We start from the raw sequence: 72089 nt of genomic DNA on the forward strand, positions 1-72089 counted from the left end.
CTCTATAGTTTTCTAGAGAATATTTTACACTGCCAAACGTTTAACAAACTGTGACAAAAAAGAGGCTACGATATAAGTTTGAAACTACCTTGGAGATAAAAATCAATGGAATGAACAGAGAACCATTACTCCAAAAGTGATTCATACAACAAGATAAATACAAGCTGTACAGCGCAGCTGGCCCAGTGGATCACGTCTCTTAGCTATTTGTTGAGATACACTTCATCTTGTTTCGTTGTTAGAACATCTTATACAATTTATGTATTATTTGATATTTTTATATGCAACGCCAATTAGTTTAATCATTGACTATTAGATACTGAAGTAGACTTCCCATCTATATGGACCAGCTGTAGAAATTTTTTATTGAAAAAGAATGTAATTGAGTGAGCTAGTCACAGAATTGCACTAGTGTCTAAAGTCCTTTTATACCTTAGTTGTTGTTGCTGACCAGGTTGATGGGTCATAACAGTTGCTATAACACTTCAAAAGTCATTCCCTAAGTTTGACTTGGTAAAAAAGTTTGTGTATTTGACAGAATTTAGTAATATAGATCAGCGCAATTTGTAGGTGGCTCACATGAACTACGACGATTTTGAATATAAAATATTTAGCTACAAATTAAACATGGGGATGGAATGTCTAGTTTAATTCACCACTATTGTGTAAAATTACTATTTTCAATCCTAGCAAAATTTTAACACCAAACGAAGATTAGAAAAAGAACGAGAGTTTTGCCTTTGTGCCTACTATATTTCTTTGTCCTATTGCAACATTTTTACAAAGTAAGTTAGAAAACGAAAATACTTTTCATGTAATGATAGCCTCTCAAAACAACTTTTACCCTGTTTTCAATTTTGCTAAAACAATAAGCAGCTGTTTTTAATGATTCAATTATTTCGTCTATTACGATTGTGTTATAATGGTGCAAGTTACAATGATCTCTTGCAGAAAGTAGTCCTAGGCCTGTAGGATAAGAGTCCCTTAAGTCAACTACTAGACAAACAATGGGTACGGTTTGGACGGTTGGTGGTGGTCCTATTTTAGCGTTATAATATAATTTAATAAAAACAACATAATATACAACCTTATGAGTAAAAATATTACAACCATTAGGCAGTACTTACACATTTTGATGTAATTTGTAATATAACTTTTGTCCTCCAGTTTGAAAAGTGGCTTAGTTACTCTTTTACTCATAATTGAAAATATTAAGTTCAATAATGATGTAACTGCCTAAAGCAAATTATACCAGTTAATTAAAAATATAATTTTATGTACCATTACATTGAACTATAGGGTTATATTAAGCAATAATCCAACTATTGAACAACTATAAGTTTAACCATTTTAGCTTTGTAAACAAGTTTGTCTATCCCAGTTTACTCAGTGACCTGGGATAAATACATTGCTAACTTAGTGACTAAAGGCTTAACTGAGATGTTTAATTATGTATTATGGCTGGTCTGTATGGTACCAATAAAACACAAAATTTATAAACAAAGCAACTACTAATGTACGATAAATTTTTCATAGGTAAATGTATAACACTAGATACTTTACATCTTTTGAGAATGACAATGGTGATATTTATAGCAAAATCCCATTTCATATTCGTATTACATAAACAAGACGCAGTAAACAGTTTATGGGTATTCACAAACTGACAGTTTCCAGATTATATGTCACAGGTTCTAGAAAAGAAGGCAGCAAAGTATCAATAAAAGTGTCGTTATATCTCGATGGCATCCACTTACACACGTCGTTAACTGCAATCACTTCCACAACACGCCTCACGGCTCTAAACGTATCTGAAGACAAGCCTATATCCTTTTATTGTCAAAAACATCAATTTAACGATTCAAAATAGAAAACGTGAAATCAAAAATCTAAAAATGAGTTACGTTGTTGCTACTATAACTAAATAAGTAATTAAACTGAAGAAAATATAGGATTTGACAACTTTGCCAAACTCTAAATTCCAAGTGTATATAGTTTGTCATTCACATAGGCCTAGGTACAATTTGCTTACTTTAGATAATTAAACAGTTGATATTATTGACTTAGTATTTTATGAAATTTCTTCAAGTATAGCCCCTACAAATATTGTCATAACACTACCAAAAAACGTGATTTAATGAACCGACACATTTAAATATGTTTTTCAACTCTGATGGGTTATTGTTTAAAGTACTGTAAAGCTAAAAAAAATTATGTAAAATTTTAATTGACCTTTATTTTATCTTTGTAAGTAATATATAAAACAACCTTTATTGCTTTACGCACAGTTTCAACTTTATTAATTATTTTAAACCATTTTACATGTGTTTTACTTTAAGCATGCAGCTTCTAGGCTAAACCAATGATTGGTCGAGTTTGGTCAACCTGGGTCTTAACATCCTAACTAATGCGTCTTATCCTACTTCAGGAGAATAAATTGACTAAACTGTTTGCTGTTAAATAAAATCCTACAACTAAAAATCACGAAGGTTAACGACAACCTTTCCGTTGTAAATTTTAATTATTTTTGATTTTCTAAATTCACAATAGCGTATCGTAGTTAGTTTTTCTTTAACTTAGGTAAAATGGATACATAGAATCGGTGATTTTAAGCTTTTTTTTTACCAAAAAACATTGTGCCAATTCAAATTAAAAACATAAAAACTGAATAATCTTAAAATATTTAATGGATACACTTGTTAATCCTATAATTTGATGTAGTAAAACTATTAGGTAACTCAATACAAGGTTACGTTTTTGCTTTTAAAACTGAAGGAACTTACAACAACATTTAAACCCTTTGACATCGCAAAAGTATACACAAATTGTATCATGTTACCGTGGGGGGTTCAAGTGGATATGTGTGAGCAAGAATAAATTTGTTCTTGCTGAGTAGCCAAGTATATCCAAGATATGCAACTTGGTGGAATGCGGAATCATCATATTCATAAGGTGCTTACGTTCATAGACTTAACATTGATATCTCATGTTTAGAATTTCTATATTCTTATGCATGTTACTACTCTAAATAAGTATGTAATCTAAATTAAAATTATATTTTGGTAAATTATAACGAACAAATAAATACTAAAGAAAGGTATTGGTGATGATTGACTATTACATGGAACTTTTATTTCATTTGTGGACCCCAATTGTCAATATAATAGGGGCAAACTAAGTTTAGCTATAGCAATAACAATACTGTTTAGTGCTCAGGCGTTAACAGTTTGTAGTGTTTCCACCACGATTTGACACTTGAGCTGAATTTCCCTCAATAAAGAGAACAAACGTTCATTTCCGTGGAGCAAGTTGTGTTGGTTTTATTGAAGAAATAACATTTAATGGGCACTCGTTGGTTAAAGGCGTAGCATTTAATATATACGCCTTGAGTAGGGTTTTTTATAACTGTTGCAGTTTTTAGTGTGAAATATCATATGGAAATATGGATATTATCACCTGATCCTGATATTTTTTTGTGTCAGAACTAAAGCTATTTTAATATTTTTTTACTATATCAATACGTGAGCTTAATAGCTCATGTAATATAATTTTGATTGAATTGATGGAATTGATAAGAATATTAAATGAAATAAAAATCGTGGTTAGCTTAATACCTATCTATCGATAGAGAGTTCAATGGAGTTCAATAGTGTTGTCGACTGGAACAGCTGTATACAATTAATAAAAGAACCTGAGAATTTCTATTTTAGAACTTGGAAAAGTTTCTGGCACTTTTGATGTTTTATGCTGTAAAAACTACTGTAGTCATGGCGTATAGTAAGATAATACCGGAGTTTTTATGCTAAGAAACGTGAAATCATCTCTTAATGGCAACATCCGTAGCAACAAATAACACATTTTTACACGGGCTTTAGCCAATGTTTTGATAGTCGTGTTAGAAATTATTTTGTTACACATTTATTTGCAAGTAAACGATTTAATAGCGATACAAAAACTGTGTGAATTAAAACTATAGTATATTAGAGAAGGTTTTATGAGACTAAAATAGGTCGACGGAGATTTGTTGGACGAATATTTTTAACATTTTAATGAATTAATTTTTTGAATTTATCTATGGATTTTGGAATTTTTATTGATATTTCCAGTTAATCTCAACTATATACTGTATAATACCTCAACTTCCCGTTGAGTGAAGTATAACGTTTTTTAAACATTAAATCATATATCATAGTTATAGTATTTATGAGCAACATTTCATAAATAATTTCCCATGTGAATCCCAAGCAAATTAGAACAAGGTTGGTGTTTGAGTTTTCTCTGGAGGATTAATTTGGTATTAAGTACAGCTAAAATATAAAGTTATTAAGTTAGGTATTAAAGGTAAGGTATTAAGTTACCTACAAATACTAATACTAACGTACTTTAGCTACTTATGATTAAAGAGAAATCTGTCTAAACACTAGATAATCCGTAATCTCTTGCCACTTTGAAGTTTTTGTATTGAATGTATTTTTTAATTAAATGTAATTTTTAAATAAATTATTCCCTATATAGCAAATGAAAACAAATTATATTTGATCTTACGCTCCAATAATTGTATAGCGCTGAATTTAATCCTTAATCACTATAGTTAAAGACATTATTTGTTATTACTTGATACAGCTACATTATTGCATAGTACGTAATTTTTATACATAAGCTTTGTATAACAATTACAAAATCATTAAACGGAATATTGAGATAATATTCATAATAACGTAAGCTTAATTCGAGAAAATGGACGAGAAAAATATTTTAGTTTGATATCTTGATCTTTTGGAAAATATTTTAAACTCATAGTTTTGGGTCGAATTTATCTCTTTCCGATGTTAACTATTTAACTACATAGATGTTTGATGTTTAACTACATTTGCCATTCCTAATAGCATTTCCAAAGTAGTACCATACAAGAAATATACGTAGATTAGGATGTTTGACAATAGTAATATAACGATTAGTTGGTTTATTACTACTTGTGATACCGAATAGGTATGAGTTGGCATAATATTGGTCTAACTGTTTTAAACTTACTCTTTATAATGACGGTAAGGTGATCTTATGAAAAAAATATTATACACAAACAAACTCATTGTGTCTAAATACAAATGAAAATTCCCTTTGGATTTTTACATATAAAGATTTTTTCACCAATAATTGGTGAAAAAATCGTTTATTAATTATAAATTAAACATGTAAGTAACTATCCAAAATAGATCCGTCAACTACTGTGTGTTTTCAGTTAACAATATACTATCATTGACTATGATACTATTCAATCCGTAGACGCAAAAACAATGATAAAACAGAGAGGGTAGTGCAAGGTCTACAAAGATTGAGGTACTCACGTTTTTTTTTTTTTATTACAGAAATTGTCACATGACAGAAAGTTGTAATTTCAATTTCATCCAATCTCACACCAGGCTTAAAAATTACTCTGCGTTGACACTGTGTTCCATATTATAATGCATTCGTTCTTAAAATTCCACAAACAGTCAGGAATAGGAAATAATAAATGCAAATTTTAATTTTTCTAAAAACAAAAATCCCTGATGACAGTTAGTGAGAAATGGATCTTTAAAAGTTTTCCAATTTTCTGAATGAACTCGTTTTTCTTGTCATCCCTTACTGTTGTCAAGAAACAAATTATTTGTCAAAAATTTTCGCAACTTCAGTTGGTATATTGATATCATTCTAATAAATATAACTGAACTCAAATGTCTCTGTGCGCATTTGACAAATAACTGCTCTGCCGAACCTCGTTCTTATAGTTAAAAATCTTTAGGGCCTTATTTAGGTGGAATGTAAAGCCGATACAGATTTGGCTCTTTAGATACACAACGAAAACTAGGGTTGAAACTCTAGAAAAACTAATTTATAGTGTCATTTTACGATTTATGTAAGTAAAAGCTGATTGAAACACATGTGTTAAAAAAAGGTTTGCTGTACAAAGCTAGGCTCAATGGTTTTCAAGTAAGATGTATAGTGAACAAAGTTTATAAAATAACTTTGATTATAACGCAATTTAGACGAATCCAACCATTAATTTACCTTTGCTTCTTTTTCTGAAAAATTTGAGTGAACATTTAGTCTTTATTTCATGTTTATTTTGTAAAGTAATATTTTATTTTAAACCCGCAATCAATGATTTTATTAATATTAAAGTAATAACTGAAACCAGCCAAAACAGAGATGCAGGTTAGGTTGAAATCCCTTGAAACGCACAAGGCCAAAATAATCGCATTATACGCCCTCTAAACTTCAAGTTTGTTTTATTAATGAGTTGCAGATTTTAAGCAAACATTTCAACTGTTTATTCCAACAGTAATGCAATACGAAAATATTCAATCTTAAAACAAATTGATTTTAGTTAATAAAAAAAATTATAGACATTAAATGACTTAAAACTGTGGGTATGAAGTTTATTGTTTTAAGCCCACAAACTTTTCATTTAAATTATCAGAATAATAAAGTCAAAACATGTTAAATCAAATTAATACCTAGCAAAGCTTTAAGAAGCTATTTAAATACTGAATAGTTTATAAAAAAACAATAAACTACTTTATTAATCATACTTTAACACCAAGGAATTCAGATTGTAAAACAAGATATATTCTTGGTATTGACGAACATTCGTTAAATAACAACAGCTATTGGTAGTCATGTGTCATGTTATGTTGTCTGCAAAACCATTCAAGGGGTGGATTAATGAATGCATTAAACAACCATTCACTTGAAATTGAAAACCATAAATACAGTTTTAGTCGATATTGGTTTCTGATCAAAATATTATTCCACAGGATTGTAAAAACGAGTCATCGACATTTTTAAACAATGGTAGGCAGTATTTTCCTTATGTTAGGTCATCACATTTACAAATCAATATTTCATCTCATCAGGTCTCATGCAATTAAATACTCATCCAGGAGTACAGTAAATCAGGGGCAAACAATCGAATTTAAAATAGGTTTACAACACGTATATGCGTTTCAATTACGTTCTGCTTTTGATTGACCATTGTACAAAACATTGAACACTAGGAATTTCCCTTGGGTGACTCACAACCGAGGTTGACAAAGGTTCTTATTGTCTACAACACCAAGAGAAAATATCACTCCAGATATTGAGTTACACACTTTTGTCTAACCCAAAAACCATTCTTTGTTAACAGGTCAACTGTAATTATCGTTGGTATTTATCACAGTTAAGACAATAATTATTAAGATAAAAATAGGATCATTTTGTATTGAGAGAAGATTGAAGAAATACTCGGCTAACCCAGTAGTATACAATTTTTCTACACTATAATTTCCTCACGTGTTAATAAACTATATCATAGGAAAGATTAATTCCTATTCGACTCTGATGATAACGGAACTGCTTAAATGCGCATTATCTAATAGAAAAAAAAAAAAAAACTCACTGTCAGGTAATTTAACCTTTTAGGGAATTACCCGTATGGGAAGTAAGCTATTGCCGTTAGTCTCATGGTATAAAAAAACACAAAAACAAAATATATATGTATTTATATGTGTGTACATGGATCTGTATGCGTGTATCCGTTAGCACGAAAACTCAAATAAGAATCATTCGATTTCTATGAAATGTACCACTGTGTTTATGTGATCGAATTCACTAAACTGACATGAGCGAGCTATGGATACGGTACTTCCAAATTTCTCCCCCAAACATTCCAGTCACATGAAAATTCACTCAGGTTTGCAGGTTTTCTGCCATGAGGATATTAAATGTGTATTATTCGGTCATTCGGATCATATTGAGCCAGTAGTACGTGAGTGGTGTTCAATCAAAGTATCAACTCAACACCACAAAGCAGCTTGACTGTTGGTCACCCAGGTAACATGGGTGGTGGTTGGTTTGTTGTGTGGATGTTGTGTGTTGCTTGTGATCGTGTTGATATTGGATCTCTATCAGATTTTTTTTAATATGCTTCCATTTTTAAATAAAGCAGTGTAATCTTATTTAGGAAGTGGAAAACTCTTAGATTTTGTTGTTAGTTTGTCAATAACCAATTACAATGCTTCATTCAACGTGAAACTAGTGTAAGACAGCATTGTACTTTAACAGGTCAAACTTTATATAAAAATGATTATTTTAGTTCCTGTCAGAAACGATGTTATTTACCTCTTGACCACAGTGGAGGCCTATAACTCGCTCTAGCAATAACCAGACCATAGACAAGTATTACTATGTTTTAAGTACGGTCTGGCCGTGAAACGTGTTTTCTTTTTTAGCAATTTCCAAATGTTAGTTAGAAGTAGAGTAAATAATAAATTAAAGGAATGGTTGAGGAAAAACATTCTGCAATTAGAGACCTGTGATTTGGATGTAGCTTAATGAAATCGAATACTATGTAGACTACTATGTAAATAAAATAAATAAGATAATATTTATTAGAGTTAGCTTTGTATGGTAATTTGTGATAGTAGTAATTTTCATCAGTAGGAACGAAAGTGGCTCTTTTTGGTACGCAAGCTTGTTGAAAATAAGATTAAGTACCAAAAACACAGTTTGTTCCCTGTGATGAAGAAATATTATCATCATACTGTAGAAATAAGCTTCTAATCGTTATAAAATGAGATAACATAATTTGGGATTATAATAAATCCTAATAATTTTTTACATTCATGTGGTTTACAAACATAACTTAAAATTATTGTGTAGCATTTCAATAATGCACTGATAAAATTTTGCGGTTAGCAAACCGACAAATTTACCATATGCTTTTTCTGTTCACTATTTGAAGTTACCTGAAAACGATGATTTTGCTGATGATTTAGAGAAATAAGAACAAATTCAGAGCAATTTTTACGTAGAAACGCATTAGAAAATAAGTATGGACCAAATATAAAATATTCCATTAAATTTGGTCTCAGAAAAAATTAGCATTCCTAACAATTGCGTGGAACTTTATGATAGTAAAAAATTGAACACGGCTATTGAATTTTTTTTATGTATAAAAAAACTATACCATAAACGTATCGTTTTGTCGGGATGAAAAGTATATCTGTGATTTGAAATGCTAATAAATTATGTCAAAAGCAGTGTTACTTTGCAATACTCTAGTAAAAACATTGTGTTTGGCGTACAATGCAATTTTTCAAGTGGAAAAACTAATTAACATTAGCACTTGCCTATGAAAAATTTGCTTACAAAGACACACACTTCTTTTAATCTTTGGAAAGAAAAGTTTGCTAATATGATAAGCTCAAAGAAGGCTCATAACATTATACTGTACTGAGGAAACTTGGGCATTAACCTCACCACATAAAACATATTATACTCAGAGAAGCATTGAGCGTAAACCATAATTCACATAAGACAGCACAGGCATATGACAAGCTTTGTGGCTTGGCTTGCAAACAGTTTAAAGTGATTTTAAACACAGTAAATCTTTGGTGCTACAAATATAATACATTTTTCGCATATTCCCCATGAAAGCAGGTTGCATAAAGGGAAGTAAGCGAAAACAAAGACTTTTGTTCATCCCCTAAACCTAAGTGGGTCATTGTTGTCTTTGACCTGTATCAGCTCCTGAATCCATGTCACTATAATCATGAGTTTAATCCTTTTGACACCAAAGTGTGTTTTAAAAGCACCTTTGACAAAGCATTTTTATGTATAAACCTTTTTTGGACTCTAACCTCTCTTTAACTAAATCCTGTGGTTTGATGCCTAAAAATATTTTAAAGGGTTTTCATCACGTGAGTAAAATGTATCACTATTTATTGACTTCTGCTTATTTTCCAACATAATAGACACTATGCAATTCTATCATTTTATACTAGTACTTAAAAATTATTATTTTGGGGGAAAATTGAACTAACATCAATACAATTTAAATCTTTTCTACTGAAACCATAATAGCTAATTTACCGCTCTTTATGAAGTATTTAAAACAAGATAGAAAACATTATCAACACCGACATTACTTTATTATGTCTTCTCTATCGTCATTCCACTTACACCATCCAAGAATGTGTGGAATTTGTGCGAGGTATCTCATATATTGGAAGTTATTAAACATTGCCATTAATGTATTCAGAAAATGTTGTCATAGTGTGTCAAGTAGAACAAGCATATAGTACTTGACATAAAAATGTATGACTGTTTTATTTTTTGACACAATTTTCTTTAACATATTTCAGATTGAAATGAATAGAACTTTTCTACAACCTAATTCAAATTATGTTATAAAAAAACATCCGAAATTTTAAGCCTCACTATATTTTCATGTGTTTAATTCTTTTAGTAGATAATTTTAATAGATATTTTTAGTTTCCTTAAACGATGAATTCAACTTTAACAAGAATGTTTTAAGCAATTAAATCTTTTTGTACATTAGAAAAGATTGCAATTAGGATAAGCAGCTCATGAAAGGTTTAATTATAAGAGTGCATACTGCGTTAAGGCAACTGAATGTTTAACCTCACCGCAGAAAACATATTAGGCTATAAGGAGCACCAAGTGTAAACCATAATTCTTAATGAAAGACAGCACAAACGTATGTAAAGCTAGTAAAATAATTTTCTAGATTTATTAAAGCATAATGTAGTCTTAGTTTAGGGCAAAATTTTATTTAATTTTTATTTTAGATTACTAATGGCGTTATAAACGGTTACATAAATGATTTGTGCGTTTTTGTTGACTTTGATCTACTTAATTAGTTTTCTTTATCTATAATCGGTTCAATTTCTAAGATACAGTATTTAAGTCTCTTATCAAAGCATATATGTTCTTATCCAATCATTTTTGTTGTATTTTGTTAATGTTTATTCTTATTGTTAGTTTTTTAAAGGTTAACTGCAAAAAAGGACCGTGAGGTCCTAAGTTCGCCTCAATAAAGAAGGATTTTCATTTCATTTCATGTTTTAGATACTAATTAATGAGAATAGGATAACTTAATATTCATGAGGCCAGTTTATTAATAAAAGATTGAATCTGAAGAGAATGTTTTGAACTGCTTGCTTACACACACTACATTAAGTCTGAACGGTTTTCTTTCATTTTGACCGTAATATTTTGTCATTATGATACAATAAAACTTTTCAATCACCTTGAGTAACACCCAGTGGTTTAATTATTGTATTTAACGTCCATGATTTTAATACCATTGGAGGCTTAAAATTCACGAAAACATTAAGCAAATTTAATCAGTTAGGTTTGTAAGTTTATTTCTCACAGATATAATAAGAGACTGTGTATTCTTGGTCTAACTGAATCCTATCTGACTCCCCTGAGAGACAAGCTCTGTTTCCCAGAACAGACTTCGATATTATCTAAAATCAGGCAGATGTAATGTTTCTTTGTTTTCAATTCTTCCGTTTCTTAAGTTGAACTAAGTTACACGATTATAAATTCCACTAAGAGGTTTATCATGCAAACATAGTTTTAATAGGTTAATGTGAACATGTTTCACCATTATGTACCATTATAATGAATTAATTCAGAACAGCAAGTGTTAGGAGACATAATTGACAATGCATCTTAATGGGTTTACAAACCAAATTCTCTTATGACAGTTAATGAAAAACTGAACTAAAATGGTTTCAATTTACTGAATTATCTTGCCTTTCTTGGTACTACTTACTGCTGTCAAACAGAATAAATTATTTAAGGAAAAATTTTCTTTTTTTCGCTTCACTTATAACTAGTTTATGTAAACGGGATAAAAAAAAAACTTTTTAAGTGGGGTTACAGTGCAAATAAATGTCTTTACGCTATATAAGTAAGATACGACATACTATGGCAACAAAACGTATAGTATAAGTGGTATTGACATGATTTTACAGTTTACAACATAAAATGTAACTTCAAATTGAAAACTAGTTACAAACAAGTGTTCATGGCCTTTGCTTCTTTTTTCTGAGTAAAAGTATATTTTGAAATAATTACACCTGTTTTACGATATATAGTAAAAGCTTATTGTTCATAGATTGGCATCTAGTGTTTTGAAGCATTAAGTAATGCTATACAAATTTACTATACAGCATTCTTTTTATACAAAATATATACATTTTATATTTTATTACGATACCCACTTGAGGATAAATATAGTTTAACATCAATGTTTGAAATGGAAAACATTGTTTTTTTTTTATTTTGTTACAGAAAATATAATAGCTGAAACCAGTCGACAACAGAGAAACACAATTTGGAATAATCTCTTCGTATGTGCAACACCAAAATAATCGTGTTATACGCTTTCCAAACCTTAGGTTTGTTTTATTAATGTATGGTTTCAGATTTTAGGCTAACATTTAATGGTTTATTATTTCGGTACTAATAAGAAAATATGGTATTGCCACTTTACTTAATAAATTTTATTTAACGCTTGAGGTAAAAACTTGTATTAACTTAAGGATTAAGAATTATAAAATAAGTATTACTAAGCCATTATGGTGAGAACATTGTAACATTATTTACCACTAACGTATACTCATCAGTAAATTTTAATTTCGCATTAATGATTGAAAACCGCACAATATTCAAGATATTGTGTTTCTAAAGAAAACTATTAAGTTTTGTATTAATATTTACTAATCCTTAAAGAAGCTATTTTATTAGTGCAAAGATTATAATGGAGCAACAAATTATTTAGTATTCATACTACACTTCAATATCACAGAACCGACAACAGAACTAACCTTATGTCATCGACGTATATTCCCAACTGCGGAACATTCGTTAATCAAGAGCAGTTATTGGTAGCCATGCATCATGTTATGCTGTCTGCGGAAATAATGAATGCAATAAACAACCGTTCATTTTCAAAATGAATACCAGAAATGCTGTTTTAGTCTCTATAAGAGGATCATGGTTTCTGATCAAAGTATTATTCTACACGATTGACAAAATGAGGGATTGAAAACGTCATTGAAAATCTCAAAGACACGAAGTCAGCATATTTCTCAAGTAGATCATATTTCCAAATCAATATTTTATCTCAACAGTTCTCATGATAGTTAAATATTTAACCAGTGCTTATAGTGAACAACTTGCACCATTGAATTTGAAATAGTTTTTCCATGTATATATGAGGAAGATAGACAGTACAACAGCTGACCAGCTGATTCACAGCCAGTGCTGCCAACGTATTTCGCGCGCATACGACCTTGTCTGCGTGTTACACGCTCACTATTTCGTGCCTTAACGTTGCAAATCTGGAGTGAGTGAGACTAAGTAATTAGAGTGAGACAATGTTAACATTGTCTCACTGATGAGCGAATTGGCCACTTTGCTTTCTCAAATCAGTGAGAGGACTTGTAAATTGTTAGGTAACTGTAGGAAAACAGTTGTATTGTTCAATTAACGTTCTTTGTCAACTATATAAAGTTGATAATATCAATTTTATAGTATCAACAGAGTCAGAACAAGTTCAGATAGATTACTTGATATGCTTTGTGTTGGTTGATATGCCATTCTTAAATTTGTTAAATAATGTTATCTACTATATGGTTAGTAAAATTAGGTTTTTTTGGAAAGCTGAAGTAAAAATGTAAATAACACTGCTTAAATAATTCAGCTTCAAGCTTAAAAGGGATGTCTCTTTATAGCAATATTTGAGTGATATTTGATCTAGGTTGCCAACCAAAAACTCTCAAAGTTTGGTGTTGACAAGGGACAACTCTAGGTCCTCATAGGTTTCTTTAAACTTTAATTTAATTCTAAAACAAACTAATCTGAAAATTTTTATTAAATGCGTCGGTAAATAAGGAACTAAACAATTAAATATTAAAATCCTTTAAAAAAATTACCGTCCTGTTATAGAAAAACATATTTTCCCTTTGGACTCATATATCATCCTTAAAGATCCACCCACATCACAAAACCAGCGCACACAAAAGAGCATATAATGGTTTACGCACCAAAAAGTCACAGACGTCTCTCCTTTGGCCAGAAAAAGGGAGGTAAGATATATTTAAAGGCCTATTCTAAGTGATCTTATTTTACCATTTATAATTGAGTTTTATTGATGACTCAATAAGGCTGTAGATTAGGCCAGTTCTTTCTTATTTTCACTGCAATTATTACTGTACTGTTGTATAGAGTAAATATTTTGATTAGAATGTAAAAGGAAATTAAATTAGAGGCACCAGCAAGACATTTAGTTACCATCCTGAAATTTTTGTAAATTACCTCTTTTTAGTTAAATCAATTACAGCTGTTTGAGTTCAAGCTTAACTCTGAAAGTACAAAAATACGTCAAATAACACTTGTAATAATATATTTACACTTTTACTGTTCACTTGAAATATGGTAAATGCACGTAAAAGAGGGTAAGAAATGATCGATTTCGATTGGAGACTCCAATCATCATCAGATCCAAATAGCAAAATAATAGGATTTTGCTAAATGATTAATTGGAATGTCTAATCAAAATCGATCACCACCTATAATCTTTTTGATACATATTTACCATCTTTTGAGTTAACAGTATACTGTAAGAGTAAATATAATTTTAGTGTGTTATTGAAGTTTATTTTATTTACTTACCGCAATAGCTTTACAACAACCAACCGTTAGGTTGTGTAGGAAATGGCGAAATGCAAGATTGCGACAAACAAATTGCTGCAGTTAAAAACTTGTGGTAAACCAACTATTTGCACGCCTGGCTATGCGGCAATGGCCATTAAGACTTTGAACTGGAGAAAAATTTTTGCAAGGAAGTAACAAAATATAAACATACCAGTGGCATTCCAAGAGTAACTGGACAAAATGCGTAGTTAACCATCTAAGGACATCCACTACAATCATACATGTACCTGTATGCATAAATGTACATACGAGTGTATAAGAAATAGGGAATATGTACTATGCACCGATTTTATTTTGACCTATTAAATAATATTAATCCTAATAATAGAATTCCATGGTTAGATGTGTAACCTTAAATTACAAACCAATTATAGTTTACATCTTTGGAAAGAAAATTACAGTATACGCATTTGATAGGTTTAATAATAAGTCTGTGATTTTAAACAAAATATGTCAAAAACAGTTCATCCTTTGTGATACTCACACAAAAACTCTGTATTTGGCATACCGGGGAAACGTTCATGTGGAAGAATTCATTAAAACTTGTGCTGGCTTTTGCAAAAAAGGATTACAAAAAACAACTAAATTTATATCGTATGAACCCTTTTTATTTCAAGTTAAACGTAGACAAAAAACCATATAAACCTTATTTTGATATTTGAAACAAAACTCATTCATACCGAAAAACTTTAAAAACAACTTCTGTTTGGATATTTTATATATTATTTCACCTTTTACCCACCTGGGGAACATACATATATTTAGAATCTCACATGACGTTGAGCAAAACATACTACATTAAATCTCTTCGAAATCAATTGTTGATCGTTTGATTTGTCGAATTGTTAAAACAGTTTTAGTTTAAAAACATAATTTAAAAAGGTTTTGAAATTGGGCATTGCATTAGGGATTTTTACAACCAGAATGTAAATGATTACTTTGGGGGATCCTGGAAAAAATTTGCTTTACCGACCAAAAACATTTTCTTTCCTTTTTACAGTAAAAATAAGTTAAGTTGTCTGGTTCAACCCATAAAAACGTTAATTGGAGATATTGATGTATATTTTTAGATAAAATCTCTCATGCTGATGACAAATAAAAAAAAATGGCCGGCATTTTGCTATCCGTTGGAATAGACACCTTAAGTTATTGCCAATATTGTTTTAAACTAACGGCCTTTAAAATAAGGTGATGCAGCCATTATGTTTAAACATTTTAGTCACCCCAAATTAACCCATTTTGGGATTTTGAATAATATCGGGATACGAAAAAAGTGCACTTTTATGCCATACAGAATGCAGCGTTTGGCTTTCTTGGTGTAACCCATTAAAAAGTTAATTTGGGGTGTTCATACTTTTGCTATACCCCGTATATACATATTATACATGGTTACTGCGTTAAGGTAACGTTGGGCAACTTACAAGTTAAAACTCACTGTAGAAACGTATTAGACGAACACCGTGCGTACCACAATCTACACAAGATGTAAGACACCAGTGATGTATGGCATGTTAGTGGAACAGTTACATACATTGTTTGATACACAATGTTGTCATATGTTGGGGAAAATTAATTAAAATATTGCTGTTTCAACTTTAAGGCTGGTGATACATTAGTATTTCTCCCTAAATAATATGATTTTTTCTAAATTCAATCTGTAATAAGTCTTCCGCACTGTGTAAATTGTACTTCATCGTTATTTATTTCAATGCATATAGTCTACTTAGTCTTCAATAACTTTCTAAAGAATCGGGTTTCCAATATTATTTGTTATAGCTTTACATCAGAGCCAATTTGCCCCTATTATTTACCCTACTTGTTAAATATATTAGGAGTATGATATAGTTTTGGCTAATCTTAGCGTGATGAATGATGCAATCAGCTATTTGTCGTTGAATATTTCTCAATATAGAGGTTTATGTTACGTGCAATTAAATAAGTTATAACTATTAAATACTTAGGCATTACTCAATAATTATAAGTGTAACAAATACTTTACAAGTTACATCTTTTATTTGAGCGATATACGATCAATGGGTGTCGAGGAGAATAAAGGAAAAATCCTTTCCCTGTTGAATATATTACATTCAAACCCAATACCACTTTGTCCCAACAATACAGACTCAATATCTGCCTCAGCTGGCAGCTCGGAGCATGTAGTCTTCACATTTGTTATCAGCTGATCTGCCAAAGCTTTTAACAGCTGGGCTTACTATACAGCTGGACTATACAGAGATAGAAGTATAGTCTTACAGTGCATATCACTAGACAAATATCATACACACTACATATATGCATTGCGTTCAACGCCATGAATTACAAATTAACTGTCAAGTGAGATGGCAGGGGAATTTACTTTGACTTATTCTTGATAAGCAGGCTTCTAACTACACATGATGATTATTCTACCAAAAAAGCTACACGCACCTTATTAGTTTTTAATAATGAATAAACATTTGTGTTGGCTTGGTTGAAAAAAAAAAAAAACTGTGAAACCATTACTTTCTATTGTCTAGCAACAAATTAAACAAACCTTTTGATAGCCAACTTAAAAATGGTGGTTGACTTAAAATCTTCAACGCTATCGAGAAAGGTTTGGCATCAAGGGTTTATGACTTATTCACACATTAATTAATTTATGTTAATACATATTCATACATTAACACATTACATTCATACATATCTGAGGTTAATTTTATTCATACATTACAGTATATTCGTTCTGCAACGTTGTCAAGCCATCTGCTAACTATTTTATGCGAAAAAGTTTAAAACGAATAATGTTTCTCACTGCATTATTGTATTAACTTAAACAGAATAAAACAAAAAGAGAAACATATAGAAAATTATAGAAACCCAAACACATCATTGCAATGTAATAGGAAAAGACCAACAGGAAGCGGGACGCTATATGCACGGGTAGTTTTCTCATAAAACTGTTTCCCACTATGAGATCTAGTTTCTGTTGGCAAGGTCACAAAACTATACAGTCAAAACAAAGCCATAAAGCTCCCAATATTTTACCGTGCAAATATATACAATTAAATATGAACAGTTATAACTCGCTGTTTACATTTTATTAAAGTATTTTTTTTAACTATTTAAGATTAACTTTAAAAACTCTTAGGTTTTTCGGGTAAACACTTTTGTGTCTCAATAAACTTATCGCAATTGAAAATAGTTTCTGAAAATATTTTATTTAACATTTCCTTTAATTTACAGATTGATTAAATATAGACATGCTAAATTGTTTTAATCTAATACTGGGAATAAATGCAAGTTTAAGAGTCAAAAATACCAAAACGTCACCAAAACGAAACACTATCAGGGTTCCGTACGGACAGGACAAGAGTACCTTTGATAGTGGAAATTTCAACCGGAATGTTTAATGGTGAGGTTGAGGTAGTAATTTAACTAACTTATTTTAACCATTGAGGAAAGTAGCTTTCAAATTATAGGCCTACTTTAGGGCTATGGCTCATAGATCTATAAAGCATTTTTTTCACTTGAAACTGTTATATACTGTACTGTATTTGTATGTATATAATAATTAGGCCAGCATATATAAAAAAATGCAAACCAACTGCTGTTCTATATATAAGACGGGTTCAACTGACTACTATAAGATCCGTGCGTAGAACGGGCACACATCTAGTTAATAATAAAATAATAGACAACAATGAAAAAAAAAAACACTTTTAGTAAGTGGTTTTGATATATTACAGTTAATTATTATTACATTTTTTTATTTTATTTTCTTACGACGATCATGGATGTTGTTAAAACTAACTATTTAACAAAATGCACACATTCATGGATCAGTTGATATTTAAGTAAAATATTTTTAGACCAAGAAAATAGTAAACAAAGAAGATGTGCACATCTGCCTGATGTTAGATAATATCGAAGCCTGTAAAGGGAAACAAGACTTGCCTCTCAGGGGAGTCAGATATGGTTCAGTTGAACCTGGTATTTTCATTCATATCCGATTCATATAAATCAATGCAATCTTGTACACCAATACAGCTTTTATGCCCTTTTTGTCAATCAATAGTTACATGTCTCAAATCTGCCAAATGTAATAAAATGTTGCAGGCATAGTGCTTAATTACTTTGAAACTAATTAACTTTGAATTAAACTAACGTAAAATAAAATAAAAACTATAATTTGCTCACCAAGAGCTCTGGACGATAATCTAGTCGTAATCCAGTGCATCATAAAAAAACTTTAATAACATCGATTTGAAATTTAACAACACAAACACACATTAGCTTATAAATAAAAAAAAAAAAAATTAAATTAAAATACAAAACAATAAATTAGTCTTATAAAGGGGGTTTTCCACTTAAAATTGCTAAATGGATTGACAAAACTGCTGATGTGTTGATGTTGTTTTTCGCTTTAGAATTACCATATCACAAACAACTGCAGCGGCAATATATTTGCATGTTATCACAAACTCGTTTAACAAAACTGTAGGTTGATGTTCAAGATACTAAATTACTTTCGCTTTACTGAAATACAAATACAAATACAAATACAAATATATTTATTCTGAAAATTACAACAGCTTGGCCTCACCAAGTTTATAAAACTTGTCGGTGAGGTCCAATTGAATATATGCCACTATCAGCCATTTTACAATATAAAATTACGAAAAAATAATACTACTTGGTTAAACATGCACAAATCGATTTTACATAGATAAAAAGATTTTATACTTACGCCTTTTACCAATGGATAAAAGTAAAGTTTTGCCAGGTTAGTTACTATAGATAATCATCTTTTTACGAACTAAAAAGGGATGCTTAAGTAACTAAGTGTAATATAAGTGTTAATGAAGAAAAGCAATCCAATTCATTTTTTTAGATGTAATTGAGGCATTAATGGTAGATATCAAAACCATTATTACCTTTTACTTTAATGTTTTAATTAAGTGTTTCATTTTGAGTCAGAGGCTAGGCTGATACAGAGATAAATGCACGAGATAAATAGCTTAATTTAGGAAGGTTGATTGTTGGTCAGCCACCCAGTTACAACACGACCTTCCACTGATAAACCCAGAAACAATGCAATGTCTTCGTGACCTTACGTTACATTTTGTAAACATTCTCCATGTTAGATTACATAATGGAGGGAAATATTTCTAAAAGGAACCTTATATGTTCGTTATTTTTTATGAGTTTATCAAAGAGGTTCAAACAAAATAAAACAAAATTCGGTAGAGTAAACAAATGAATATAAATTAAATAGTAAACGTCGTAGTATAGGATTTACGACCACAAATGATAACCACATCAAAATTTGTAGCCTTAAGAGCAAGACAACAATTTATTCAAGATTGAACGTGTAAAACCTTTTTTACAAAACAACTTCTGGAAGATTAATACTTTCAAACTCAGTTTTAGGTACATTCGATATTTTGTAAGTAGGTCCATTCAATAGTTAAACTCAATCGTATGCTAATGTTGGCTTATAAGATACAAACTAGGTAATACTGTTTACAAATAACAATGTAATATTGTTATTATACGTAAGAACCATTCACTATTCACTATTATATATCTTAAAATATCTTCATGTTAGATGAAAAGCAGTACATAAAAGTTGGTGTTCAGGGAGTGTGAAATAACATTGCACAGAAGCACAGTGGGAAAAGTATGATTTAAAATGTATATTACTATCTGCTGTTTTGTTTGGATTATGTTAGAGATAGATAAAAGGAACAAGTTTAACTATACTTTGTTTATACTCTTATATAGCTGAATGGCACTTTATAAAACACAAATTTCTAAGATATGGATTACAACAAATCAGATTGAAAGATATTATTACATTTCTCTATGATTGTTTTATTTAACTTTTTTATTCTCAAAATAAAATGTATTCAAACGTACACAGTGTAGTAAATTTTTCTGCATTCCATAAAAATTATTGCCATTTGTTATTTTTTAACAGAATAATAGAAGTATATTAATTTCAGTTAAAATCAACTTTGTGCGATTTTTTAGGTTAAATTGTTGTTAATGTAATTTTATTTGTATAAGCCGCAAATCTTAGAACAATTATGGAATATTAATTTGGACCCTTCTTATGGTTGGAAACACAAGATTGCAAGTATGAAGTAATCTGGTCTACAACTTAATAGATTAATTAGAACTTCGTGTCTGATGCAAAAGTGTATTGCTTAGTAAACCAGAAGGAGAGAACGTGTTTAACAATAAATGGTTACTGCTTTCTGTAAAAAAAAAAAACAAAAAACAAAAACTATGAGATAAGTAGAATACTAAGGATTAAATATTAACCATTACATTTTGAAATTGTAAGAGGAAATATTGTTAATTTGGCAATTTTTTTTTTTATTTTTCTTTAATATATTATATGTTTTCCTTAAGTTCCTAAGTATAGCTTCCCAAAGCTCAGCTTAGTTCGGCCTTTGTTTGGGTTTACTTGTACAGAAGATCTCAAGGGAAATCTATTCCTTGGCGTGTGTTTAGAGACAATTTGTGCCGAGCCTGTCTTGTTTAAACGACTTGATATTAATGTTACCAATACGACTAGTGCAAATTATTGTGACTATCATATGACGATTAGGTAAAAAAAGTTATCAAAGGACTTTGGTAAACCTTTGTAAGATTTCACATTATCTGACATATCAAAAAGTTCAGAAAATTTCAATGAAAGTCATGTAAGTATTTTTATAAATAGTCTGTTAAACCGTACAACATAAGGGGTGGGGGTACGAGTATTTTCTTAAAATATAATTTTTATAAGTATTGAGCTTTTAATGAGTCATTGGCAAAAAATTGTTACCAAAATACATTTTATTTTGCATAAAAGATTGTCTTTTGTTAGCTAATAAAAAAAGTATAAAATTAATAATTCAATCAGAGCACTATATTTATTGTGGAAAGGGATAAATTATGTAATTATGAGTCTAAAAACGAAATAATGAGTTATCTAGCTAATGATTTAATTTTACGATACTTCCAGGTGGCTTCCCCATACACCACTAGCTTTAGTAGGGAACTGTGGTTTTGTAATGGCGGGATCAATGTGCAGTGTCTGTAAATTGCTTTAGTTTTACGTACAATTTTAACCATACACATCCACTTGGAAAAACGTAGTTGTGATTTCATTAGGTATTAACCATACATACGCTTAAATGAGAATTAAAATACACAATACAAAAAACATATTTTAAACTTGTTACAAAAATGTTTCTTACTGACATTAACTCTAACCACAGCCGAAACGGCGGGTGTTTGGGATACAACAAAACTAACAATACCTTTTTAAATATATATTTTTGTTGTTGTGGCATAGATTAAATCGTAGAGGTTATGTTTGTTAGTTGAGAACATTGTACAACAGGCTTTATGATCCAAACACCTTCCCTTCTGCACTTCCAGGAGTAATATTTTTATCTTATTAAGCTAATTCTCTATTGTAATAAACAATGTAGTTTTAACAACGGAAGTGAAATTTTTGTGTTCACTTTATTTTTGTAAAACACCTAACGTCGTATCTACACAACCAATAAATTCTCAGCTGGAGGAAATCTCAAAAGGCGTAAATCATTGTTGACTTACGGTCACATACATCCTGCATCGAGGTGAAGTTTCCAAAGTGCGATAATACCTTTTTTTGGTGTACTTGTCTATTTTAAATTCATATAAAATTGCTTGAAAATAAATTAGAATTAAAATCTACTCGGTTTGATCTTTCCCACTCCCAGATATGTACGATTAAGATTAACATTTCATCAAGTTTACGCAGTTAACAATGGTTTAAACAGTAAACGAAAAATTATTTTTACGGGTTGATATATTTATTTTATTGAAATATTTCGTTTGAATGAGTATTGGTTTCGGACTATCTTGGCTCAGATTTTGTGACAGAAAAAAGTATAAATTCTACTATTAAAAATTGCATCTGTGTTGAATCATCCAATAAAAATTATCTGTCTATTCTTAAAATAGTATATTTTATTAACATTCTTAAACAAATCTATAAAACAAATCTTTATTCAAAATAAACTCATAACTAACTCTAAATTGGATTTAGTCCCCAAACTATCAATTGTTCCGCAAGCATTTTATAAGGTTCTAAGTTATTGTAAACCTATTATAAATTCTAAACCCTGGAACCGTTTTGAAACGGTGGAAACCTCTTGTCAATGGCTATTATCAGTTTTTTTTAATTTTGATTTACATTTTGATATTTCTTTTACTTAAAATATCCTTATGGTTACATAACACCATAAGATAATTAATGCAAAACACCCCTTCTTTCCTTGCTTATTTTACTAATTCAATTAACTATAACTGATCCGTTATATTGCTACAAAAGTTTTGTATATATAGATTGGATGAACCAAAATCAATGCTTAACAAACCTCGGTTCTAGTAATAGAACTGTAAAATGTAATCGGCTTATCTGAACGCCAGACGTTATTACAAAATAATCCTCTTATGAAATTGCCTCATATAAAGCGGGTCTATAGTTTTAAATATTGTTTGGTTGGTAGCAAGCTTAATTACATTTTTACTAGCTTGGATTTGATCATACATTCAGTATGATAAATTATAAATATGTAAAATTTAAATTCTTACAAAATAAAATGTTTTTGTTTGCATTGAGTAAAGTATAGCTAATATTTCAATGTGAATTTGATAGTAAAACTAGAAAACATGATTATATCTCTTTAGAGAAAAAATAACTTTACTCATTGTTTTACACACATGTTTTAATTTACAGGAAGAAAGTTGATTATAAATAATGTACATATTATTAAAACCTTTTATTATTACACCAATACTACTTGTTGTCTTATTAATATTTAAACTTATAAACAACACTACATCAGTAAGAAAGAGTAATTGTTGTAGAAATAAAAGAAGAAACCATCATACACAGTTTGGCTACGTATTTAATTGAGATAATTCTGGAGAGCAATCCAAAATTCCACAAACTAAAGAGCGCGCCATCTGAGAGTGAAAAGTGCAAACAGACGTGAGTTGTTAGTTGATCAGGTTATATTCATAGGTCTAATGCTTTAGGATCTTCTTCAATAATTACGTGAAAAACGATTTTGAAATTAACATTCAATAATTATAAAAACCAAAAGCAAACAAATGTAAGGTTCACCTAAACGAGTATAAAATAACACATTGATTTTATTTCCTGGTAATATTGGCCTAATTATGAATATTGCTGTAACACATTATCTTTTATTAACCTTTATTTGCTAGTATAATAGGATTACATACTTTTCCTAATTCATGTCATCAATCCTAATTTAGTCTTGGCACAGAAAACGTACTAGTAGTACGTTTTCTGTGGTCTTGGGTGGCTAGTCTTGAAACAACAGTTTCATTGTCAAGCCTGTTGTTTCATAGAATCATTGGAACACATTATACTTGTCAATAGACAAAAATACAATATATAACACACACGAACATGGATACGTTTAACCATTGACTATTGGATTATACATATTCAAAGATTTTACTATTATAAACGAATGCGTGGCCTGACAAAATGGCGTGGGACAATGCAAATAGAAGTATTCTAAACTAAAAAGTTACAGCAAACTGTTACAACTATTTATAGCTAACTAAGTAATATACATAAGCAAAACCATTACCAAAAACATATTGCGTAGTGATGTATAAAGTGTTTGCAGATGAAGAATTAATAAGGGTGTCGTTATATCTCGATGGGTCGCATTTACAGACGTTGTTTGCGGAAGTCACTTTCACTAAAATCTTTCGCGGCTTTTTAAAGTAGATATGAAATGTCGGAAAACGCAGAGATCAGAAACTGCAGCTCTCTTTCCAATATGAATATACATTCTCTATGTTATTGAAATATTCAACAGTTCATCAGTTTCAGTGTCATCTGCTTATTTGCCCTAAATATATAATCGAATGTTTTTGTAGGTCACACATGCTGTTTCCTCAATTAATTTATAATTTTTAGGAACGTATTCAGTTGAGTTAATACGAACTATTAACTTCCGAATCTTTAAGTTCGAAAAAACAATTCTTCAAAACATTGTTAGGTTAGATATACTGAATGCAATTTATTTAAAATGTATATCAGCGTTTTTAACTGATTATTAATTTAAATAACAACCAAACAAGAATCTTACAAAGTTTTTTTTTTATTTATTCACAGCTATGCACTATAGTGAATTTCAAAATCTTTTAGCTCATCATTCCACTGAATAGCCTTACCCCTGAAGGTGCGGTAAAATGGTTTGGTGTTGAGAAACAAGGAAATGCTTTACGGAAGGTGACACCTCCGTTGGGAGGGTGATATGGAAATAAAACATATTGAATAACAAACTCTTCGGTATAAAAAAACTTAACCTTTTATTTTGATGTTTCTCGTAATTTAAATGTCAACAAATTGTTATTAAATCAATTATAATGGTTTAAAAACCTGGGAGCTTTTGACAAAAAGTAAAATGTAATAAACAATTGTACTAAACGTAGTTTTTTTTTTATATCTACATAGTATTGTAATGGAATGTAACTATACTAGTAGAACCACACACAGTACACAGATCACCTCTGTATATGGCTCACATGTACACAGTAACCCCACAGTTGATATTTTAAATAATCTGATGATTAAATGTGAATTGAATTCTTAGGTAGAAAGAGTTATTGTACACGCCACCCTAAACTATTTGTTGCAATGTGTTTGTACGAATAGGATGAACTGATGACTTTTGAAAGAATATAATCTAAGTTCGTACATAATGGAGTAAATAATTAATTGAAGACGGAAAAGGTACTGTTATGTTTTTATTTATTATGAGTGGGAAAACCAATGTTATATTGTTTTAATTTCTGTTTTACTTTTATTTTCTGTTACATAACAAGTTAAAGTTAACTTTTAATATTTAAGAAAATGAAATCGTCACAGGCAGCGGTGACCTTGTAATCAATTAAGTGGAAGACTAGACTCACTGATAAGTTACTGATGAGTTTCTTTGTACACTTGCCACAAGTACTGGATAAAGAGGCTAGTTAATTTCCAAGCCAATTTTGTATCAATTGTATGTTTTTATTGTTCACATTTATCATCGATACCCTTAAAATAAAGAATTAAGGATTTTATGAGGTAGTTTTAGACCATGGTGAGTTTTTTTCGCATTAAATTAATTGTACGTAAAAAATGTTGATTGGATCTAAATAAGAAGTATTTTTGGAATCCCAAATATTGGGTCTCTATTTTTGAAGTCCTTATTTTCGGAGTCCCCCCTAATTTTTTGATCTTATTATTTGTAATTTTAGTTTAGATGTAAAAAATGTACGATTTAATAAAATAGTAATAAAAAATATAATCAAATAAAGCTTATTGATTTGTATGATCTGAAACGGACCTATAGGTGATAACCTATATATTATCTATAGGCTGCGTTTATAGATTATCCCAGAGATTTTGTATGAATATATATTATAAGTGATCCTTTTATTTGTTTTACATTAAGAGATCCACGTTGAGTTAAAGTTAGATGACTACCTAGCATAATTATCATTTTATCATTGTATAGGATTTTATGATAACAGTTTTCAACAAGGAAGTGAAAAATAACAGTAATTTAATACAATATTTTAAGTAAAAATCCTATGCTGTATGTCGTTTGACCAACTGGTTATCTGTTATGGCTCACATAGCCTTTCTTAAAGATATTTGAAGCTGTGAACAACGATGAACTTCCAAATCGTTCAGCGCACCATCATCCGGAAATTGATGTTATTGGCCTCATGGAAAACGCATCAGGCAAAGTGAATAACCACTGATGGTACAGAGACAGACCTGAAAGGTAGCATTAGGAATTCTAACTATTCAGCATGAAACTAGTTTTAGCTGGTAAAAATATTCTCGAACGAATAAAAAAGAGTCTTTTATAAATAAAGATGATTGTTTTACGAAGAGATTTTACCTCTTGTTTCATTATTATCATGATTATTGAAACTATTAATCTCATTTTGCGTGTGTCTATATTTGTAATACAAATATTAAATGTACTTCTAATTTATAATTAATTAAATTTAAAATCCTGTCATACAGTTTATAACTGACATGAACAGAATATTACATTTACCTCACCAAAATAAAATAAAACTTATGTTGGAGATATTGGCAATTAATAAAAAAATGTATAATTAAATTTACAAGTTCAACAAGGCCAATATATACTAATTTTATTTTATTCACTAGCGCTTTCAGAAACTAGGTTTCCATCTTCAGGCTCTAGTACACTGGTACATATTTACTTTTTGTACCAATTATTATATTGTGATGAATAATTATTATATTATTATAAAATTATTATATATTGGCCTAGTTGAAACTTGTAAATTCAATTATACATTTCATTAAATTAAAATATGTTCAGTTTAGAGACAGGCATATGCATACAGGTATTACCTGATTTTCTCAAAATTCATTATTATTATTATCATATAAGGTAAAAATTTCTCAATTCAGTCTTATTTGTTGTATATTTCTCACATCCCATTATATATTATTAAGAAACTGGTTATAAACAAACTAAATTATTAGTAGAATATAAATAAAGAGTATGAATAATTTAAATAGGCGTAGTGAATTATAAATATACCGAACCAAAAGTTTCAATATATTTAATATGTAGAAAATATTAATCTAAAAATATTATTTTTAAATCTGTTAAAAGCTTTTAACATTGACGATCCAATTTGATGATTACCATTCAATATTCGATATGCCCAAGGTTCAGAAATTTCCCTTGGGAAGAGCGTCTTTTCCAGAGAAAGAAGATTATTTTACAGATAAATTATACCTATTGTTTCGTTATCATCTTTATTGTTCAATTTAATAGTAACTATTAATCTCCCTTTACTTGTTGCACATTATGTGCATATATTTGCAATACAAAGTATAAATCGTACTTCTAATCGATTAATACTGAAGTTAGAATGTCTAACCAAGATTTGAATTAGGTTTTTTTTATTTGAATCCACGATCAGGGATGAAATACTGCTTAGTACAGATTTTATACCTTGATTATTTTCAAATGTCGTAGGGGAGAAAATAACTTTCTTTTCACATTTTAAAACAGATTTCTTGTTTTGAATGTTTCTTTCACTTTGTAGTTGATATATTTCAGTAGTTATTGAAAAGGATAACCTCAAAATAAAAAAAAAATAATATAGAAAATATAAATAAATACATTAAATACCAATAATTACATTTCATATGTAACGCTTAAACAATTTTTTTATCTACTTAAATAGCTGAGAGGGATTAATTAACTATAACAAACATGAAATAAAAATATGCATAAAATTATACTTTAAAAAGCTAACCTGTAAGAAAAAAATATAGTTTTTAACTATATATTATGAAAACCTATTTACCATGAACAGCTTAAAGGCTTTAGATTAAAACAATGCAACAAACCTGCAAATTTAATATATGTACATGTGAAACAATAAATACCTAAAAAGAAGATGTGTATGATCGTTTTATAACTTAGAGTTCCTATTTTTCTCCTCAGCTATTGTCCACATGAGTTGTTGACAGCTATTTCTTACCTCTACAGTTTTGTAAGTCGTGACAAACACAATACATGGAGCACGTGGTTAACTGACCAGAAGTGACTCATGGCTGCTATTAAGGAAGACGTTGATATATTTCTATAAAATGCGAGGCCATTTTATGGTTCATATCTGTTTATGATCCTACAGTGTAACAGTCAATGTAGCATATTTATAATTAAATTTTTTACTTTTAAAATAAAAAAAAAACATATAAATCGTAAAAAAATAATACGATATTTTAATACAGCTAAAATGCATTATTACCTCAGAGGTCTATATTTTTCTTACGTTTTATTGGTGTAAAGAAAATAATATGGATATTAACTGATAAATGAAACAGATTAAATATCAAAAGTATAATAATTGTCTTTGGCTAGTATGTCTTAAAACGACAACTTAAAATACATAGTTTTAGATTGGTGTTATGTAATTGATATCCTTAATGTATTTATTTTATTAACGTGTGGTAATGTATTTCTCAACATATACCAAGTAATTAAAGAAGGATTAGTGGTTTACTTTTAATACCATTTTTATGACATGACTAAGTGGCAGAAATGAATCGTTTTTTTGTTCCAGTAAATAAATCCTTTAGTTTAAATTTAGAGCTTAATTTACGTCTCAGAATAAGCCTACATTTATGTAAACACATAGTGTACTAGCTTACTGTTATCGTTCAATATTTGTATTGTAAGATCAAATATTAGTTTGGGACCAGTGGACCAATTAGAATAGTTGTTTTGCTAAACCTAACATACTACATAACTGTAGCAAGACTAGATACACAAAGAGGTTAAACAATATTATGGTAATACCCTACATGTTATTTTGTTTGAATATAATTTATTTAATAACATACATTATAGGTCTATAAGGACCATAATCTTTTAGATTTTATAGTTTTACTCTATAGAATTATAGTAAAAAACTATCAATATTTAAATACATTTCCAAAATACTAGAAAAACCTAGTTCAAATTTGAAACTATCTGATAATCAGTTTAAATTTTTTTCTGTAGGCCTAATATGTGCGATGGATAATTAACCCTCTGGAGCGAAGATCACATTCCAACATACGGTAGCTTGTTTTCTATGGACTTTTTTAATGACATTTTGAAATTTTGTTTACTTTATACTAAACTATCAATATTTCAATTGAAATCCCCCTATTTTCTTTCCAGTAGCAGCAAACCTAAGTACTCATTTAAATTAATGATATAAAATAGGAAATACATCTGAAAATTTTAAGGGAATAATTTAGTTGCATTCCAGCCAGGTAGATAGAAATTCGCTTAGTCTGCAGGTTTGCTGTGTCGGGGTATTTATTTTATTGTTTTTATTTGTTCTTTATTAAAAAAAAACAAAAAAAAACTTATAATACATCCAATTAAGTATAGTCTGTTAGTTATACATATACCATAACAATTGTATTCTTATAGACGAAATTTTTTGTTTTAGTAATACTTAAATGAATCATAATTTTATTACTTATGAAAAAAAAACTTAAAGGTTTTGAACGTTTTTCCAACAACAGTTTGTGTACTTAGATTTCTCCTACTTTGAAAAGGCCACTGAAGTAGACAGTACAAAATAATTTTTTTTTATTTCTCTCTTTTTAGAAATCTTAAACATCTAGAAAAAAAGTTTCATTTTAATACTCAAGAATTTACAATGTAATTGTAACTGCCAAATGCATGGATTAAACAACAACATTTGATTACACAAACATACCACATAGTATATTTGTGCATGTATTAACACGCTTGAGCTTCAGAAGTTATCTAATTAATTAGTTTACTAAAGGCATAAATTAATCCTTATCAAGCAAACGTTGACGTGATGCTTACAAACAATCTTGTAAGTAATCAATATAGTTTCGATAGCAGCCTACAAGAGAATCAAAATTAATTAATTTACAGTTGCTAGTTAATATAATTACGTTATAATCCATTAATTGAATAATTATTTGTTCATACTGAGACTAAAGATTTCGGCTATTTTATATTATAACACATGTGATATTTACTTTGTTTGATTATCAGACGTCATAAAAAGTAAAAACCAAAATAAATATTTACATTATTGCCCAGTGCATAAAGATGAATGCACGTTTTGATTACAACGCTTTCAAATTAAATGTAGTAAAATATTAGTTATAAAGTAGGTAAGGAGGAGAGTTAGTGGCTTCGTCAGCATTGTGATGGACTTAACAACAATGTCATCGATGTTAGGAATTTGCGCCCAAACGTCTCTGGTATTTTTCCGCTAATAAATCCACCTTACTTATACATTTTTGCTTAAAAAACCGCTTGTAACCCGAAAAAAGATAATGTTTAAAGTTAATTCTTTCTTCTAATAAATTATACTCACTGTAAATTTATTCTCAACAATTTGGTTTTAAAATAAAATTGCTAATTTCACAAATGGTTCAACAATTCAAATAATTTAAATCTTACATACATTTGAGGAATATTTTAGTAATATTATGAAAATATATTCTGGTTACTGTTTTTTTAATACTAAATTAATTAACTCAAGCTTACGTGATATAATAGTGTAAATTTGGCATCACTGAATATTTTAATATTCCTTTTCTTGAGTCGCTGTTACTAAACGATACATTTATTCAAAATTGGAAATGTATCATAACAAATGACATGTCAATGACAAGCACTTCAGTTGTTTGAAAAATTATCTCCACAGCTGTCATAACAGACAATCACGTTTGATAAATTACGTAAGAAATTGTTAGTGTTTAATCCATATTTAGATTATATTGAAGTTATATTTTATTACTTTAGACATTTAATCTATGTTAAGAATATATTTTTAAGAAATCGCTTAAAACAAATAGTTTAATATCTTAAACTTCAATTACCAGCTAAAATTTTAGCCAACTTACTTTTACTAATATTTATGTAGAATATCCATTCATTGTTATATTATTCTCTACGGTTTATGACCTAAACAAACTGAGGTTATAGTTTGTAAACTAAAAGTGTCCCAAATAATGATATCTCTCTGAACTCTAACCATTTAACCAAATGGATTTACTAAATTTTGTTAAGGAATAAATTAGAAGGAAACCTCTCATTTGAATCATGAGGTTAACGCTTTGAAAGAAATTTAACCGTACATAATTTATTGAATTGTGTATTACTAATATTGCTTACGATTTGACATTAGACATTTCTAACTCTTGACTAGAAAATAATATAAACAAAAACATGAACATAGATTATTGAGTTTTCTAGATCTAATTTAAAGAATCATTTTGAGGTTTTACAAATTTCGTAATCATTTCATGACACTTAAGGTGGTAGGCCTACTTAGAGACTCAGCTGGGACCATGTTCCTGTCGTCTTAGGCTGATTCAATTTGGGTTCTCATGTACCTATATCGATTTAATTTTAAAAGGCTATCATGTGGCCTATTGACAAAGTAACCAGCAAGTAGGCTCATAAAAAAATCATAAAAAATGTAATTGTAATACTTTCTCTCTGCGTTCAAGAGCATAGCTCATTTTGCAGGCTAGAGACTGCCAGTAGCCGCATTAAAAGTATTGACCCTCAAAGCCCCAAAGGGAAGGGAGTTGGGGTGGTTTAGTATGGTAAGAAAGGTTGAAAATATGGACAAACTTAGAGGCCAGTAAAGGGCAGAAAGTAGGGGAGGGGGCTGAGAAGGGGCGAAGGTTGTGCGAAGCAATTCCTGTAAAACCCTGAAAGGTAAAAAGTGGTGTATGAGATGTGTGAAGGACAGTGAAGAGGTATAGGTTTAGAATAGTAAGTTAGGAGCAATGGTCATAAAGGAAGAACAGTCGATAAAATTACCAACGCAGGTAATAAGATAGAGCTTTGGAAAGATTTAGGGGTTATTTGGGAAGAACGGTGAATCAAGCGATTGGGATGCAAAGAAGGCCGGGGGAAGGTCATGGTGGAAGACTTAAATTGCTTCCACTATGACAAAGGGAGACCTGGGGTCGAGAGTCTTGAATATTTCAAATTTGAGATAAGGTTTACATTGCTTTCACAAAATAAACCTTTCCTCGCATTTGAAATATTCATAATGAAATTTGTTTCTAGGTAACGAATAAAATGTGCAACTGCAACGAAACAAATTGTAAACATATGTTTTGAGTTGCCAAGGGTTCCTGATAAAATGCTATAAAACACGCAAATAAAATAATAATAAAATAGGGAGAGTGCACCAGAAAATGACACTCCCCCCTTAGGAATTACCGTTTTGTATAGAAAAAATCATTTTTACTTTTCTTTTTAGCCCATTACAAACGTTCTTAAAGCTAACTTTGTCAATTGATTGGGATCTACCTTTTCACTGGTACAAAAATAAAAGGTCAATCGTCCTTTTTCACAATAGTATATTTCGTACCTAGGGCCGAAAATGAGGTTTTGCCGGCTCGAGATAGTTTTTAAGTTCGAGACGAAGTCGAGAACTTAAATCGATCGAGAGCTGCAAAACCATTTCGGTCCGTGGTACGAACGCTATTTTTCACCACACTATACCCTCTGACCACTATTCACCACCATAATTTTGTTTGTTAAAATTTGTTTAGATATTTGACTTTTAAATGTTTAGTTTTAGTGACGTGAGTTATTCTGTAAACCAATATTGTATTGAGAAGCGCTCAAGAATAAAGGCATTTTGATTTGATTTGATTTGATTTAATAATGCACACTGATAGACACACAACTACAACTTTAATGTTAAGTGAAGAAATAATTTGAGGAATCAGCAAATATAAAAATAAATAGTTACTAGGCAACGGTGACAATAACATTGCAATGCTATGGATTTTGATTGTGTATTTAATATGCATTCATGTTTTAAGTAAGAAGCGGACAGCTGATTTTGCGGTTCCGGCCTGTAAAAACCTGCTTGGTCCCCAAATTACGATGACAGCTGGCATGGCCAGCAAAACGTAACTTTCAGCCACCAATTAACGTATGTAATACACCCAAAAACATCATAGTGTGGTGAAAACATTATTACATATTCCAAACAGTAAATCTTTAAGTGTCCTCATTATAGTTTCCTACAAACACGGTTTGTAGTATTTGTCATGTAATTATTTATTTTTCGATAGAAACTGTAATATTGTAAACGAAAATCACAGCAAACATGTTGATATACAATTTTGTACTAATTTTAAGGTAAACATCTTAACAAACAGTTATTTAACAGTTAATCATATGAATAACATATTTGGGCATGAGTGTTCTCCAGCTGTGTTCCGCGACGGTACAATTAGATAAATATTTGTTCATCAAAGGCCTGTGTTCCGTCCACGAGAACCTTTTATTAGCGAATTTCCCATATAGGGAATAGGCTATTACCGTAGGTCTCATGGTAAGACCTGGACCCGGGACCGATTTAGTTTTTCGTTTTGAGGTGCCCAGAGGCCAAAAACACCATCCGTTCAAATTCATATATATATATATATATATATATATATATATATTTATATATATATATTTATATATGTGTCCGTTAGCGCGATAACTCGAGCAAAACGGATCCGATTCTGATGAAATTTGGTATAAATGTGTAAACCTACATTTATTCGAACGAGTTCGCGAACCAGCATGATCGGACTATGGGAACAGGGGTTTATGGGGGGTTTTATGGGGTAAAAATGGGTTTTTCTAATTTTTCACCCTGAAAACATACAATTTTGCAATTTCTTTCTAAACCATTTTGTAGGGCTTAAAAAAACAAATAATTTAGTATATTGAAGCATTGTTGCATGAATAACGGTTACGGAAAAATCGCAAAATAATGCAAATTTAAAATTACCATGTTATTCTTATGAAGAATAAATACAGTGTTGTACCTTGCTTGTGTATGGACATATATTAATAAAATTTTGAAATTTTGTTTACTTCATACTGAGCTATTAATATTTCAATAAAACCCCCCTATTTTCTTCCCTGTAGCAGCAAACCTAAGTACTCATTAGTATTAATGATGTTTAAATAGGAAATAAATCTGACATTTTTAAGGGAACAATTTAGTGGAATTCCAGCTGTGTATATGGAAATTCGCTTAGTCTGCAGGTTTGCTGCGGCGGGGGTATTTTACTCTATTGAAGCATAGATAAAAGAAGTGATGAATGTACGTGTGTGTTTATGTCCGCTTCCGTGTTTTTGTGAATGTGACGACGTCGAAGCCACTGATTATGACAATATATTTCTCACCTGACCATGACGCAACTTTAGTTATATGAGAACATATATTTATATAAGTGCGGTACATCATATAGCCGATATTTGCTGTACATAACAGGTTTTCAATCGTTGAGGGGTAAATTTAAATTTGATTTTACAAAAAGAATAAATATGTTTTTTCCTCATACATACACAATTATATGTTTATCTAGAATAAAAAGTATACCACTAAAGAACGACATCATTTGTACATAGTTATTTTTATTTTTCATTTTGTTTGTGCAGCTGGTTTGTAGTGTTATAGTCTTGAGAGCTAAACCAAACAAGACTTGATTGACAATAGACGGACAGTCAACTGGATCTAAGGAGAGCAAATACTGACCCAACTATTTTATGTGATTCAATTTAACATCCTCAATAATAAAACAGTATTTACGGTCAAGTAAATCTTTATTTACTTGTCCAAACATTTTGTTTTTCTTCGTAGTTTTACTTTAATGTGACTTATAAAAACCGTAAAATATAAATCAGTACTGCACAATATTGTTATATGATAGTATTACAGTATTTTATACTATTTTTTTTTTAACGTATATTAAGAAATTACCCATAAGTCTACGTGAAATTAAAGGTCTAACTAAAGGTCTATGTGAATTGTTTTGATGGGTAGAATTATTGGAAACAGTAACTAAAAAACGCAAAAAGTATAAAACATTATTGAAACTGAATCCAATCAATTTATGCCCTGGAGGATGTAGAAAACAGACCAGAATTGTTTGATCACATTTATATTCCAAATGTTCAACACAGTTGTGGTAGGCCTATTGCAAAAAATAATATTATTCACCTGGGAAAATGTGGTATAAAAAGTAACCTATGTTTGTCGGTGAGTTGGCTATCAACCAAGCACATTAGTCTTCTACACGTTATGCTCAACTTGCACGCAATTTGTTACACTAACTGACTTTCCTTGCTGTGAATCTTTATCCTGTTTTAAACAGTTACACTGTTACAACGTTATGCTACAAAAATGAATAAAATTATGTATCTTATCAAAAGGGTTTATTCCGAAATTCCCTTGCTTCTTTGTGTAATTGGTTTTCACATATAAGTTCTTAATACAGTTTCTAAGTATAATAGAACCACGAACACAATGCTTTTCACTTCTCATACGGGTTTAATGAAATTCCAAACAGAGTTATAGTAAACCTTGCTTAAAACACACATTCAACAGTATCACTGTTAAATAATCCTACGTTAAATCGTGTCACTTTTATAAAACACTGTAATAACAAAGAGAAAACGGTGACTTTAATTCTTTACGATTTTTAAGATCGAACAATTTAATGATAAACACACTCATGTACAGTTACATCTCCGACCTACTAAAAAGAAAAGCGCGGGGCCGTTTAAGACCATTGACTTTTACGGGTAGTAAACTTAAAGGAAATTTTGGTTATGATAAAAAATACGTAATTTCAATTGAGTTATCTGAAAAATACAAAAGTATACATCAAACCTTATAATTAAAATAAGGATAGCTGACAGGTAATGGTATGAGATTTTTGTTTCGTCTCTCCCTCCGGCTCGGCGGCCAGGATGGGCTAACCTGTGCCACGGCGAACATTTGGTTTTCGTTGCCCAGGTAATTTATGAATTTATGAAAATTTTATTTTGGTTTTGATTTATTTGGATTTTGGCTTAGTGAGGTTCGATTAAAAGGGCGTTTGCTGTAGACATACAAATAAATATGCACTAGTGTACCATGTTATATTTTAAAATCCGTCTTTCTGAACGCAAGGAAAAAATATCAAAGGTGTAGATCGAGTGCCTTTCAGACCAGGTCCATTCACCAACAGAAAATATATTTTCGTGCTGTTCATACTAGGAACGAACACGAACTGCCCTAGGATCATCCTAGGATGATGAGGATTATAATGTCACTTGAAGTGACACTTTAAGTTGAACATAATTTAAAATAAGATCGTCGTTAAATATAATTGAGTGGATACACTTTACCAGGAAGGATAACATGTTTAATAAGGTAATTTTCTCCAGTTAAATCAATAAACAAGTAAGTCCGTTCAAAGCTGAATTCTTGAAAAAAACATTTTTTTTTTGACAGGAAACTATACTTGTATTGAAATAGATATTACATAATTCATTGTTCATTATACAGGATATATTATCATTTTGACACAGAATAATTTGTAATGACCCTAATAAGTAAAGTTTTGCAGTATACAAATGAGTAAGCGTGTTATAAATTATATCTCTTGGCGTTAGACTATCAAATAAAGATTATCCGAAGATCTCATTCTGTTGTTGGCGCCGTAGCTGCATTTATCTTAACTTGTCACCTTGTAAAGAAACTGCTTGAGACAAATGACTTTGCGACTTCGGCTTTGAGTAATCATAAGAATAAATGCTTCTTAACTATGTAAAATGTATTTCTGATTGATACCTAAATCCTTCCGTTAATATTAACTTAAAGACTTTTATAAACCTTCAACACATTTTTAACCAATACTTTACTGGTTATTTTAAAATAATATTAAAACATATCCTTCTATTTTTAAGTTGTGATTAGGCATATTTAGTTTGAGACCATCTAAAACTAAATTACAAAACATTCAAAATGAGGAATTTTTTTATTGTTAAGATACAAACTATGATCTGTAGAGAGCAGCTTTTATGTAATGTTAATACATCCACTATTAGGATGGAGACGGGGGAGCGAGGTGGTGTTAGAGCGCGGAACTTTGGTCCCTGAGGTCCCGGGTTCAAATCCCGCCATATCACCAATGGATTTTATCTAAGTGATAATGCCACAACCCCTCGGTCTAACCTGAAGAAATCCCGGGTTTTTGCCTAGCGTCCTAGGACATAAATAAAAATGTCATGGATACGCAGCTGGACGTATTTTAACCCTTATATGAGTAAAGAGAGGATGTAAAATTGAGTGATGTACATTGTAGTAGCTATATAGGTTTATCAAAATCATCCTTATGTAAACACTAACCAAAACTCAAAAGTTTCCTGCAAGCCGTTATGTATATTTCACAAACATAATTTTTAATTATTAACTATTTTTCGTAGTAAATTTGTATGTAGTATCTTACAATATATTTTCAAAGTTGCAGCGATTTAAGGTTTTAAAATTTAAATAGCACAATACCACAATGGCAAAAATTTGGTAGTATTTTTATTCTAGTTTCGTAACTTACTCTATTACGATTCCAACAATACAAAAATTCAACAAAATCGGTTCATGAATAAGGGAGATCATTACATTTGCGCTCATTACATATTCTACAATTAATATGTTACCCAATGGCCGCAGATATTTCCCTATACTTAAATAAATACAAAATAACAAATAAAAAATAGTGAAACCACTCTCATCTTTGGGACATGAAACAAAAATTATAAGATGTTCACGCATTTGTTTATGCAATTTCTTAAAACATTTTGCTATCCGATGATCTTCAACTCTGGTGATTAGTGAAAGTTCCTCACGTCTTGTTGGGAAGCGGAAGTTAACCAACCTGAAAACATAAGCCTCTGACGGTGCAATTTGTTGATTGAAAGCGTGCTTATCCTCTCCTTAACAGCATGCTAGTCTTGTTGACTACTAAACAACTCAGGTGTAAGATCTACAACACTTCACCGTATCAATAGAAGTTTTTTGTACATCTCAAAAAACATTCCAGTGCTGTTCTTAAGAGTATAATGTAATGTTATTGTAACTATCAGAAAAACAATGTATACTTTTAGAATAAATTAATCAACTTGGTATCATTTTAAAACATTTTACATTGTACTTCAATCAAAATATTCAATTTTCAACTGACACTACTTTGTCAAGAATAAATGATTTTTGTGCATTTTATTTAGAAACATGCATGTCTAAATAATTTTTTCGATAATATATTTAATCGATGTTTTATTTTGCTGGGATGAAAATATTTTGGTTTAACCTCAGTTTTCTTTGCAATATGCTTAGGGAAGGTTTTAAATACTTTCAGATTTAATCCTGATAAAGCTTTAGCAAATTCAGACGAGTCAACACTTATAAAACCTGAGATATGACATAGTAAAAGTAATAAAATGTTAAACAATGCAATTCAATTTACAAGCCACAAAGATATTTGTAATTTTATTATAAGATCTAGATGAAAGATGAAGTAACTCATTAATACTGATTTAAAATCCAATCACATTAGGTTGTATATTTTATAGTGGTCAAATCCTTTCTATAGCCAATACCTAGCGTGTTATAGAAAAAAAAACCATGGCTGAAAAAAGCAAAAAAAAAAAGTTTATTCTTTTATTTTATACCGATGATGATTTATTTCTTATATTTTTTAAATGATTTGATTAGTCGTACACTCATTATTTTACGAACGTAATAAATGCCCAATATTTATTATAGTTTAATTTAAGTAATATACCAGTTCACTCTGACGTCGAACAATGCCAACTCACAAAGGAGCGTTTTGGCAGGTAGAAGCTAACCAACCAGAGCACATGAGGCTCTGATAAAGCGATTTGGTGATTGAAAACGTGCTTTGAGTCTCTTTCTCCAACCACAAATTCACTACACACTCTCTTCACAAACTCACAGACTGCCATATACACACTGGCACACTTAACTTCTTGTGTCTTAAGAAGCAATTTTATTATCCACTTTTAAATTAGTTAGATCAATTATTTAACACATTTACAAAATCAACATAGCTGATGAATTTGTCTTGCAAAAATTGATGGTTACAAAGATCACTTTTGGCTAGCTAAGGTTTTTGAATTTTATTGTGATTGTTTTTATTTCTATAAGCTATAGATGCATAGCCTAGGACTTTTCGAACATACTCTAGTGTTGTTTAAGATGTTATTGACATAAAATAAATATATTCTATCCTATTATTTGGACTTTTCTGTACTGAAACTCTATGAAGGGATAAATTGACCCTTTCTCAAGCAAAAACACATGTTGACAGGTCATTACTATCGATATATTTAAGTCAGTGTGAATGAAATGTTTAAGACTAAACATTTCAATTAATTATCTCATGGTAACTAATATAACCAATTTTTAAAGTTTCATTTTGTATTAACTGTTTATTGACTTTGAAAATGTTTTGGATTTGATGTGATAATTGTTAAATACGTAGGTAACTAATTAGGTAAATTAGTTAAGTAAATTAGGTAAGTAGGTAAATAATTAAATTCCATGTTGATGGCCCCTGGATTACTATGAATGACTATAATAATGTGGTATAATTACCTCGTCAAGTAATCCAAATGTTTTGATGTTATGTTAAAAACCTATATGTTTCAACGTTAATACGGCATCGTCAGGTACACACGCACACAATAGGCCTATCTAAATGTTTCGTTTCGTGTTATTTATTTATTGTGTGCGTGTGACAGTAATGTCTTTCTGTGTTTGTACCCTGACGAAGCCGTATTAACGGTGAAACATGAAGGTTCTTAACCTAACATTAAAACATTTGGATTACTTGACGAGGTAATTATACCACATTATTATAGTAACTATAAATAAACAAATGTACATAATTCAATGTTATTGATAAATGAAATGTAATATTATCAAATTAAATGTTAATTTAAGTATTTGTTCACCAGAGCGTCGAATGATATTGGCAAAATCTAATTATGTTTAATAGAATTGTTAACTGATACATTTCGAATTCACCAAATATTGGATTAACCTAATGAAACGATAGTTTGTGTTTCTGTATGATATACTTTTGGCTTATGAATATTATGTATTGAATAGCATATATCAATAAAATGTACGTTTTTCATAGTTATAGAGTTGTACTAACAATGTTTAAATGCATATGAAGAGGACCATTAACATCCGGAACTGAAATTTGAGAAAACAAACCAACTATCGATACTTTGAAATAGTTGCTGAATATGAACACACGCAGAGCGTAAAATGGATGGAGTGATGTTTGTTGCTATGTTACTGACTAAGGTCAACTGTTTTATTGTCATTTAGTCCAATGAACAAGAAAAGCTGGTTCCAGTTTTGAACCTTCTATAAGCTACTGACTTCACTAATGACCAAACCTATGACCTTCTGATATCTATACTAGGGACCACGAGGGTCTGATGGGACCACGAGAGTCTGATGGGACCACGAGAGTCTGAAGGGACCACAAGAGCATGCAGTTTTCGGCAGCCAATAGCAAGACTGGACTAGAGCAACGTTGCAACATCGCTCGTTCACTAAATCTCGGCACTAATAAAATATGCTAAACGATATTTTCAAATCAGCTGGTATTATTAGATTTGACAACAACGCACTGTCCTCATTGGCTCCTTCGAAGTCACGTGGTAAATATAAGCTCCTCTCTCAACTGCAGACTCTCGTGGACCGTACTGTAGCATATAAACACTCTGCTACTGAGCCTGTGTTGTATTATGAATTGTTCTTACTGTATACATTATTAATCTGGTGAAATTAGACTTAAACCTAAACATCCAAAGTGAAAGCTAACTTTCAATTCCAAAACTATTCAATATAGTCCCCGTATTGTACGGTAAAACCCTACACCATTTTGAGCTTCAGGTTTAAATGGGAGGGGGAGGTTGAGAAATGTGTTTTTTGTTTTTATAAAATATTACACAAATTTTAAGTTTAGTGCAAAATACATAATTTACAAAGATGATTTATAATCGTTATGCTGTATAATGATTGTTCTGGATACTTTATAAGTAAAATTTGATATAGTGAACCAATATTATTACTACAAATGCTCATTAAAAACCATTAAAAACATCAGGTTGGTAAAATTGTTCTATATGTTTACTGTGGGCAGAATGTGTGAAATAGGATTACACAGAAGCTTTATGGGTGTAACACTTCTCTTTTAAGCTGGCGATATTACTTTTGGCCATCATTAAAGCTATGAAGAAAAATGATGTTCCTGTCATTAGAGTGGCCTTGAATTATTGACTTAAAACTATTATAAATTACTCAAAACATTAAGCCTGTTTTTTAAGAAACTATAATAATAAAATTTCCAAAATATGCTTACATTGGTTGTTAAACAATCATGAAAAGTATTTTAAAACATAACATATAGCGTTTCGAACCGTAAATATATGACCATGAGTATCCCAAAAATTTGAAAAACACATATTTTTTTAATGAGATAACCTAAAAAAATTTCGCGTTACTTTTGATGAACTCATGAATAATATGTTGATAGAATGTGTTCATGGATCTAGAACTGGACATACATATACCTGCCAAATGCTAATCTTACTTGATGCATCTACTGCAGTATTAATGGTACACGTATATCCTCTGTGGTAAACTAGTTACTCATGGTCACGTAATAAATAAGATCATAAATACAAACTTAGGTTAGACGAGACCCGTAGAATCTTCTAATAAAATAATAATCCATTGCGCAATACTACAATTCTTGCAAGAATATTGCTCTTGGAATTATGTAGATACGTGCATAACTACCTTCTAAGGGGGTTTTATAATAAAGGGTAGTATAGTCCTGAAAAAAAGTATGATCTTGGTACTTATTAATTAGTAACTATTCCCATTTTGTTTTGTTGCATATGTAAGTCTGTCAAACGTTGCTGACATTAAGTATTTCTAATAAATATAATTATACTATAAGATCCAAGATGCTCTTCTAAAACAAAAACAAAAACAAACGTCATAGACCAGTAGTTTAACCAAATGTTTGTCAAACAAGTTTTTTTTTCATTTACATACTACATATTTGTTAAGTAACAACTTATAAATTATTATAAATTTATTGAATGATATCATAATGATAATGATAAAAAGTCAAGCAAAGGCAATATGTGGCTTAAAATGAACTGTATTTACTGTAAATATTTTTATGACTTCAACTATCAGTTTATTGATACTTACAAACATACCAGCAAATTATTTTTGCACACTTCGGATGAGATAAAAATCCAATATCCAATATCTAATCACAAATGCTAATCTTATCAATACATAAAACATAATCCCTTAGTATATTTCTCATCCTTATGGATCAGTGAAGACAACTTTTTTATTAGTTCTGTCCGGTGCACTTTCGAGATTGTGTTTTGTTTACAATAATTTATTTCTTGGTATTTAATTTAAAACCTCGTTTAACCAAATAAACTATTTTATCATAAACAAAAACTTGTCCCCTAGTTATACAACCAAACAGTAAAGCGCAAAACATTAAATTGACCCTAAAAAAAAGATGCAAAATGTTGCCATTACTAGAGATCACTGTCACTAGACATCAACTAGATATGAAAAACGAGCTTAAAAAATTAGGACGAGAAGCCTACTTGTGTTGGTTAGTCAATAATAACATATTCTTAGAATGTTTTCCTGTATAACATAAAATGTTATGCGTGATAAAAATGCTACACGAGTTCACAAATTCGTCTCAAGCCTCGCTAATGTTGCTTTTATAAACAGTTGAGACTAATATAACCAAATGGAATGCCATAAGGCCTCATTATGTACAGCCATAGCTATTACTGTTCTTCCATAACTTGCATCTAGAGCTTTCCCACGTTGCAAATGGAGTTAAAAACAACACAGCAAACACAGCCTGCTTTAATGTAATAGCCAGACCAATATACTACACTCGCCCCTTCCATTGACTATGCTATTTGTTTAATGTTCAAACGCTGTACAAACAATGGCATGGGTAATAAAAAACAATGGATCATTCAGTTCATTACAAATCACAGTTTATTATTTACACAGATGTTTTGGGTCTTAAATTAACATGTGCTTGATGAGTATTTTTGGTTTTGTTTATGTTTTGTCTTCTTGTTAAAATTGATTAACTCTCTCGTGCTCAGTTTGTTTCTTAATTAATTAATTTTAATATTAATTTCTCTCTGTGTGGATATTCTGAGTAACTCTATAATTTTTAACCTCTAGATTGTTACTCCTCAAGATTGTTGCATCTAAAGATTTATACAAATAAAATTAGCGGCACTTTATTTAACTATCCTACACATATTTCAAACATAATGGCTAACTGCTGGGGGCTACTTTTTTAAGTTAAATGATTTATATTTAGTATAAAAATATACGTTAAAGCCACATAATTCACGTCAACTGTTCCTACAAGATTTTATTTATCAAGAAGAGGAAATAATAGGTTATATATCCAGTTCAAAGTAATTAGCTTATTAGAGAACTTTCAATATATGGAATAATCTGTTACCGTTTGTCTCATGGTAAGACATAGACCCAGGCCCATGTCCATTAGCGTGATAACTCGAGCAAATAAACGAGTTCGCGATCGGACTATGGAACGGGGGTTTATGGGGTAAAGATTGGTTTTCCCCTTTTTCACCCTAAATACAAAGAATTTCACATTTCTTTCCAAACCATTTTGTAGAGCTTAAAAAAGAAACAATTTTGTATATCAAAGCGTTGTTCTACGCCTAACGGTTATGGAGATAATTCAGAAAATTATAAATTTAAAATGTCCATGTTATTCTAATGGAGAATGAATAAACCGTTGTAGTTTGCTTCTTTGTGAGTATATTTAAATCAAATTTGGCAATTTTATTTATTTCATACTAAGCTATCAACATTTCAATAAAAAACACATCTCAATACCTTCTCTGTAGTAGCAAACCTAAGTACTCACTAAAATTAATTTTATTTAAATAGGAAATAAATCTTACAGTTTGAAGGGAATATTTTAGAAGAAACAACCCAGCCAGGTAAATGGAAATTCACTGAGTCTGCAGGTGTTCCTAGGTGGGGGTATTTTTTTGGAAAAGATCGTTATTTATCCATCAATTTAAAACAAGCTCTTAATGACTGCATAATGAAATGCATAATGACATGCATAATGATATAATGACTGCAATTAAAAAATTCAATTTTATACTGAAAAACTCAATAACTGGTCAGTTCTAATAATGAGATCTCAGTCCGAAAATGAAATGTACAACATAATCAAGACACAAAGAAATAATAATATTTTTAGATTGGTACATGTGATATTGTTTTACACAGTGTTCTATGTATTCAGGAGTATTATTTAGTTTTTATATCTTTCTGCAAGGGTCGTGAGGTGCAGTACACAAAGCAACCCAATTATACGATGTCATATCTGAGAGACTGTAAATCATGACAGCATTGTCTTTGTGTGATAGTAAATATGACTTTGTAGCTGATAAATTGGAACATACAAATGCATTAATCTAAAATATGTATGCTAAAATTGTATTTTTTAGCTTATCATAATAAAATACATTAATATAATCTTATATTAAAAGTTAATACGAGTAAAATACTAGAATACAAATTTTTGAATGTTGTTTAAACATTTTAATTAAAACAAATAAAAAATCACAGCTCAAATAAAAAAAATTGAAATTTTGCCATTCTGGAAATCTTTTTACATACGGCTTTTGTTACAAAACTTAGAATATCTAATATTTTTAAATGAAAGTCTTTTGGTGATAAATGGTTATTTGGACCAATATGCATTTAAGAAAGCATATTAAACGTATAATATTTATTTAAATTGTTTATATTCATATTTTTTTCTCATTTAAATCAATTTAACTACACTACGAGGTTAGCTGGGAACATCGTGGCTGAAATGCCATATCTGGCGTACGAAGGCCATCTTGAAGTATTGCAAACAGCGTTTCCGATACGGTTTCCAAAGCCTAAGCCGTTAGGTTTTAGAGAGTGAGAGTCCTTCACAGCAGGGAAAATACACCTTTGATACTGATGGTGCATACATAATTTCCCTGTCATAAAAGTAACCCTAAACAACTATGGACTTTTGAGACGAAATATGAAGAAACACTATATAAAAGTGATACAATAGATGTTTATATCCCAGGTTTGTAGAATTGATCAGTATTGTATACTTCTAATGATGGTATGGTAGAAATGTTTCTTGATTAGATATAATAGACTTTTCAAACAAGTATAAAGTTTTAGTTTTTATAAATATGCGTATACGAAGATTGAGTTTCAACCAGACAAAAATTTATTTTAAATATTTAATTTATAAACGTTAAAAAATGTTTACACAGAGATTCTGAAACTTATTTTAAAATAATAAAAAATATAAAAACACTCATAAGAAACTTAGTTGCTTAAAAGGTTAAAAAAGATTTAATATAGAGATGTTCCATAATCGGCTTTACCCGATTGCAGCATTGAGAGTGTTAGTAGTAATCCTCTTAGGAAATTGCCTCGTTGTAAGTGTACGGCAAGTTAAATTGAATGATTACGTCATACGAATTAACTGTTAGCATTGCGAGTATTAGAAGTAATCATTATATGAAATATCCTCATTTTAATTGTACGGCAAATTAACTTGAATGATTACGTCATTGGCATTTACTCATAATATTTATCTAAAATAAACTCATTTCCGAGGATTTAGCCTTCTTTGTAGTTGCAACACGTGATAGTATTGTTTAATTTTTGTTTTATTAACAACAGTTTCTCAACTTTATTAATTAAATGATTGATTTATTCAGTAATCATTATATTAAGAAAAAATAGAATTTTTCGTCAATTACCATCTAAAAAAGAACATAAACACATAAAGCCATTAATTTTATTTCGGTCAAATAACTGATGTTATATGAATTAAACCTTATCAATGTCAAGTGGTTAAAGAACTCACTTTAAAATATGAAGGTTGTTGTGACAACCTTCAATGACGTTTGTTCAGGTCCTATATATTCTGACATCTGTAATAAATTGGACCATAAAATAAATATTTTATCCAACATCACAAGGTTAACGTTAGGCTGAGATAAGGTTTACCCTCAAAATGATTTTAAAATGCTGAAGCGTGGAAAAACTTTAAAAGTAAATTGTCAATTATATCACAGAAATGTTACTAGTGATGATTCCAAAAATGGAAACAAATTACTGTGTCTCGAACATTCTTTTAATTTTGCAGCCATAACGAAGACAATTTTTTTAGGCAATTAACAAAAATTTAACTAGTGGAAAATAAAAGTAAGCAATTATGACTCTTACTCTCCAACTCTGAGTATAGTTTTTTTATTCATATTTATATTTGCGTTGCGGGCGCAATAAAAGGACATGTATGTATATAATATCGATAAAAAGCATTAGTTTACCTACTAACCTTTTGAAATAAAACACATTTAAAATTGATACAGTGTTATGCCACTTATAGTTTAAAAATCTTATGGTTATACATTCCTAATTCAAGGAACAAATTTGTTAAGAATGGACTCTAAAAATCTGACATCTAATAAACTAATTGTAACCAAGCTTTGAAGAAAATTGAAAATTTGGTAAAAAAGACTATTCTGACAAAAAACTAATTATTTTAACTAAAATCATAAAAAAAAAAAAAAAAAAACTGTTGAGAGCCAAAAGGTCTTGTGAGTCATGCTGATTAGGATTCTATGGTCGCTAGTTAAAGATTTGTCGTATTCGGATTTTTATTTATTTACTAGCTGGCCCGACAGACGTTGTCCTGTCCTAATGTGGTTTTATGTCAAATGCTCGTTCATTTTCAAGATGAGCTCGTTCGCTATGCTAACTCGCATCCAGGTTGAAGTTCGTTCGCTACGCTCACTCACCTTTTGCTTGCAAATTAGCTGTTGTCATAAATATATAAAAAATAATAGCGCTGTACCCTGTTGGTAAGCCTATTAACTTTGTAATGCTATTGAACATCACAGAATCAAATTGTTAGTTGAACCAGCTGTTAATATTCTTTAATTCCATTTAAATATGAGTACTCATAAGGTTAACATGGGAAACTCCAGAGCCACTGGGGCGGAGCCCTTTAGACGGATCTGCACCAAACTTCACACAAACCACCCAGTCCACCCTTGAATAATGATTAATAATGCCTTTAAGTTTCATTACAATATGTCGAGCGGTTTCGGAATCCATAAAGAACAAACAAACAAACATACATTGGATTTTATATATATATATAGATTAATTTATACCATGACACTGCCATTTACACTAAGAAAGAACATGCAGTTAATACAATTGATGATAATTGTATAATCATGAGATGCTTCAAGATAAGACTGCTGCAATTCGTCCACAACTAATGATCTGGTCATTTCATACTTGATGAACAGTTACTCAGAAAACCAACTATCCGATTTAACATGGATGATGACCATATCATATTGAATACGTCAACTGTCAATCAAGTTTACTGAACTTTTATAATTCTGAATATGGCACTAAGCCACGGTCATTAAATGGTTTTTGTTGATTTCAACACGGTTATCGTTCAAAGAACTTGAATTTACAAGCTGTGAGGCAGTTATTATGAATAAATTCAAACCAAATTCTGGAGACATTATTATTTGAAAGTCTATCAGACAGTTGTTTTGTTGTGACAATTTGGCCTGTAATGAGTACAATGCATACAAGTAGTATTTAATTTTTAGTACACCTGATGAAAGAACTCTATAGTATTCCAGAGAAAACTTTACACTGCCAAACGTTTAACAAACTGTGTCAAAAGGAGACCACGATTTAAGTTTGAAACTACCTTGGAGATTAAAATCAATGGAATGAACAAAGAACCATTACTCCAAAAGTGTTTCATACAACAAGATAAATACAAGCTGTACAGCGCAGCTGGCCCAGTGGATCACGTCTCTTAGCTATTTGTTGAGAAACACTTAATCTTGTTTCGTTGCTAGAATATCTTATACAATTTATATATTATTCGATATTTTTATATGTGACACCAATTTGTTTAACCCTTGGCTATAAGATACTGAAGAAGACTTTCCATCTATAAGGACCAGCTGTAGCAATTTTTTTATTAAAAAAGAACGTAGTTGAGTGAGCCAGCCACAGATTGCGCTAGTGTCAAAAAATCTATTTTATACCTTATTTTTCATTGCTGACCAATTTAATGGGTCATAAAAGTTGCTATAACTCTTCAAAAGTCATTCCCTAAGTTTGACTTGGTAAAAGAGTTTATGAATTTAACAGAATTTAGTAATTTTGATCAGCGCAATTTGTAGGTGGCTCACATCAACTACGACGATTTTGATAAAGAAAAATCTGGCTACAAATTTAACATGGGGATGGAATGTCTAGTTTAATTCATCACAAGTTTCACAACCAAAGCGAAGATAAGTAAATGAACGAGGGTTTTGCCTTTGTGCCTACTATATTTTGTCATATTGCAACATTTAACAAACTAAGTTAGAAAACGAAAATACTTTTCATGTAACGATAGCCTCTCAAAACAACTTTTACCCTGTTTTCAATTTTGCTAAAACAATAAGCATCTACTATCTCAATGATTCGATCATTTCGTCTATTACGATTGTGTTTTAATGGTGCAAAATACAATGGTCACTTGCAGAAAGTAGTCCTAGGCCTGTAGGATAAGAGTCCCTTAACTCAACCACTAGACAAACAATGATGACGGTTTGGTGGTGGTACTATTTTAACGTTATAATTCAATATAAATACTATAATATATAACCATACAAATATTACAACCATTAGGCAGTACTTACACATTTAGAAGTAATTTGTAATATAACTTTTGTCCTCCAGTTTGAAAAGTGGCTCAATTACTCTATTACTTATAATTGAAAATATTAACTTAATGATACTAGTTCAATAATGATGTAGCTGTCTAAATCAAAGTATACAAGTTAATTAAAAATATTCTTTCATATACCATTCAATTGAACTATAGTTTTTATGTCAAGCAATATTCCAAATATTGAACAACTACAAGTTTAACCATTATAGCTTTGTAAACAAGTTTGTCTAGCCCAGTTTACCCAGTGACCTGGGATAAATATATTGCTAACTTAGTGTCTAAAGGCTTTACTGAGGTGTGTAAGTATGTATTATGGTTGGTATGTATGACACCAATAAAACACCAAATTTATAAACAAAGCAAGTACTAATCTACAATACATTTTTCATATGTAAATGTATTACACTAGATACTTTACATATATTGAGAAAGAAATTTGTGATACTAATAGCAAAATCCTATTTCATTTTCGTATTACATAAACAAGACCCAGTAAACAGTTTATGGGGATTCGCAAACTGACAGTTTCCAGATTATATGTCACATGTTCTACAAAAGTAGGCGAAGTATCAATAAAAGTGTCGTTATATCTCAAAGGCAACCACTTACACACGTCGTTAACTGCAATCACTTTCACTACACGCCTCACGGCTCTAAACGTATCTGAAGACAAGCATATATCCTTTTATTGTTAAAAACATGAATTTAACGATTGAAAATAGAAAACGTGAAATCAATAATCTTAAATTGAGTTACGTTGTTGTGACTATACTAAATAAGTAATTAAACTGAAGAAGATATAGGTTTTGACGACTTTGCCAAACTCTATAGGTATTCCAAGTTTATACAGTTCGTCATTCACATAGGTAAAATTTGCTTACTGTAGATATTTACATAGTTGATATTATTGATTTAGTGTTTTATGGAATTTCTTCAAATCCTTCCCCTTTAAATATTGTTATATTACTACATGATTCAATGAACCGACACATTTTAAATATTTTTTTAAAACCCTGATGGCTTATTGCTTAAAGTTTATCGGAAGTACTGTAAAGCTAAAAATAAAAAAAATAAGTAAAATTTGAATTACCGCTTATTTTATGTTTGTCCGTAATACATCAAACAAAATCTATTGCTTTACGCAAAGGGTCAACTTTATTAATTATTTTAAACCCTTCTACATGTGTTTTACTTTAAGCATGCAGCTTCTAGGCTAAACCAATGATTGGTCGAGTTTGGTCAACCTGGGTATTAACATCCTAACTAATGCGTCTTATCCTACTACAGGACACTAAATTGACTAAACTTTTTGCTATTAAATAAAAGTTTACAACAAAAAATCATGAAGAAGGATATAATACAACCTCACTGTTGTATATTTTAATTATGTTTAATTTTCTTCATTCACAATAGTCACCGTAGTCAGTTTTTCTTTGACGTATTTACAATAGTTATATAGAATCACTGGTTTTAAGTTTTTTTTTACCAAAACATATTTTGTTAATCCAAATTACAAACATGAAAACATAATCATCTCAAAATATGTAATGGATACACATGTTCATCCTAAAATTTGATGTAGTAAAACTATTAGGTAGCTACTCAATACAAGGTTACGTTTTTGCGTTAGCTTTTAAAATAAAGGAACTTACAACATTTAAACCCTTCGACATCACAAAAGTATACACAAATTGTATCATGTTACCGTGGGGGGTTCAAGTGGATGTGTGTGAGCAAGATTAAATTTGTTCTTGCTGAGTAGCCAGGTATATCCAAGATATGCAACTTGGTGGAATGCTGAATCATCATATTCATAAGGTGCTTACGTTCATAGACTTAACATTGATAGAACACGTTTATAATTTCTGTATTCTTATGCATGTTAGTACTCTAAATAAGTAGGTAATCTAAATTAAAATTGTATTTTGGTACATTATTAACGAATAAATAAATGCTAAAAAGGTAGTAGTGATGATTGACTACTTAGTACAGGCAAAATAGATTAAAATTTGCCAAAAAAACAAAAAAATTAGTTCAGGGATGAAACTTTGGTTTTAACTTCGTTTTACCAATAGAAGTCAAGATCCGATGAGTCCCTAACAGTCCCGATGGGGGAACGTGGTTTTTAGGGGGTGGGGAGGGGGAATTTTGATATAATTCATTATTCACGATTTGAAGTCATTTAGGAAGTCGTTTTTAAGGTTTGTATACACGGTGAATCGATAGGAACCATATTTAGGTCGATAGAACCACCTCCATAAGAGATTTAGCATATTGGTACAGGTTTAGTTGTTATTTTTTCTAGGAGGGGTAGGGGGAATTTTAAATAATTTATGATTTTTGACTTATGACTTGTTGGGTGTCGTTTTCAATGGATTTCTACATGCCAAATAGAATGGAACCACTATTTTGTCGATATAACAACATTATTAACAGATTTGGAGTGCTATCTGACTGAAATAAAATAAATGTTTGTGCACAAAATTAATTATTTAATATTTAAACATAAAAATTAAAACTATTATCTAAACATCAAGTTTTAATTGAATGAGTTTATTTTTACAATAAATTCAATTTTCCCCATTGTTAAAAAATACCCCCACCGCAGCAAACCTGCAGACCAAGCGAATTTCCATTTATCTGACAGGATTTCTACTAAAATTTGTCCTAGAAACTGTCAGATTTATTTCCTATTTGAATAACATTATTTTTAATTAATAATTAGGTTTGCTGCTACAGGGATGTAATGGGGGTTGTTTTTATTAAAATGTTGATAGCTTAGTATGAAATAAACAAAATTGCCAAGTTTGGTTTAAATATATCCACAAACAAGTTTATTTATCTACAAAAGTTTATTTATTTTCCATTAGAATAACATGGGAATTTTAAATTTACATTTTTTATTATCTCCTTAACCGTTAGGCGTACAACAAGGCATATACTAAATTATTAAATCTTTTAAGCTCTAGAAAGTGGTTTGGAAAGAAATTGTGAAATTCTTTGTTGATGGGGTCAAAAATGGGAAAAACCAATTTTCTCCCCACAAAAGTCTCCATAAATCCATAATACATTGTAATACATTGACATTAAGTCAGGGTTTAAACCATGTTTTATGATTTAAAGTTCAAGTAAATATCTATTAACCTTTGCGTAGCCCCTACAAAGTTTGTATATATGGTTTATATGTTTTGTACATATGCATACTGTTTTTATATCCTTCAGCAAGTCAAAGGAATACATTCTAAGTTACAACGAGGTTTTTAGCGAATTTCCCATATAGGGAATAAGCTATTACCGTAGGCCTCGTGGTAAGACTTAGACCCGGGACCAATTTACATTTTTGTTTTGAGGTCCCCAGAAGTCAAAAACACCATCCTTTCAAATTCATATACTTATGTGTCCGTTTAGCGTGATAACTCGAGCACAAATTATCCGATTTTGATGTAATTTGGTACAAACGTGTAACGTGTAAACTTAAATTTATTCGAACGAGTTTGCGAACCAGCATGATTGGACTATGGGAACAGGGGTTTATGGGAATTTTTATGGGGAGAAAATTGGGTTTTCCCATTTTGACCTCATCAACAAAGAATTTCACAATTTCTTTCCAAACCACTTTCTAGAGCTTAAAAGATTAAATAGTTTAGTATATGCCTGGTTGTACGCCTAATGGTTAAAATCAAATCAAATCAAATTATCTTTATTCACTTTATACATTTTACATACATGAATAGTGTCAAAGCATACAAAATTGATTATACAACTCAATCTAAAAGACTTAACCATACAATTTTACAATTATTTTAGAATGTATAGCTAATTCATTTATTGATTTAGAAACTCATCTATACTATAAGGAGCCAGATTAATTAAGAATGATTTTAATTTCTTTAAAAAAATTGGGTTTGTTTTGATCTTTTTTTAGTAAGGCAGGCAAACTTCTTATGAATAAATTGTCGATATACGAAGGTTTCATTTTTGAAAGTTTCAGCCGATGATGACTTTTTACAGTAAGATTGTTCCACCTTGTGTTGTATTTATTGGATACTTCAGTGTTTTTATCTTTATAAACATGCTGAATAGTTTTAAAAATATACAAACCATACACTGTAAAAATTTTCATTCCATCATTAGGCCTACATTGTAAAAAAGTACTTTAATTTTTTTTATTTACGTTTCTTTGATTTACTTTCCGTAAAAATTAAAGTAATTTTTCACCGACTTCTTATCCTTAAGGGTTCTTATCCTTAAAGATTAAGGAGATAATTTAAAAAAAATTTAAATTTAAAATTTCCATGTTATTCTAATGGAAAATAAATAAACTGTTGTAGTTCGCTTGTTTGTGGATATAGCCTATTTATTTAAACCAAACTTGGCAATTTTGTTTATTTTATACTAAGCTATCAACATTTCAATAAAAACAAAACCTATTACCTCCCCTGTAGCAGCAAACCTTATGACTCATTAAAATTAATGTTATTTAAATAGAAAATAAATAGTAATCCTGTCAGGTAAATGAAATTTTGCTTGGTTTGCAGGTTTGCTGCGAGGGGGTATTTTATTATAATAGGAAAAATTAAATTTATTGTAAAAATAAATTCATTTAACTAACACTTGTTAAGTTAATTATTTTATTTTTTATGTTTAAATATTAAATAATTAATTTTGTGCACAAACATTTATTTTATTTCAGATAGCACTCCAAATCTGTTAATAATGTTGTTATATCGACAAAATAGTAGTTCCATTCTATTTGGCATGTAGAAATCCATTGAAAACGACACCCAACAAGTCATAAGTCAAAAATCATAAATTATTTAAAATTCCCCCTACCCCTCCTGGAAAAAATAACAACTAAACCTGTACCAATATGCTAAATCTCTTATGGAGGTGGGTCTATCGACCTAAATATGGTTCCTATCGATTCACCGTGTATACAAACCTTAAAAACGACTTCCTAAATGACTTCAAATCGTGAATAATGAATTATATCAAAATTCCCCCTCCCCACCCCCTAAAAACCACGTTCCCCCATCGGGACTGTTAGGGACTCATCGGATCTTGACTTCTATTGGTAAAACGAAGTTAAAACCAAAGTTTTATCCCTGAACTAATTTTTTCATTTTTATTTAGTATTTTTCCTGTACTAACTACATGGAACATTTATTTCATTGGTGGACCCCAATTGTCAAGATAATAGGGGCAAACTAAGTTTAGCTATAGCAATAACAATACTGTTGAGTGCTCAGGCGTTAACAGTTTGTAGTATTTCCACCACGATTTGCCACTTGAGCTGAATTTCCCTCAATAAAGAGAACAAACTACGGCCATTTCCGGGGAGCAAGTTGTGTTGGTTTTATTGAAGAAATAACATTTAATGGGTACTCGTTGTAAAGGCGTCGCATTTAATATATACGCCTTGACTAGGTTTTTTATAACTATAGCGGGTTTTAGTGCGAAATATCATATAAAAATAAGGATATTATCACCTGATCCTGATATTTTTATTGTGTCAGAACTAAAGCTGTTTTTACATCTTTTACTCTATCAATAAGTGAGCCTAGTAGTTCACTAACTATCTAATGCAATTTTGATTAAATTGGTGAATATGAAACATAAGGTTTTGACCTTAAAATACGTTAAGAAAATTAAATGAAATAAAAATCGTGGTTAGCTTAAAATCTATCGATAGAGAGTTAAAAAGAGGAATAAGGTTGTAGACTGGAACAGCTGTATACAATTTATAAAAAAAAACCTTCAATTACTATATCAGAACTCAGAAAAGTTTCTGGCACTTTTGTGATTGATATTTTAAGCTGTAAAATCAATTACATACTTGACTTACCAAAACAAAGTACTTAGTAAAGGCGTACAGTAAGATAGTACCGGCGTTTGGATGTTAAGAAAAGTGAAATCATCTCTTAATGACAACATCCTATCAACAGTCAACAACTATTTAGTCTAATAACAAATAGACAACAACTAATTGTAAAATTAGGATCTATTAATAAATAACAAAATTTTTACACGAGCTTTAGCCTATGTTTTAAAAGTCATGTTAGAAATTGGTTTGTTTCACATTTATTTCCAAGTAAACGATTTAACAGCGATACAAAAACTGTATAAATTAAAACTGTAGTTATCAAAGCAGGTTTTATGAGACTGATAATAAGTTGAGGGAGATTTGTTGGGGAAAATATATATTTGATTTTAATTATTGCGTAAAAATTAAAGTTTTGAAGTAATCTATGTCTTTTGGAATTTCCAATAACATTTCCAGTTAATCTCAACTTTTAAAACGTATACCACATCAACTTGTTGAGTACAGTATGAAGTATGAACAGTTTTTTTAACTTCAAATCATGTATCATAGTTATATTATTTATGAGCAACATTTCAGAAATAATTTCCCATGCGAATTTATCCTAAGCAAATTAGACCAAGGGTTAGTGTTTTAGTTTTCTCTGGAAGATTAGTTTAGTATTTAGTACAGCTAAAATGTTTAAGTTAACTACGAATACTAATACTGACCCACTTCAGCTACTTATGACTAACAACGAAAAATTGTACTTAACACTATCAAATCCGTAAACTCTTGCCACGTTGTTTTTTTTTGTATTGAAAGTATTTTTTACATCCTTATCATAATATTTACCCCCTACAACAGTACAGTAATAATGGCAGTGAAAATAAGAAATAAATGGACTTATCTAGAGATCAATATAACTCAATGATAAATGGTAAAATAGGATGATTTAGAATAGGCCTCTAAGATATCTTACCTCCCTTTTGCTGGCCAAAGGAGAGACGTCTGTGACTTTTTGGTGCGTAAACCATTATATGCTCTTTTGTGTGCGCTGGTTTTGTGATGTGGTTTAAGGATGATATATGAGTCCAAAGGGAAAATATGTTTTTTTTAACGGGACGATACATTATTATCTCGGATTTAATTTTATTATTGTTTAATTCTTTATTTACTTACGCATTTAATTGAGGTTTTCAGATTAGTTTGTTTTGGAATAAAAATAAAGGTTAAAGAAACCCATGATAACCTTTATTTGTCACCAAACACGTTTTTAATTTAAGCGATTTTTTTCTTTTGAGAGTTTTCGGTTGGCGACCTTGTTTCCTAAATCAAATATCGCTCAAATGTCGCAATAAAGAGACATCCGTTTAAAGCTCGAAGCTATCTTATAACTGTAAGCAGTTTTATTTATATTTTTACTTCAGCTTTCAAAAAAAAAAAAAACTTGTTTTGCTAACCATATAATTGATCAAATAATTTAAATTGTATGACACTGAGTTTAATCCTTAATCACTATAGTTAAAGAAATGATTTGTTATTACTTGATACAGATATATTATTGCATAGTACGTAATTTTTGTACATAAGCTTTGTATACCAAGTAAAAAATTATTACACGGAATGTTAAGGTTATATCCATAATACCGTAAGCATAACTCTAGAAAATGGACGAGAAAAATATTTTAGTTTGATATCTTCATCTTTTGGAAAATATTTTAAACTCATAGTTTTAGGTCGAATTTATCTCTTTCAATGTTAATTATCGATACATTTGCCATTCCTAATAGCATTTCCAAAGTAGTACCATACATGAAATTATGTAGATTAGGATGTTTGACAATAGTAATATAACGAATCGTTGGTTTATTACCACTTGTGATACCGAATAGGTATGAGTTGGCATAATACTGGTCCAACTGTTTTAAACTTACTATTTTTATGACAGTAAGGTGATCTTATGAAAAGAATACCATAAAGTTACCCAAACAAACTCATTGTGTCCAAATACAAATGAAAAATTCCTAGGGATTTTTTCATATAAAGATTAATAATTAGTAAAAAAATCTTTAATTACTTATTAATTAAAACATGTAAGTATCTATCCCAAATAGAACTGGCAACGACTGTGTGTTTTTAGTTTACAATATACTATTCAATCCGTAGACGCATAAACAATAATAAACAAAGAGGGTAGTGCAAGGTGTACAAAGATTGAGGTACTCATGTATTTTTTTAAATATTACAAAAATTGTTACATGTACAGAAAGTTATAATTTCAATTTCAACCAATCTCACCAGGCTTAAAAATTATTATGCGTTGACAATGTGTTCCATATTATAATGCAGTCGCTCAAAAAATTTCACGACTAGTCAGGAATAGGAAATAATCAATGCAAATTTTAATTTTTCTAAAAACAAAAATCCCTGATGACAGTTAGTGAGAAATGGATCTATAAAAGTTTTCCAATTTTCTGAATGAACTCGTTTTTCTTGTCATCCCTTACTGTTGTCAAGAAAACAAATTATTTGTCAAAAATTGTCGCAACTTCAGTTTGTATATTGATATCATTCTAATAAATATAAATGAACTCAAATGTCTCTGTGCGCATTTGACCTATTTAATTTAACTGCTGAACCTCTTTCTTGTAAGTAGTTCAATATATGTAAGTAAAAGCAGATTAAGATACAAGTGTTTTAAAAAAATGTTTGCTGTACAAAGCTAGGCTCATTGGTTTTTAAGTAAGATGTATAGTGACCAAACTTCATGAAACAATTTTAATTATAACAAAATTTGGACAAATTTAACCATTAATTTTCCTTTGCTCCTTTTTTCGAGAAAATGAGTAAACGTTTGGTCTTTTATTTTAAAATAATAAAACATCTTATAACTATATATTTAGAACACAAAGTAATATTCTACTTTGAAATTCGCAATCAATGATTATATTTTTGATAAAGTAATAATTGAAACCAACCAAAAACAGACATACAGGTTAGGTTGAAATCCCTTGAAACGCACGAGGCCAAAATAATCGCATTATACGCTTTCTAAACTGCAGGTTTGTTTTATTAATGAGTTGCAGCTTTCAAGCAAACATTTCAACTGTTTATTCCAACAGTAATGCAATACGACAATATTCAATCCGTAAATTTATGATTTCGGTCAACTTAAAACAAAATTTATAAACATTAAATGCCTTAATAGTGTGGATTAGAAATTTATTCTTTTAAGTCCAAAATTTTTTTCTTTTAAATCATCAGAATAATAAAATACAAACATATAAAATCATATTATTACCTAGCAAAGCTTTAAGAAGCTATTTAAATACTGAATAGTTCATAAAAAGCATTAAACTACTTCATTAATCATCAAGGAACTCATACCAAAATAGCATACATTGTAAAACAAGATATATTCTTGGTATTGACGAAAATTCTTTAAATAACAACAGCTATTGGTTGTCATGTATCATGTTATGTTGTCTGCAAAACCATTCAAGGGGTGGATTAATGAATGCATTAAACAACCATTCACTTGAAATTGAAAACCATAAATACGGTTTTAGTCGATATAGGAGGATATTGGTTTCTGATCAAAATAATATTCTACACGATTGACAAAACGAATCATTGACATTTTTAAACAATGGAAGGCAGTTTATTCCTTGAGTAACTCCCATTTACAAATCAATATTTCATCTCATCAGGTCTCATGCAATTAAATTCTCATCCAGGAGTACAGTATATCATCTGCACACCATTGAATTGAAAATAGTTTTATGACACGTATATGCGTTTCAATTACGTTCTGCTTTTGATTGACCATTGTACAAAACATTGACCACTAGGAATTTCCCTTGGGTGACTCACAACCGAGGTTGACAAAGGGTCTCATTGTCTACAACACCAGGAGAAAATATTACTCCAGATATTTAGTTACACACTTTTGTCTAGCTCAAAAACCATTCTATGTTAACAGGTCAACTGTAATTATCGTTGGTTTTTATCACAGTAAAGACAATAATTATTTAAGATTAAAATATGATCATTTTGTATTAAGAGAAGATTGAAGAAATACTCGGCTAACCCAGTAGTAAAAAATTGTTCTACACTATAATTTCCTCACGTGTTAATAAACTATATCATAGGAAAGATTAATTCCCATTCGACTCTGATGATAACGAAACTGCTTAAATGCGCATTATCTAATAGAAAAAAAACTCACCACCAGGTAGCTTAAGCTTTTAGGGAATTACCCGTATGGGAAGTAAGCTATTGCCGTTGTCTCATGGTAGAAAAAAACACAAAAGAAATACATATGTATTTATGTGCGTGTACATGGATCTGTATGTGTGTCTCCGTTAGCACGAAAACTCAAATAAAAATCATTCGATTTCGATGAAATGTACCACTGTGGTTATGTGATCGAATTCACTAAACTGGCACGAGCGAGCTATGGATACGTATGGTATTTCCAAATTTCTCCCGAACCATTTCAATCACATGTAAATTCACTTAGGTTTGCAGGTTTGCTGCTGTGAGGGTGTTAAATGTGTATATTCGGATCATATTGAGCCAGTAGTATGTGTGTGATGTCCAATCAAAGTATCAACTCAACACCGCAAAGCAGCTTGAAGGTTGGTCTCCTACACAACACTGGCAACATTGGTAGTGGTTTGTTTGTTGTGTGTTACTCGTGATCGTGTTAATATTGAATCTGTATCAGCATTTTTTTTATATGCTTCCATTTTTAAACAAAACAGAGTTGTTGTACTTAAGAAGTGGACAATTCTTACTTGGATTTTTTGTTCGTTTGTCAAAAACCAATAACAATGCTTCATTTAAGTGAAACTAGTGTAAGACACTAGTTTTTGTCGGGATCAAAAGTATATCCGTGAATTGAACTGGTAATACATTATATAAAAAAGGGGTTGCTTTGTAATACTAAAAAAAACAACAGAAAACTGTGTTTGGCGTAAAGTTAAATTACTCATGTGGAAAAATTAATTAACATTAGCACTGGCTTATAAAAATTCCTCTTAGAAGACACATACTTCTTTTAATATTTGGAAAAAAGGTTAAAAAAACAATTAGCTCAAAGAAGGCGCATAATATTATTCTAAATTGAGGCAGCTTGGGCATTTTAACTCACCCTAAAACATATTATCCTAAGAGAAGCATTGAGCGTAAACCATAATTCACATAAGACGGCGCAGGCATATGACAAGCTTTGTGGCTTGGCTTGCAAACAGTTTAAAGTGACTTTAAACACAGTAAATCTTTTGTCCTACAAATATAATACATTTTTCGCATATTCCCCATGAAAGCAGGTTGCTTAAAGGGAAGTAAGCGAAAACAAAGACTTTTGTTCATCCCCTAAACCTAAGTGGATCATTGTTGTCTTTGACCTGTATCAGCTCCTGAATCCATGTCACTATAATCATGAGTTTAATCCTTTTGACACCAAAGTGTGTTTTAAAAGCACCTTTAACAAAGTGTTTTAATGTGTTATTATTTCTACGTATAAACCTTTTTTGGCCTCTGACCTCTGTATTACTAAATCCTGTGGTTTTATGACTAAACCATATTTTTAAGGGTTTCCATAACGTGATATAGTAAAATGTATCACTACTTATTGACTTCTACTTATTTTCCAACATAATAGACAATATGCAATTCTATTATTTTATACTAGTACCTAAAATTTATTTTTTTGGGGGCAAATTGAACTAAAATCAATTTAATTTAAATAATTTTACTGAAACCATAATAGTTCAATTACCGCTCTTCACTATGAAGTATTTAAAACAAGATAGAAAACATTATCAACACCGACATGACTTTATTATGTCTTCTCTATCGTCATTCCACTTACACCATCGAAGCATGTGTGGAATTTGTGTGAGGTATCTCATATATTGGAAGTTATTAAACATTGCCATTAATGTATTCAGAAAATGGTGTCATAGTGTGAAAAGTAGAACAAGCGTATAGTACTTGACATAAAAATGTATGACTGTTAGCGAATTTCCCTATAGGGAAGTAGCTATTACCGTAGGTCTCATGGTAAGACTTAGGCCCGGGACCGATTTAATTTTTCATTTTAATGTCCCCAGAGGCCAAAAACACCATTCGTTCAAATTTTTATATATGTATATATAAGTAGATATATTCATGTCACTTCTAGGCCAAAAAAGGAGCCACTCAAAAATTAAATGAATTTTCCAATTTTTTTATACAATATGCTATATTTTTTACCCTTTTAGGTCAATTTCTAACATTTTTATATTTTTCTAGAAAAAATATATAATTTTGATGAAATTTTCATGAATATGTCTATATTTTACATAAAATTTACTACAAACTGAAATGTTTTTAAAAACAAGTAAAATTTTAAAATTTAATGAGTAGTTTTTATACAAATTTAACTAAAACAGTTTCTTTATCTTTGAATGTTTTAATTTCAGTAATAATTAAGTTTAAATCTTTTTTATTTAATTCTTTAATTGTTTTTTCATCAAATATATTAATAAATCTATGAGGCAAATGAACTTTACATTTTTCTAATTCAACAATAACTGTTGGTCCATATTTATCTTTAACTTTTTCAAATTTTTCTATTTTATATTTTGTATTCAATTCTAAACTTTTTATTGGTTTATATTCTTTGAATTTACATTCTCCAATATTATTAATCTCTTCTAATAGATCCATTTATTACAAAAAATAATTATAGAAATTTTAAACAGTTAATAATTGAAATATATGAAAAGAATTTTAAATATCACACAGCAGTTTGTTAGAACTGTTGTGTGATATTTAAAATTCTATTTTTTTTTTAATAATATCTGATGTATCACTTATGTTATCAGAAAAACCATTATGTTAATTTATTATGCATGGATCATTTAAAGTTGATAGATGTTTTAAGAATTTTAAAAACATATCATCAAATTCTGGTTTTATATAAAAATTCAATTCTAAAAGTTTAAAAATCATTGGTAATAGTTTTTTAAATGATATATTTCTTTTTGTAAAACTGAAATATGCATTAAAAATTACTGTAATATTTCTTTTATCTTCAAAATTTAATTCAAAATCAATATTGAATATTTTGTTTAAGAATTGATAGTAAAATATCCAGTTTGTATAATTTCTTTGTTTTAAGAATAATTTTATATTTTTAGGTGTTATTTCAAAACTATTGTCTAAAATACATAATGTATAGATTTCATTGATTAATTGTTGTGTGCGATATGGTTGAAAATGATTAAATTCTCTTAAAATATTTATAAGATGTTTGTTCTTATTTTTTCGTTTATTAATCTTTTTTTCAGAAATAATTTGTTTACATATATTACATCCTATATAATTTTTAATAATTGTAAAGTTATTAAAATTACAACATCTATAACATATATCCATTTATATATAAAATGTTTATATCTAAATGGAAGAACTTATTCAGTGTCATAAATGTAAGAAGAAAACTAAAAATATTAATCCAGAAATTGTTGAAATGAAGAATGGTTTGTTTAGAATTGCTACTAAATGTTCAATTTGTAAAACAAATAAAAGTAAAATAATTAAAAAGGAAATTAAACCAATAATAAAAAAGAATTAAATAAAAAAGATCAAATAATTGAAGCTAAAGAAATTCATGCTCTAATAAGAAAAAAATTTCGAAAAAGAAAAATAGTTACATTAGGTATTGATGATTTATGGGCAGCTGATTTAATCATTATGAAAAATTATGAAAAAGAAAATGATGGTTATAAATACATGTTGAATGTTATTGATACATTTTCTAAATATGTTTGGTCAAAACCATTGAAGAAAAAAGATGGAAAACATGTATCTATAGCATTTGAACAAATAATTAAAGAGTCAATAAAAATTGGCCATAAACCACCAAACTTATTACATACAGACAAAGGATTAGAATTTGTAAATAAAGAATTTAATGGAATTTTAAAGAAATATAATATTAAAATGTATCATACAGAAAATGAAGAAAAATCAAGTATTATTGAAAGATATAATAGGACTCAAAATGAAAAAATGAAAGTTTTATTTGAAATTAATAAAAATTTTAGATGGATTGATATTCTTAAAGAAATAGTTAAAGAATATAATAATTCATATCATTCAACAATTAAAATGAAACCAATTGAGGTAAATAAAGAAAATGAAAATGATTTATTAAATACAGTTTTTAAATATATTCCACCAAAAATAATTACAAAATCTAAATTTAAAATAAATGATAGAGTTAGAATAGGAAACAAACAATCAACTTTTTCAAATAAATATAAAAACAATTGGTCAAGAGAAATATTTGTTGTTTCCAGAATTAATAATACAAATCCTGTTACATATAGTATTAAAGACTTGAATGATGAAGATATACTTGGTAGTTTTTATGATTACGAATTGAAGAAAACTAATTTGTAAAATTTTATACTATATAAATGGAGAAGGAATGTTCAAAGTGTAAACAATTAAAAAATATTAATAATTTTTATAAAAATAAAAAATATAAAGATGGATTACTTTCATATTGTAAAGAATGTGATTTAATTTATAGAAAAAAGTTATATAATAATATTACAGTAGAAGAAAAAAGTGAAAAAGTATGTTTGAATTGTAAGGAAACAAAAGATATGGAAAATTTTCATAAACATTATTATAGTAAAGATAAAAAATTTGCAATTTGTATTGAATGTGTTAGAAAAATGATGAGAGTCACAACCCATTGTGAATGTGGTAGAGATTTAAAATGGCTTAGTTATCTTCAAAAACATTTACAAACTAAAATTCATAATAAAAACATAAATAAATTAGAAAATTCATAAAAATGATATTAAGTTTTGAAAGTATTATTAAAAAAAATTTACTGGTTTAAAAAAGTTTAACTTTTATTTAAAATACTTTATAATTTTTGAACTAACACATAAATATTTATCTTAATATCTATATTTTACAACAATAATTATTTTCAAATAAAATTATTTTTAATAAATCGTGCAAATTTTTCTCCTAATAAATGGAGCGTACAAATAAAAATATATTATGCCCTTATTGTAATAAGAATATATTATCTAAAAATTATAATAGACATTATAATTCAAAGAAACATTTTGAAAATAAAACTAAATATGAAACTGAAGTTAATAACTTAAAACTTTGGTGTAAACAAAATAAAATAGTTGATTATCAAAACGAAAATTTAGATCAATTAAAAGAATTAAAGAAGTCATATGATCCAACAAATTATTCACTATTTAACAGTGAAAAATTAAAAGAAATTGCTAACAAATTATCTGTTAGAAATGTCGACAATTTAAATAGAGATGAACTAATTAAAAGATTAAATAATATCAAACAAAATCCTAATAATCTAAAATATAGATCATTACAATTTATTCAAAATCTATCAATTAAAAATGGTATTAAAATAAAAGATAAAACTAGAAAAGAATTGATTGGATTATTAACTGATCATTTAAAAAATAAACCAATTCTAAAGGAAAATGTAATAAATATTCAGGAAGTGTCATCATTAAAAGGTTATTTTCAAGAGTATTATTTAACAAATTCAAATGATGATTTAGATATATCTGAATATTTAGAATCACAAAGAAATGAAATTAAAAAATTGATTGAAAAACAAGAATTTAAAAATAAAAGAGGTCAGTTATCATTATCTTGTGAATATGAAAGACAATTAGTGAATGGTGATAGTCAAAAAACCCAAATGTATTATCCTTTAAGAAGTTCAGATATATTAAACACTGATGAATTTATTGATGATCAATTCAAAAAATTAATATTAAGAGAAAATTTAAATCAACCATCAAAAGGATCTGGTTGGTCATTAAAAAGATGTTTAGATTTAAATTTAAAACTAAGTAAACATAATTCATTAAATGGTGGTTCATATGTTGAATTACCAATTGAAATAAAAAATAAAAAGTGTTGTATAAATTTCAAAAATAAAGATGAATATTGTTTTATTTATGCAATTAGATGTGCTATTGATAAATATGAAGATAAAAAGTTTGATCATCCACATAGAGTAAAACAATATAAAAATTACATGAATGATGAAATTTTTAAAGAATTTGATTATCCAATGAGTTTAAAAGATATAAAATTATTTGAAAAAAGATCATTTGATTCTAAATATAATTATCTATCCATGTCAATTAATGTATACAGATTTGATGAAGATAAAAAGATTGTTCCATTACAAATATCTGAAAATTACAATGCGAGATTAGATATTGATCTATTGTATATAAAAAATGATAATAATTCACATTATGTTTTGATAACAGATTTAAGTAAATTTGTTTCTACTCAATTAACAAAAAGTAATAGACATAAGAAATTCATTTGTAGAAGATGTTTAACACATTTTTACAAAAACAAAGATTTAAGTGAACATTTAATAATTTGTAAATCTCTTGAACCTTGTCGACCAATTATGCCATTTCCTGGTGAAACTGTTAAATTTGAAAATTATTATAAAAAACTTGAACATCCTTATGTAGTTTATATGGATTTTGAAAGCATTCTGAAAAAGATTAATACTTGTGAAAATAATCCAAATAACTCATATACAAATAAAATTCAGAAACATATACCTTATGGATTCACAATTTATTTAGTTTCTAGAGTGACTAATAAAATATATAAACCAATTTGTTATAGAGCAAAAACAGATGAAGAGTTGAAAAATGTACCAAATAAATTATTTGAATACTTAGATGAGATTTCAAAGTATATAGCTAAAAAATATAATTCAAAAAACAAAAAGCCTATGAGTTTAACTAAAAATGAAGAAATTGAATATCATAAAGCAAGTGTTTGTCATATTTGTGAAACTAGTGGTTTTGATAATGACACAAGACGAAAAGTAAGAGATCACTGTCATTTAACAGGAAAATTTAGAGGTGCAGCACATTCAAGTTGTAATTTAAATCTAAAATTTCCACAAAATATACCTGTGTTTTGTCATAATAGTTCAAACTATGATACACATTTGTTTATCAAAGAATTAGCTAAAAAATATGGTAAAATTGATTTAATAGCAAATACTGATGAAAAATATATAAATTATTCAGTTAATTCAGGATATGGTTATGAATTTGAAGATGATAAACCTAGAAAATTTGTAAAATTCTCATTTGTAGATACGTTTAGATTTATGGCCTCATCAATTGACAAGTTAGCTAAAAATCTGAAAGAATTTAAACACTTGACTAAATTTATAAAGAACATTGATATAATTGAAAAAGATGATGAAACATTTGAAATATTATCTTCTAAAGGTATATTTCCTTATGAGTTTATAGATGATATTGAAAAATTAAATTATGATAAAATATTAGATAAAGCACAGTTTTATAGTTCTTTAACTGATGAAAATATAAGTGATGAAGACTATAAACATTATCTAAAAGTTTGGAACAAATTAAAAGTTAAAACATTAGGAAATTATTCTGATTTATACAATATTCAAGATGTGATGCTATTAGCTGATATATTTGAAAATTTTAGGTCAGTTTGTTTAAAGAACTATAAATTAGATCCTGCACATTATTTAACATCACCATCATTAGCATGGGACTCTATGTTAAAATTAACAAAACTAGAATTAGAATTGATAAGCGATTATGATATGTATTTGATGATTGAAAAAGGTATAAGAGGTGGCATTTCTCAATGTGTTACAAGGTATTGTAAAGCAAATAACAAATATACCAAAAATTATGATCCTAATAAACCTGAAAATTATATGTTATATTTAGATGCGAACAATTTATATGGATGGGCCTTAAGTCAAAAACTACCATATAAAGATATTAAATGGATGAATCCCCATGTATATACAAGAGATGAATGGAAAGAAACTATATTAGAATTAGATGAAAATGCTGATTATGGTTATATTTTAGATGTTGATTTAGAATATCCAAAGGAATTACATGATAATCACAAGGATTTACCATTAGCTCCTGAACATTATAATAATAAGCTTTGTACTACATTATTTAATAAAAAAGACTATGTGGTTCATTCAAGAAATTTAAAATATTACTTAAAAAAAGGATTAAAATTAAAAAGAGTCAATAGAGTGATTGCATTTGATCAAGACAATTATATGAAAAAATATATTCAATTAAATACAAAATTAAGAGCTCAATCAAAATCAGATTTTGAAAAAGACTTCTTCAAATTAATGAATAATTCCGTATTTGGCAAAACAATGGAAAATGTTAGAAATAGATGTGATATAAAATTAGGTAATGAAGAATATTCATTAAAACTAGCTAAAAAACCAAACTTTAAAACATTTAAGATATTTGATACCGATTGTATTGCTTCTCACATGATTAAAGAAAAAGTAAAATTTGATAAACCAATTTATATAGGATTTTCAGTTTTAGAATTATCAAAGCTATTGATGTATGAATTTTATTATGAAAAGTTGAAGAAATTTGATCCAAATATAAAACTATTATATATGGACACTGATAGTTACTTTGTGGAATTAAAGAAAGATCCTTATAAAATTATTAAAGAAAATATAAATGATTTCGATACAAGTGATTATAAGAAAGATCATGAATGTTTTAATGAAAAGAATAAAAAAGTAATTGGAAAATTTAAAGATGAATTAAATGGTGAAATTTTAGAAGAATATTGTGGATTAAGATCAAAGCTATACAGTTATGAGTTTGATAAGAAAAATCCAGTTAAATGTAAAGGAATCAAGAAAAGTGTTGTAAATAAGTCAATTAATATGAATGATTTTAAGAAATGTTTGTTTGATGATGTGGAACAATATAGAGAGATGACATGTATTAGAAGTTTTAAACATGAATTATACACAGTGAGAATTAACAAATTAGCTTTAAGTAATAAAGATAATAAAAGATTTGTATGTGAAAATAGAGTAGATACATTACCTTGGGGACATAAAAATATTACTAAATGAGCGATCAACCACATGCATTAATTATACCAAAAGAAGTTTTAAATATAAATGATAACCAAATAATATATTTATATCCAAATATGACTTATGGTAAAATATTTTTATTTAGATATAAAAATTATAATATATATCAGAATAAAGAAGATATAAATTTAAAACCATATAGAACTAAAATTAAAGAATTTTTTAAAAAATATTTTTAATAAATGGAAATAATAATTATACCAAAAGAATTAATAAATAGTAAAAATGATCAAAAATTATATTTATATAAAACAAAAATATCAAATAAACATTTAGTTTATCTTTTTAAGTACAACCAATATTATGTTTATCACTTAACATTTAATTTTTGTATCATGCCATTTTTACATATAGTTTTAAAATATGTTAAAGATAGTTTTAAAGAAAATGATCAAAATATAATTAATATGTAATATTTATAGTTGAATTATTACAATTTATAGGTATATTACTTTTTTCCAATTTATTAAATTCTTTCTCTTTTATTAGGTTGTTTTGTATCATTTTTAATAGAACTATATAATTTACATTTATCATTTTTATAATTTATTTCTTCAAACTCTATATTATTTAGTTTTAAAACTTTTATAAACTTATATTTTTAATAATTTAAACGAGTCACAATATTAGTGACTTGATTACTTCTTAATAAATTCCATAAATTTAATAATTTATTTGATAATTAAACCTTAAATAAACCTTTACAAACTTGTTTTTTTAATCAATTAATCTACTTCAAGATTTTTATGATATAAAAAACTTTAATAATTTTAATAAATTTCATGTTTTTTAATAGTTTATTTAATAATTAAAGCTTTATAAACTCATTTTTTATCATTTATTCACGCGTCGCGATTTTTGCGACGCGTCAAATATTTAATAAATTCCATAAATTTAATAATTTATTTGATAATTAAACCTTAAATAAACCTTTACAAACTTGTTTTTTTAATCAATTAATCTACTTCAAGATTTTTATGATATAAAAAACTTTAATAATTTTAATAAATTTCATGTTTTTTAATAGTTTATTTAATAATTAAAGCTTTATAAACTCATTTTTTATCATTTATTCACGCGTCGCGATTTTTGCGACGCGTCAAATATTTAATAAATTCCATAAATTTAATAATTTATTTGATAATTAAACCTTAAATAAACCTTTACAAACTTGTTTTTTTAATCAATTAATCTACTTCAAGATTTTTATGATATAAAAAACTTTAATAATTTTAATAAATTTCATGTTTTTTAAAAGTTTATTTAATAATTAAAGCTTTATAAACTCATTTTTTATCATTTATTCACGCGTCGCGATTTTTGCGACGCGTCAAATATTTAATAAATTCCATAAATTTAATAATTTATTTGATAATTAAACCTTAAATAAACCTTTACAAACATGTTTTTTAATCAAATAAACTGGTTGCAATTTTAGTGACTTACATCTTAATAAATTCCATAATATATCAATTGTTGTTTCCATTTATAATAATTAATTTTGTATAGAAGATTCTTTTTTTAATTTTAAATACACAATCGATCTTACATTTTCATTATTCAATAAATTTCCTTCATTATCTTGAATAGTAATTTTAATATTTTGAATTTTATTTATATTTTTTAAAGGAACATAATTAATTTCATTTGGTTTTTCACTAATCTTTGAACCATATTCAATATTTGGAAAGAAAGAATATAAAATTTCAGATTCTCTATGTAAATGTGAATGATCTTTATGATTTTCAATGCTAGGTTCAACTAAATTACAATGGATTTCAATAACATCAAAAGGTCTTAATTTTGGTAATTTTATTCCTTTTATTAATACATTTGGTTCAATCATTTCATCTTTTAACCCTAATAGATCAATTATAAAAGCTGTAACTATAATTTTAACAGGGGATTTTATTACAATAAAAGGACCATTATTTTCTAATAAAAATTCATTTTCATTAAATTTATCATATTTATTTTTAAATTCTGTTAAACTTTTTGTAAATAATTTTTTTATATCTTCTAAGGTGTAATATCCTTTCTTTATATTAAAATATTGATCAATTGTTTTGTTTTCATCAATAATACTAAAACCATATACATTTTTATAATCATTTGGTACATTTAATATAAAATTATCTGAATAAAATCCACAAAGACCAATACTATAATTTCCATCCAAATGAATTGGATGTTCTAATCTTAGTTCAATCTTTGAAGAATTGCCTATAATTTTAAATAATTTCATCTTATTTAAATGGAAAGATTTTTAAAGGAAAAAAATAAGATAAAATTTGATACATATGATGAAAAAATCAAGAATAATCAACCAATTAGATTGTTAATAATAGGATCAAGTGGTTCTGGTAAAACAACATTACTATTAAATTTCATCTATAAAAGATTGATACCATACACAAATTTATATGTTTTTAGTAAATCATTAGAGCAGCCTGCATATATAAAACTACAACATAGATTTAAAAATATTGAAATGAACATTAACAAAAAAGTTGCAAATTTCTTTGGTTCATGTGAAGATATAATTTCATTAAATGATTGTAAACCAAATTCATTAATTGTTTTTGATGATTGTATTTTAGAAAATCAAGATAAAATAAAAGAGTATTTTGTAATGGGTAGGCATAAAAACATATCATGTATTTATCTTTCACAATGTTATTCAAAAGTTGACATTAAATTGATAAGGAATAATTTAAATATGTTATGTATTTTTAAGCAAAATAATCATTATATAAAACAAATTTTTGATCATTTTGTAGGTTCTGATATGTCATTTATTGAATTTAAGGATATTTGTAATGATTGTTGGAAAGAAAATTATGGATTTTTAACTATGAATTTGATATTAAAAACAAATGAAGGAAAATATATGAATAAGTTTTCTAATATAAAATATTCTTCTAAATAAATGTGGTGTATGCTTGATTTAATTGTTGATAAAATATTTGTTATAATAATATTTGCCTTATCTTTAGTGTTTATTTTTCTTATTAAATTTACAGAAAATAAAAAATGATATGTTTGTGTTTAATTTTAGATTTACTTATTATTTTTGTTTTATTTATATTAATCATTAGTGTAGTGTTGATTGTGCTTAATCGACATAGTTTATGTTTATGTTAACATAGTTTATGTTTATGTTAACATCATTTATGTTTATGTTAACATATTTTTTCTTTTAATAAATGGATAACATAACTGTCGACAAGGCTAAGCAGTTAGATGAAATTGAAAAAAAATTAATAAAAGAATTTAAAAATCAGATTAAAATTGATGAAAATTATGAACAAATTAAACAAAAAGCATATGAACCAATAACATCTGCAATTGGTAAAGTAGAAAATAAAATTGGTGAAGTTTTAAATGAAAATAAAAATTTAATGGATTTAGTACCTATTGTTAATCAATTTGCAAACATATCAATACCACAATCTGAAGAAGAATTTATGTTACCTTCAAGTACTCCATTTAGACCAATAAGAGAACAAATTATTGAAGAAGAATCAACATTTATAGATCCAAATATTGTTTCACCTCAAATATTAAATAAAATCATTGGTCCAATTGCACAAAAATATTTACCTAGAGCAAAAGATGATAAATTTGGTTTGTATTGGGATAAACATAAAAAATCATTTATGATTGGTGATAAAATAACAGTAATTGATAATGATGATTTACTTGTTAATGGTAAAACATATACTGGCACTCAAGGTTTATGGAGATTATTGACATATAAAGACAAACCAGATGATAATTTATATAGTCAAGATGATTTAAATAATTACTCAAAAATTTTATGGGAAACAGATTCAATTTATAAAAATAATGATCCAAGTACTAGAAAACCAAAATCAAGTAAAGGTAATAAATATATGAATTTGATTAAATTTATTTGGGATTCTAAAGGAAATATTGAAGGATCTGGTATAAGAAAATATTCAGAAAATAAAATTGAATACAGATATATTGATGATTTAAACAAATTAGAAAGTATAATCAATTATATATATGCTCAAGAAAAAGCTGGAAATAATAACTTTATCAATGAAAAAAGGGCTATTAAAGATTTTATTTCAAACAAATTAGATGAATTAATTGAAAAACCTGATGGTATAAAATATTTAAAAAGAATATTACCAACTATAACATCACCAATTATAGGTTCAGGATTATTAAATGATTTTATAAATAATTTACCATTTGAATTGCATGTACCTGGTTTTCAATATCTAGGACCTGGAACTAAGCTACAAAAAAGATTAAAAAGAGGTGATCCTGGAATAAATGAT

Source organism: Macrosteles quadrilineatus, unplaced genomic scaffold, assembly GCF_028750875.1.
Source record: "Macrosteles quadrilineatus isolate MER2022 unplaced genomic scaffold, UCM_ALF_1.0 Scaffold_8__2_contigs__length_117827958, whole genome shotgun sequence".
In the NCBI taxonomy this organism is placed as follows: Eukaryota; Metazoa; Arthropoda; class Insecta; order Hemiptera; family Cicadellidae; genus Macrosteles; species Macrosteles quadrilineatus.